Below are 61,175 nucleotides of genomic sequence, written 5' to 3' on the forward strand. Positions count from 1 at the left end.
ACCTTCACCCACACACCAACTTTCACCCACACACCATCCTTCACCCACACACCAACCTTCACCTTCACACCAACCTTCACCCACACACCAACCTTCACCCTCACACCAACCTTCTCCCACACACCGACCTTCTCCCACACACCAACCTTCACCCACACACCAACATTCGCCCTCACACCAACCTTCACCCACACACCAACCTTCACCCACACACCAACCTTCGCCCTCACACCAACCTGCGCCCTCACACCAACCTGCGCCCACACACCAACCTTCACCCACACACCAATCTTCACCCACACACCAACCTTTTCCCACCCACCAACCTTCATCCACACCAACCTTCTCCCACACACCAACCTTCACCCACACACCAACCTTCTCCCACACACCAACCTTCACCCTTCACCCACACACCAACCTTCACCCTCACACCAACCTTCACCCGCACACCAACCTTCTCACTCACACCAACCTTCACCCACACACCAACCTTCACCCACACACCAACCTTCTCCCACACACCAACTTTCACCCTCACACAAACCTTCAGCCTCACACCAACCTTCGCCCTCACACCAACCTTCTCCCACACACCAACCTTCACCCTCACACAAACCTTCACCCTCACACCAACCTTCACCCTCACACCAACCTTCACCCTCACACAAACCTTCACCCACACACCAACCTTCGCCCTCACACCAACCTTCACCCACACAACAACCTTCTCCCTCACACCAACCTTCACCCACACACCAACCTTCACCCACACACCAACCTTCTCCCACACACCAACCTTCACCCTCACACAAACCTTCACCCTCACACCAACCTTGACCCTCACACCAACCTTCACCCTCACACAAACCTTCACCCACACACCAACCTTCACCCTCACACCAACCTTCACCCGCACACCAACCTTCTCCCTCACACCAACCTTCACCCACACACCAACCTTCTCCCACACACCAACCTTCACCCTCACACAAACCTTCACCCACACACCAACCTTCTCCATCACACCAACCTTCACCCACACACCAACCTTCACCCACACACCAACCTTCTCCCACACACCAACCTTTACCCTCACACAAACCATCACCCTCACACCAACCTTCACCCTCACACCAACCTTCACCCACACACCAACCTTCGCCCTCACACCAACCTTCACCCACACACCAACTTTCAACCACACACCAACTTTCACCTTCACACCAACCTTCGCCCTCACACCAACCTTCACCCACACACCAACCTTCGCACACACACCAACCATCTCCCTCACACCAACCTTCAACTTCACACCAACCTTCAACTTCACACCAACCTTCACCCACACACCAACCTGCACCCTCACAACATCCTTCGCCTTCACACCAAACTTCTCCCTCACACCAACCTTCACCCTCACACCAACCTTCACCCTCACACCAACCATCTCCCTCACACCAACCTTCAACTTCACACCAACCTTCAACTTCACACCAACCTTCACACACACACCAACATGCGCCCTCACAACATCCTTCGCCTTCACACCAAACTTCTCCCTCACAACAACCTTCACCCTCACACCAACCTTCGCCCTCACACCACCCTTCTCCCTCACAACAACCTTCACCCTCACACCAACCTTCGCCCTCACACCACCCTTCTCCCTCACATTAACCTTCACCCACACACCAACCTTCACCCTCACACCAACCTTCTTCCACACACCGACCTTCTCCCACACACCAACCTTCACCCACACACCAACCTTCACCCACACACCAACCTTCACCCACACACCAACCTTCTCACTCACACCAACCTTCACCCACACACCAACCTTTACCCACATACCAACCTTCACCTTCACACCAACCTTCACCCACACACCAACCTTCACCCACACACTAACCTGCGCCCTCACACCAACTTTCACCCACACACCAACCTTCACCTTCACACCAACCTGCGCCCTCACACCAACCTTCACCCACACACCAACCTTCACCCACACACCAACTTTCACCCACACACCAACTTTCACCCACACACCAACTTTCACCCACACACCAACTTTCACCCACACACCAACTTTCACCCACACACCAACTTTCACCCACACACCAACTTTCACCCACACACCAACCTTCACCTTCACACCAACCTGCGCCCTCACACCAACTTTCACCCACACACCAACCTTCACCCACACACCAACTTTCACCCACACACCATCATTCACCCACACACCAACCTTCACCTTCACACCAACCTTCACCCACACACCAACCTTCACCCTCACACCAACCTTCTCCCACATATCGACCTTCTCCCACACACCAACCTTCACCCACACACCAACATTCGCCCTCACACCAACCTTAACCCACACACCAACCTTCACCCACACACCAACCTTCGCCCTCACACCAACCTGCGCCCTCACACCAACCTGCGCCCACACACCAACCTTCACCCACACACCAATCTTCACCCACACACCAACCTTTTCCCACCCACCAACCTTCATCCACACCAACCTTCTCCCACACACCAACCTTCACCCACACACCAACCTTCTCCCACACACCAACCTTCAACCTTCACCAACACATTAACCTTCACCCTCACACCAACCTTCACCCGCACACCAACCTTCTCCCTCACACCAACCTTCACCCACACACCAACATTCACCCACACACCAACCTTCTCCCACACACCAACTTTCACCCTCACACAAACCTTCAGCCTCACACCAACCTTCTCCCTCACACCAACCTTCACCCTCACACAAACCTTCACCCACACACCAACCTTCGCCCTCACACCAACCTTCTCCCACACACCAACCTTCACCCTCACACAAACCATCACCCTCACACCAACCTTCACCCTCACACCAACCTTCACCCTCACACAAACCTTCACCCACACACCAACCTTCGCCCTCACACCAACCTTCACCCACACACCAACCTTCTCCCTCACACCAACCTTCACCCACACACCAACCTTCACCCACACACCAACCTTCTCCCACACACCAACCTTCACCCTCACACAAACCTTCACCCTCACACCAACCTTCACCCTCACCCCAACCTTCACCCTCACACAAACCTTCACCCACACACCAACCTTCGCCCTCACACCAACCTTCACCCACACACCAACCTTCACTCTCACACAAACCTTCACCCACACACCAACCTTCGCCTTCACACCAACCTTCACCCACACACCAACTTTCACCCACACACCAACTTTCACCCACACACCAACTTTCACCCACACACCAACTTTCACCCACACACCAACCTTCACCTTCACACCAACCTGCGCCCTCACACCAACTTTCACCCACACACCAACCTTCACCCACACACCAACTTTCACCCACACACCATCCTTCACTTACACACCAACCTTCACCTTCACACCAACCTTCACCCACACACCAACCTTCACCCTCACACCAACCTTCTCCCACACACCGACCTTCTCCCACACACCAACCTTCACCCACACACCAACATTCGCCCTCAAACCAACCTTCACCCACACACCAACCTTCACCCACACACCAACCTTCGCCCTCACACCAACCTGCGCCCTCACACCAACCTGCGCCCACACACCAACCTTCACCCACACACCAATCTTCACCCACACACCAACCTTTTCCCACCCACCAACCTTCATCCACACCAACCTTCTCCCACACACCAACCTTCACCCACACACCAACCTTCTCCCACACACCAACCTTCACCCTTCACCCACACACCAACCTTCACCCTCACACCAACCTTCACCCGCACACCAACCTTCTCCCTCACACCAACCTTCACCCACACACCAACCTTCACCCACACACCAACCTTCTCCCACACACCAACTTTCACCCTCACACAAACCTTCAGCCTCACACCAACCTTCACCCTCACACCAACCTTCACCCTCACACAAACCTTCACCCACACACCAACCTTCGCCCTCACACCAACCTTCTCCCACACACCAACCTTCACCCTCACACAAACCTTCACCCTCACACCAACCTTCACCCTCACACCAACCTTCACCCTCACACAAACCTTCACCCACACACCAACTTTCAACCACACACCAACTTTCACCTTCACACCAACCTTCGCCCTCACACCAACCTTCACCCACACACCAACCTTCGCCCACACACCAACCATCTCCCTCACACCAACCTTCAACTTCACACCAACCTTCAACTTCACACCAACCTTCACCGACACACCAACCTGCGCCCTCACAACATCCTTCGCCTTCACACCAAACTTCTCCCTCACACCAACCTTCACCCTCACACCAACCTTCACCCTCACACCAACCTTCACCCTCACACCACCCTTCTCCCTCACAACAACCTTCACCCTCACACCAACCTTCGCCCTCACACCACCCTTCTCCCTCACACCAACCTTCACCCACACACCAACCTTCACCCTCACACCAACCTTCTCCCACACACCGACCTTCTCCCACACACCAACCTTCACCCACACACCAACCTTCACCCACACACCAACCTTCACCCACACACCAACCTTCTCACTCACACCAACCTTCACCCACACACCAACCTTTACCCACATACCAACCTTCACCTTCACACCAACCTTCACCCACACACCAACCTTCACCCACACACTAACCTGCGCCCTCACACCAACTTTCACCCACACACCAACCTTCACCTTCACACCAACCTGCGCCCTCACACCAACCTTCACCCACACACCAACCTTCACCCACACACCAACTTTCACCCACACACCAACTTTCACCCACACACCAACTTTCACCCACACACTAACTTTCACCCACACACCAACTTTCACCCACACACCAACTTTCACCCACACACCAACTTTCACCAACACACCAACTTTCACCCACACACCAACCTTCACCTTCACACCAACCTGCGCCCTCACACCAACTTTCACCCACACACCAACCTTCACCCACACACCAACTTTCACCCACACACCATCCTTCACCCACACACCAACCTTCACCTTCACACCAACCTTCACCCACACACCAACCTTCACCCTCACACCAACCTTCTCCCACACACCGACCTTCTCCCACACACCAACCTTCACCCACACACCAACATTCGCCCTCACACCAACCTTCACCCACACACCAACCTTCACCCACACACCAACCTTCGCCCTCACACCAACCTGCGCCCTCACACCAACCTGCGCCCACACACCAACCTTCACCCACACACCAATCTTCACCCACACACCAACCTTTTCCCACCCACCAACCTTCATCCACACCAACCTTCTCCCACACACCAACCTTCACCCACACACCAACCTTCTCCCACACACCAACCTTCACCCTTCACCCACACACCAACCTTCACCCTCACACCAACCTTCACCCGCACACCAACCTTCTCCCTCACACCAACCTTCACCCACACACCAACCTTCACCCACACACCAACCTTCTCCCACACACCAACTTTCACCCTCACACAAACCTTCAGCCTCACACCAACCTTCACCCTCACACCAACCTTCACCCTCACACAAACCTTCACCCACACACCAACCTTCGCCCTCACACCAACCTTCTCCCACACACCAACCTTCACCCTCACACAAACCTTCACCCTCACACCAACCTTCACCCTCACACCAACCTTCACCCTCACACAAACCTTCACCCACACACCAACCTTCGCCCTCACACCAACCTTCACCCACACAACAACCTTCTCCCTCACACCAACCTTCACCCACACACCAACCTTCACCCACACACCAACCTTCTCCCACACACCAACCTTCACCCTCACACAAACCTTCACCCTCACACCAACCTTCACCCTCACACCAACCTTCACCCTCACACAAACCTTCACCCACACACCAACCTTCGCCCTCACACCAACCTTCACCCACACACCAACCTTCACTCTCACACAAACCTTCACCCACACACCAACCTTCGCCCTCACACCAACCTTCACCCACACACCAACTTTCACCCACACACCAACTTTCACCCACACACCAACTTTCACCCACACACCAACTTTCACCCACACACCAACCTTCACCTTCACACCAACCTGCACCCTCACACCAACTTTCACCCACACACCAACCTTCACCCACACACCAACTTTCACCCACACACCATCCTTCACCCACACACCAACCTTCACCTTCACACCAACCTTCACCCACACACCAACCTTCACCCTCACACCAACCTTCTCCCACACACCGACCTTCTCCCACACACCAACCTTCACCCACACACCAACATTCGCTCTCACACCAACCTTCACCCACACACCAACCTTCACCCACACACCAACCTTCGCCCTCACACCAACCTGCGCCCTCACACCAACCTGCGCCCACACACCAACCTTCACCAACACACCAATCTTCACCCACACACTAACCTTTTCCCACCCACCAACCTTCATCCACACCAACCTTCTCCCACACACCAACCTTCACCCACACACCAACCTTCTCCCACACACCAACCTTCACCCTTCATCCACACACCAACCTTCACCCTCACACCAACCTTCACCCGCACACCAACCTTCTCCCTCACACCAACCTTCACCCACACACCAACCTTCACCCACACACCAACCTTCTCCCACACACCAACTTTCACCCTCACACAAACCTTCAGCCTCACACCAACCTTCACCCTCACACCAACCTTCACCCTCACACAAACCTTCACCCACACACCAACCTTCGCCCTCACACCAACCTTCTCCCACACACCAACCTTCACCCTCACACAAACCTTCACCCTCACACCAACCTTCACCCTCACACCAACCTTCACCCTCACACAAACCTTCACCCACACACCAACCTTCAGCCCTCACACCAACCTTCACCTCACACACCAACCTTCTCCCTCACACCAACCTTCACCCACACACCAACCTTCACCCACACACCAACCATTCTCCCTCACACCAACCTTCACCTTCACACCAACCTTCAACCTCACACCAACCTTCACCGACACACCAACCTGCAGCCCTCACAACAATCCTTCACCTCACACCAACCTTCGCCCTCACACCAACCTTCACCCACACACCAACCTTCACTCTCACACAAACCATCTCACCTCACACCAACCTTCGACCTTCACACCAACCTTCACCTCACACCAACCTTCGCACATCACACCAACCTGCACCCTCACAACATCCTTCACCTACACACCAACTTCTCACCTCACACCAACCTTCGCCCTCACACCAACCTTCACCCACACACCAACCTTCGCCCACACACCAACCTTCTCCCTCATACCAACCTTCACCCTCACACCAACCTTCGCCCTCACACCACCCTTCTCCCTCAAACCAACCTTCACCCACACACCAACCTTCACCCTCACACCAACCTTCTCCCACACACCGACCTTCTCCCACACACCAACCTTCTCCCTCACACCAACTTTCACCCACACACAAACTTTCACCCACACACCAACCTTCACACTCACACCAACCTTCACCTTGACACCAACCTTCACCTTCACACCAACCTGCGCCCACACACCAACCTTCATCCACACACCAACCTTCACCCACACACCAACCTTCACCCACACACCAACCTTCACCCACACACCAACCTTCACCCTCACACCAACCTTCTCCCACACACCAACCTTCACCCACACACCAACCTTCTCCCACACACCAACCTTCACCAACAACACCAACCTTCACCCACACACCAACCTTCTCCCACACACCAACCTTCACCAACAACACCAACCTTCACCCTCACAGAGACAAGTCTGTACAGGGTATGATGGACTATGTTACCCAAAAGTGTCAGGAGGCAGTAAACAGGTTCATCCCGGCCCAAAGGGAAAAATCCGAGAAGAAACAGAAGAATCCATGGTATAATAGGGCATGTATCGAAGCGAAGAAACTGAACAAAAAGGCGTGGAGGAACTTCCGGAATAACAGAACACCAGAAAGCAGAGAGAGATACCAGAGAACCAGGAATGAGTACGTCAGGGTGAGAAGAGAAGCAGAGAAAAATTTTGAAAATGATATAGCAAACAAAGCCAAGACTGAACCAAAGCTACTCCACAGTCACATCAGAAGGAAAACAACAGTGAAAGAACAGGTATTGAAACTTAGAACAGGCGAGGACAGGTATACAGAGAATGACAGAGAGGTGTGTGAGGAACTCAACAAGAGGTTCCAGGAGGTCTTCACAATAGAACAGGGTGAGGTCACTGTGCTAGGAGAAAGGGAGGTAAACCAGGCGGCCTTGGAGGAGTTCGAAATTACGAGAGAGGAGGTCAAGAGACACCTGCTGGATCTGGATGTTAGAAAGGCTGTTGGTCCAGATGGGATCTCACCATGGGTACTGAAAGAGTGTGCAGAGGCACTTTGCTTGCCACTCTCCATAGTGTATAGTAAGTCACTAGAGACGGGAGACCTACGAGAAATATGGAAGACGGCGAATGTGGTCCCAATATACAAAAAGGGCGACAGACAAGAGGCACTGAACTACAGGCCAGTGTCCTTGACTTGTATACCATGCAAGGTGATGGAGAAGATCGTGAGAAAAAACCTGGTAACACATCTGGAGAGAAGGGACTTCGTGACAAATCGCCAACATGGACTCAGGGAGGGTAAATCTTGCCTTACAGGCTTGATAGAATTCTACGATCAGGTGACACAGATTAAGCAAGAAAGAGAGGGCTGGGCGGACTGCATTTTCTTGGATTGTCGGAAAGCCTTTGACACAGTACCGCATAAGAGGCTGGTACATAAGCTGGAGAGACAGGCAGGTGTAGCTGGTAAGGTGCTCCAGTGGATAAGGGAGTATCTAAGCAATAGGAAGCAGAGAGTTACGGTGAGGGGTGAGACCTCCGATTGGCGTGAAGTCACCAGTGGAGTCCCACAGGGCTCTGTACTCGGTCCTATCTTGTTTCTGATATATGTAAATGATCTCCCGGAGGGTATCGATTCATTTCTCTCAATGTTTGCGGACGATGCTAAAATTATGAGAAGGATTAAAACAGAAGAGGACTGTTTGAGGCTTCAAGAAGACCTAGACAAGCTGAAGGAATGGTCGAACAAATGGTTGTTAGAGTTTAACCCAACCAAATGTAATGTAATGAAGATAGGTGTAGGGAGCAGGAGGCCAGATACAAGGTATCATCTGGGAGAGGAAATTCTTCAGGAGTCAGAGAAGGAAAAAGACTTGGGGGTTGATATCACGCCAGACCTGTCTCCTGCAGCACATATCAAGCGGATAACATCAGCGGCATATGCCAGGCTGGCCAACATACGAACGGCATTCAGAAACTTGTGTAAAGAATCATTCAGAACTTTGTATACCACATATGTCAGGCCAATCCTGGAGTATGCAGCCCCAGCATGGAGTCCATATCTAGTCAAGGATAAGACTAAACTGGAAAAGGTTCAAAGGTTTGCCACCAGACTAGTACCCGAGCTGAGAGGTATGAGCTACGAGGAGAGACTACGGGAATTAAACCTCACTTCGCTGGAAGACAGAAGAGTTAGGGGGGGACATGATCACCACATTCAAGATTCTGAAGGGGATTGATAGGGTAGATAAAGACAGTCTATTTAACACAAGGGGAACACGCACAAGGGGACACAGGTGGAAACTGAGTGCCCAAATGAGCCACAGAGATATTAGAAAGAATTTTTTAGTGTCAGAGTGGTTGACAAATGGAATGCATTAGGGGGTGATGTGGTGGAGGCTGACTCCATACACAGTTTCAAGTGTAGATATGACAGAGCCCGATAGGCTCAGGAATCTGTACACCTGTTGATTGACGGTTGAGAGGCGGGACCAAAGAGCCAGAGCTCAACCCCCGCAAACACAACTAGGTGAGTACAACTAGGTTAGTACACCAACCTTCTCCCACACACCAACCTTCACCCAGACACCAACCTTCTCCCACACACCAACCTTCACCCACACACCAACCTGCGCCCACACACCAACCTTCATCCACACACTAACCTTCATCCACACACCAACCTTCACCCACACACCAACCTTCACCCACACACCAACCTTCACCCTCACACCAACCTTCTCCCACACACCAACCTTCAACCACACACCAACCTTCTCCCACACACCAACCTTCACCCACACACCAACCTGCGCCCACACACCAACCTTCATCCACACACTAACCTTCATCCACACACCAACCTTCACCCTCACACCAACCTTCACCCACACACCAACCTTCACCCACACACCAACCTTCACCCACACACCAACCTTCACCCTCACACCAACCTTCTCCCACACATCAACCTTCACCCACACACCAACCTGCGCCCACACACCAACCTTCTTCCACACACCAACCTTCACCCACACACCAACCTTCTCCCTCACACCAACCTTCACCCACACACCAACCTTCACCCACACACCAACCTTCTCCTACACACCAACCTTCTCCCTCACACCAACCTTCACCCACACACCAACTTTCACCCTCACACCAACCTTCACCCACAAACCAACCTTCTCCCTCACACCAACCTTCACCCACACACCAACCTTCACCCACACACCAACCTTCCCACACACCAACCTTCTCCCACACACCAACCTTCTCCCTCACACCAACTTTCACCCACACACCAACCTTCACCCACACACCAACCTTCACCCTCACACCAACCTTCTCCCACACACCAACCTTCACCCACACACCAACCTTCTCGCACACACCAAAATTCACCCACACACCAACCTTCACCCACACACCAACCTTCACCCTCATCCCAACCTTCTCCCTCACACCAACCTTCACCCACACACCAACCTTCTCCCTCACACCAACCTTCACCCACACGCCAATCTTCACCCACACACCAACCTTCTCCCACCCACCAACCTTCATCCACACCAACCTTCTCCCACACACCAACCTTTGTTGGAAATTTCCAACACCGAATACAACACTGTTGTATTCTCATTACTTATTACTAACTCTACTAATTATTGTAGTAAGTAAAATTAACACCACGTAGAATTCTCATGTACTAATAATTTCATCTGTGCAGTAGGCTAGAATTCTCACGTCACCCGACGCCAGTATTGCGTCAGATTTAATTACAATAAACACATTATATCCAATGTATCTGAGAATTAAATTCGATTCTCTATAACCAAGGCATTCTGTGTGATAATTAATTACAGATAAATTGACCTCCAACTAAAAGCCGAATAGAGCGTTAGAGTCATAGCGGTTATCTAGTAATAAAAGTTAACGTCACGAGTGAATGCCATGGAGAGACATTAATTCCTCTCCCTTATACGTTTACTATCACTAAATTGGCAAATAATAATATTTCCCTCTTCTAAATAATAAACCCGTCCAGTCTCCAACATTTCAAGCATAAATGCGAGAAATACTAATATTCATGACAATAATTTGTCTAATGAACGCGAGACGAGGCGTGGGTGAGAGGGAGCACGCCAGTACATGTGGATGGAAGCTCTCGAGCAGACCTGTCCTCATCGTGCTCACGAGGAGACGCCATTACCCAGTCATTAGGGTAGACGTTATCCATCCTCAGATGAAAGTCGCCACTGTGAGGCGTGAACAACCTTGCAGATAATATCTTCAACTGGTGACGGTGTAACATAAGGAACCTTTTAAATCTGGTTCCTGACTACACGTGACCGGCCAGTGAAGCGCGCCATTATCCAGGATAGGCTGAAGCCAGAGCCTGGGACGCGAATTTCGGCAATCTTAAAACTTATACAGTGCCCATATTAGCTAAGTATCTTCTCCTTATTTGATGCATCCGGTAAGGTGTAGTGTAGTAGCTGGGTGATTGACCGTGACGACGTATACCAACACCAAACCACAGGTCATTACCTATTATCGCCTGTAAATCTTAATTTCTTGAACATAGAGATTCAGTAGTTTAATTAGTTGCTACTGTAAATATTTGTTTTGCAGCACGTGAGAAGAATTCTCCCTGCCGCCTTCTCCCATGTTAATCCATCCCACTCGTCAGCCAGCCGAGCCCAGGGAATTAGAGGAAGCGTCGTGGCTTACACAAAGGAATCGTCATTAAGCTAAGATTCCTTTGTATTCATTCATTAAATTTCTGAAATTGCTTACATGCAGAATTCCTTTCGATTAACATGTGTTTATTGTGACTATCATTATTATACTTATCATCTATGTTCCCATTCATGGTAATGACATTGGTTTCACTATAATTCATAGGATTAGATTATTATAATTTGGATTAGTGAACGAACCACACTAGTTCCTGGACGTACTGACTTCCAGTAATAACCCCCCAATGTAGGTGTTTGAGGGTATAATTCATTTAATTATTCAGCCCATTAATTATTTCTATGATCATTTTCTCCAGTATTTTATCCATAGTTACTGGTTCATCTAGGAATTATCTAATGATCAGAAATTCTCAGTTTCCCTCTTTACTATAAAAGCGGGTGGTCCTTCGTAATTTAATTTACTACATTAATATTTAAATAATCAGATTCAAGCCCCAAATGTCCCACAACCTTCACCCACACACCAACCTTCACCCTTCACCCTCACACCAATCTTCTCCCTCACACCAACCTTCACCCACACACCAACCTTCACCCTCACACCAACCTTCACCCGCAAACCAACCTTCTCCCTCACACCAACCTTCACCCACACACCAACCTTCACCCACACACCAATCTTCTCCCTCACACCAACCTTCACCCTCACACAAACCTTCACCCACACACCAACCTTCGCCCTCACACCAACCTTCACCCACACACCAACCTTCACCCACACACCAACTTTCAACCACACACCAACTTTCACCTTCACACCAACCTTCGATCTCACACCAACCTTCACCCACACACCAACCTTCGCCCACACACCAACCATCTCCCTCACACCAACCTTCAACTTCACACCAACCTTCACACACACACCAACCTGCGCCCTCACAACATCCTTCGCCCTCACACCAAACTTCTCCCTCACACCAACCTTCACCCTCACACCAACCTTCGCCCTCACACCAATCTTCTCCCTCACAACATCCTTCACCCACACACCAACCTTCTCCCTCATACCAACCTTCACCCTCACACCAACCTTCGCCCTCACACCACCCTTCTCCCTCACAACAACCTTCTCCCTCACACCAACCTGCGCCCTCACACCAACCTTCTCCCTCACACCAACCTTCGCCCTCACACCAACCTTCGCCCTCACACCAACCTGCTCCCTCACACCAACCTTCTCCCTCACACCAACCTTCTCCCTCACACCAACCTTCTCCCTAACACCAACCTGCGCCCTCACGCCAACCTTCTCCCTGACACCAACTTTCACCCACACACCAACCTTCACCCACACACCAACCTGCGCCCTCACACCAACCTTCTCCCTCACACCAACTTTCACCCACACACCAACCTTCACCCACAAACCAACCTTCACCCACACACCAACCTTCACCCACACACCAACCTTCACCCACACACCAACCTTCACCTTCACACCAACCTTCGCCCTCACACCAACCTTCACCCACACACCAACCTTCTCTCTCACACCAACCTTCGCTCTCACACCAACCTGCGCCCTCACACCAAGTTGCGTGTCACACACCAACCTTCACCCACACACCAATCTTCACCCACACACCAACCTTCACCTACACACCAACATTCACCCACACACCAACCTTCACCCCTCACACCAACCTTCTCCCTCACACCAACCTTCACCCACACACCAACCTTCTCCCTCACACATACCTTCTCCCACACACCAACCTTTTCCCACACACCAACCTTCTCCCACACACCAACCTTCACCCACACACCAACCTTCTCCCACACACCAACCTTCACGCACACACCAACCTTCACCCACACACCAACCTTCACCTACACACCAACCTTCACCCTCACACCAACCTTCTCCCTCACACCAACCTTCACCCACACACCAACCTTCTCCCTCACACCTACCTTCTCCCACACACCAACCTTCTCCCACATACCACCCTTCTCCCACACACCAACCTTCACCCACACACCAACCTTCTCCCACACACCAACCTTCACCCACACACCAACCTTCACCTTCACACCAACTTTCACCCACACACCTACCTTCACCCACACACCAACCTTCACCTTGACACCAACCTTCACCTTCACACCAACCTGCGCCCACACACCAACCTTCATCCACACACCAACCTTCACCCACACACCAACCTTCACCCACACACCAACCTTCACCCACACACCAACCTTCACCCTCACACCTACCTTCTCCCACACACCAACCTTCACCCACACACCAACCTTCTCCCACACATCATCCTTCACCCACACACCAACCTTCACCCTCACACCAACCTTCTCCCACACACCAACCTTCACCCACACACCAACTTTCTCGCTCACACCAACCTTCACCCTCACACAAACCTTCATCCACACACCAACCTTCACCCACACACCAACCATCACCCACACACCAACCTTCACCTACACACCAACCTTCACCCTCACACCAACCTTCTCCCTCACACCAACCTTCTCCCTCACACCAACCTTCGCCCTCACAGCAACCTGCGCCCTCACACCAAGTTGCGCCCACACACCAACCTTCACTCACACACCAACCTTCTCCCTCACACCAACCTGCGCCCTCACACCAACCGTCTCCCTCACACCAACCGTCGCCCTCACACCAACCTTCGCCCTCACACCAACCTGCGCCTTCACACCAACTTTCTCCCTCACACCAACCTGTGACCGCACACCAGCCTTCGCCCACACACCAACCTGCGCTCTCACACCAACCTTCTCCCTCACACCAACCTGCGCCCTTACACCAAACTTCTCCCTCACACCAACCTGCGCCGACACACCAACCTGCGCCCACACACCAACCTTCACCCTCACACGAACCTTCTCCCTCACACCAACCATCACTGACACACCAACCTTCACCCTCACACCAACCTTCTCCCTCACACCAACCTTCTCCCTCACACCAACATTCACCCACACACCAACCTTCATCCTCACACCAACCTTCGACCTCACACCAACCTTCACTGACACACCAACCTTCACCCTCACACCAACCTTCTCCCACATCCAACCTTCACCCACACACCAACCTTAACCCACACACCAACCTTCGCCCACACACCAACCTTCGCCCTCACACCAACCTTCACCCTCACACCAACCTTCACCAACACCAACCTTCACCCACACACCAACCTTCACCCACACACCAACCTTCTCCCTCACACCAACCTTCACCCACACACCACCCTTCACCCACACACCAACCTTCACCACCACACCAACCTTCACCCACACACCAACCTTCACCCACACACCAACCTTCACCCTTACACCAACCTTCGCCCTCACACCAACCTTCACCTGCACACCAACCTTCACCCACACACCAACCTTCACCCACACACCAACCTTCACCCACACACCAACCTGCGCCCTCACACCAACCTTCTCCCTCACACCAACTTTCACCCACACACCAACCTTCACCCACACACCAACCTGCGCCCTCACACCAACCTTCTCCCTCACACCAACTTTCACCCTCACACCAACCTTCACCCACAAACCAACCTTCACCCACACACCAACCTTCACCCACACACCAACCTTCACCCACACACCAACCTTCACCTTCACACCAACCTTCGCCCTCACACCAACCTTCACCCACACACCAACCTTCTCCCTCACACCAACCTTCGCCCTCACACCAACCTGCGCCCTCACACCAAGTTGCGTGTCACACACCAACCTTCACCTACACACCAATCTTCACCCACACACCAACCTTCACCTACACACCAACCTTCACCCACACACCAACCTTCACCCACACACCAACTTTCAACCACACACCAACTTTCACCTTCACACCAACCTTCGATCTCACACCAACCTTCACCCACACACCAACCTTCGCCCACACACCAACCATCTCCCTCACACCAACCTTCAACTTCACACCAACCTTCACACACACACCAACCTGCGCCCTCACAACATCCTTCGCCCTCACACCAAACTTCTCCCTCACACCAACCTTCACCCTCACACCAACCTTCGCCCTCACACCAATCTTCTCCCTCACAACATCCTTCACCCACACACCAACCTTCTCCCTCATACCAACCTTCACCCTCACACCAACCTTCGCCCTCACACCACCCTTCTCCCTCACAACAACCTTCTCCCTCACACCAACCTGCGCCCTCACACCAACCTTCTCCCTCACACCAACCTTCGCCCTCACACCAACCTTCGCCCTCACACCAACCTGCGCCCTCACACCAACCTTCTCCCTCACACCAACCTTCTCCCTCACACCAACCTTCTCCCTAACACCAACCTGCGCCCTCACACCAACCTTCTCCCTCACACCAACTTTCACCCACGCACCAACCTTCACCCACACACCAACCTGCGCCCTCACACCAACCTTCTCCCTCACACCAACTTTCACCCACACACCAACCTTCACCCACAAACCAACCTTCACCCACACACCAACCTTCACCCACACACCAACCTTCACCCACACACCAACCTTCACCTTCACACCAACCTTCGCCCTCACACCAACCTTCACCCACACACCAACCTTCACCCACACACCAATCTTCACCCACACACCAACCTTCACCTACACACCAACCTTCACCCACACACCAACCTTCACCCTCACACCAACCTTCTCCCTCACACCAACCTTCACCCACACACCAACCTTCAACCTCACACCTACCTTCTCCCACACACCAACCTTTTCCCACACACCAACCTTCTCCCACACACCAACCTTCACCCACACACCAACCTTCTCCCACACACCAACCTTCACGCACACACCAACCTTCACCCACACACCAACCTTCACCTACACACCAACCTTCACCCTCACACCAACCTTCTCCCTCACACCAACCTTCACCCACACACCAACCTTCTCCCTCACACCTACCTTCTCCCACACACCAACCTTCTCCCACACACCACCCTTCTCCCACACACCAACCTTCACCCACACACCAACCTTCTCCCACACACCAACCTTCACCCACACACCAGCCTTCACCTTCACACCAACTTTCACCCACACACCAACCTTCACCCACACACCAACCTTCACCTTGACACCAACCTTCACCTTCACACCAACCTGCGCCCACACACCAACCTTCATCCACATACCAACCTTCACCCACACACCAACCTTCACCCACACACCAACCTTCACCCACACACCAACCTTCACCCTCACACCTACCTTCTCCCACACACCAACCTTCACCCACACACCAACCTTCTCCCACACACCATCCTTCACCCACACACCAACCTTCACCCTCACACCAACCTTCTCCCACACACCAACCTTCACCCACACACCAACCTTCTCCCTCACACCAACCTTCACCCTCACACAAACCTTCATCCACACACCAACCTTCACCCACACACCAACCATCACCCACAAACCAACCTTCACCTACACACCAACCTTCACCCTCACACCAACCTTCTCCCTCACACCAACCTTCTCCCTCACACCAACCTTCGCCCTCACACCAACCTGCGCCCTCACACCAAGTTGCGCCCACACACCAACATTCACTCACACACCAACCTTCTCCCTCACACCAACCTTCACCTTCACACCAACCTGCGACCTCACACCAACCTTCTCCCTCACACCAACCTTCTCCCTCACACCAACCTTCGCCCTCACACCAACCTGCGCCCTCACACCAAGTTGCGCCAACACACCAACCTTCACTCACACATCAATCTTCACCCACACACCAACCTTCTCCCTCACACCAACCTTCACCTTCACACCAACCTGCGACCTCACACCAACCTTCTCCCTCACACCAACCTTCTCCCTCACACCAACCTTCTCCCTCACACTAACCTTCTCCCTCACACCAACCTTCACCTACACACCAACCTTCACCCACACACCAACCTTTACCCACACACCAACCTTTACCTACACACCAACCTTCACCCTCACACCAACCTTCTCCCTCACACCAACCTTCACCCACACACCCACCTTTACCCTCACACCAACCTTCACCCACACACCAACCTTCTCCCTCACACCAACCGTCACCCACACACCAACCGTCACCCACACACCAACCTTCTCCCTCACACCAACCTTCACCCTCACACAAACCTTCACCCACACACCAACCTTCACCCACACACCAACCTTCACCCACACACCAACCTTCTCCCTCACACCAACCTTCGCCCTCACACCAATCTTCACCCACACACAAACCTTCGCTCACACACCAACCTTCTCCCTCACACCAACCGTCACCCACACACCAACCGTCACCCACACACCAACCTTCTCCCTCACACCAACCTTCACCCTCACACAAACCTTCACCCACACACCAACCTTCACCCACACACCAACCTTCGCTCACACACCAACCTTCTCCCTCACACCAACCTTTAACTTCACACCAACCTTCACCCACACATCTACCTGCGCCCTCACAACATCCTTCGCTCTCACACCAACCTTCTCCCTCACACCAACCTTCACCCTCACACCAACCTGCGCCCTCACACCAACCGTCTCCCTCACACCAACCGTCGCCCTCACACCAACCTTCGCCCTCACACCAACCTGCGCCTTCACACCAACTTTCTCCCTCACACCAACCTGTGACCGCACACCAGCCTTCGCCCACACACCAACCTTTACCCACACACCAACCTTCTCCCTCACACCAACCTTCACCCTCACACCAACCTTCTCCCTCACACCAACCTTAACCCACACACCCACCTTTACCCTCACACCAACCTTCACCCACACACCAACCTTCTCCCTCACACCAACCTTCACCCACACACCAACCGTCACCCACACACCAACCTTCTCCCTCACACCAACCTTCACCCTCACACAAACCTTCGCCCTCACACCAATCTTCTCCCTCACAACATCCTTCACCCACACACCAACCTTCTCCCTCATACCAACCTTCACCCTCACACCAACCTTCGCCCTCACACCACCCTTCTCCCTCAAAACAACCTTCTCCCTCACACCAACCTGCGCCCTCACACCAACCTTCTCCCTCACACCAACCTTCGCCCTCACACCAACCTTCGCCCTCACACCAACCTGCGCCCTCACACCAACCTTCTCCCTCACACCAACCTTCTCCCTCACACCAACCTTCTCCCTAACACCAACCTGCGCCCTCACACCAACCTTCTCCCTCACACCAACTTTCACCCACACACCAACCTTCACCCACACACCAACCTGCGCCCTCACACCAACCTTCTCCCTCACACCAACTTTCACCCACACACCAACCTTCACCCACAAACCAACCTTCACCCACACACCAACCTTCACCCACACACCAACCTTCACCCACACACCAACCTTCACCTTCACACCAACCTTCGCCCTCACACCAACCTTCACCCACACACCAACCTTCTCCCTCACACCAACCTTCGCCCTCACACCAACCCGCGCCCTCACACCAAGTTGCGTGTCACACACCAACCTTCACCCACACACCAATCTTCACCCACACACCAACCTTCACCTACACACCAACCTTCACCCACACACCAACCTTCACCCTCACACCAACCTTCTCCCTCACACCAACCTTCACCCACACACCAACCTTCTCCCTCACACCTACCTTCTCCCACACACCAACCTTTTCCCACACACCAACCTTCTCCCACACACCAACCTTCACCCACACACCAACCTTCTCCCACACACCAACCTTTTCCCACACACCAACCTTCTCCCACACACCAACCTTCACCCACACACCAACCTTCTCCCACACACCAACCTTCACGCACACACCAACCTTCACCCACACACCAACCTTCACCTACACACCAACCTTCACCCTCACACCAACCTTCTCCCTCACACCAACCTTCACCCACACACCAACCTTCTCCCTCACACCTACCTTCTCCCACACACCAACCTTCTCCCACACACCACCCTTCTCCCACACACCAACCTTCACCCACACACCAACCTTCTCCCACACACCAACCTTCACCCACACACCAACCTTCACTTTCACACCAACTTTCACCCACACACCAACCTTCACCCACACACCAACCTTCACCTTGACACCAACCTTCACCTTCACACCAACCTGCGCCCACACACCAACCTTCATCCACATACCAACCTTCACCCACACACCAACCTTCACCCACACACCAACCTTCACCCACACACCAACCTTCACCCTCACACCTACCTTCTCCCACACACCAACCTTCACCCACATACCAACCTTCTCCCACACACCATCCTTCACCCACACACCAACCTTCACCCTCACACCAACCTTCTCCCACACACCAACCTTCACCCACACACCAACCTTCTCCCTCACACCAACCTTCACCCTCACACAAACCTTCATCCACACACCAACCTTCACCCACACACCAACCATCACCCACAAACCAACCTTCACCTACACACCAACCTTCACCCTCACACCAACCTTCTCCCTCACACCAACCTTCTCCCTCACACCAACCTTCGCCCTCACACCAACCTGCGCCCTCACACCAAGTTGCGCCCACACACCAACCTTCACTCACACACCAACCTTCTCCCTCACACCAACCTTCACCTTCACACCAACCTGCGACCTCACACCAACCTTCTCCCTCACACCAACCTTCTCCCTCACACCAACCTTCGCCCTCACACCAACCTGCGCCCTCACACCAAGTTGCGCCAACACACCAACCTTCACTCACACATCAATCTTCACCCACACACCAACCTTCTCCCTCACACCAACCTTCACCTTCACACCAACCTGCGACCTCACACCAACCTTCTCCCTCACACCAACCTTCTCCCTCACACCAACCTTCTCACTCACACTAACCTTCTCCCTCACACCAACCTTCACCTACACACCAACCTTCACCCACACACCAACCTTTACCCACACACCAACCTTCACCTACACACCAACCTTCACCCTCACACCAACCTTCTCCCTCACACCAACCTTCACCCACACACCCACCTTTACCCTCACACCAACCTTCACCCACACACCAACCTTCTCCCTCACACCAACCTTCACCCACACACCAACCGTCACCCACACACCAGCCTTCTCCCTCACACCAACCTTCACCCTCACACAAACCTTCACCCACACACCAACCTTCACCCACACACCAACCTTCACCCACACACCAACCTTCTCCCTCACACCAACCTTCGCCCTCACACCAATCTTCACCCACACACAAACCTTCGCTCACACACCAACCTTCTCCCTCACACCAACCTTTAACTTCACACCAACCTTCACCCACACACCTACCTGCGCCCTCACAACATCCTTCGCTCTCACACCAACCTTCTCCCTCACACCAACCTTCACCCTCACACCAACCTTCGCCCACACACCAACCTTCTCCCTCACACCAACCTTCTCCCACACACCAACCTTCTCCCTCATACCAACCTTCACCCTCACACCAACCTTCGCCCTCACACCAACCTTCTCCCTCACAACAACCTGCTCCCTCACACCAACCTGCGCCCTCACACCAACCGTCTCCCTCACACCAACCGTCGCCCTCACACCAACCTTCGCCCTCACACCAACCTGCGCCTTCACACCAACTTTATCCCTCACACCAACCTGTGACCGCACACCAGCCTTCGCCCACACACCAACCTGCGCTCTCACACCAACCTTCTCCCTCACACCAACCTGCGCCCTTACACCAAACTTCTCCCTCACACCAACCTGCGCCGACACACCAACCTGCGCCCACACACCAACCTTCACCCTCACACGAACCTTCTCATCACACCAACCTTCACAGACACACCAACCTTCACCCTCACACCAACCATCTCCCTCACACCAACCTTCTCCCTCACACCAACATTCACCCACACACCAACCTTCACCCTCACACCAACCTTCGCCCTCACACCAACCTTCACTGACACACCAACCTTCACCCTCACACCAACCTTCTCCCACATCCAACCTTCACCCACACACCAACCTTAACCCACACACCAACCTTTAACTTCACACCAACCTTCACCCACACACCTACCTGCGCCCTCACAACATCCTTCGCTCTCACACCAACCTTCTCCCCACACCAACCTTCACCCTCACACCAACCTTCGCCCACACACCAACCTTCTCCCTCACACCAACCTTCTCCCACACACCAACCTTCTCCCTCATACCAACCTTCACCCTCACACCAACCTTCGCCCTCACACCAACCTTCTCCCTCACAACAACCTTCTCCCTCACACCAACCTGCGCCCTCACACCAACCGTCTCCCTCACACCAACCGTCGCCCTCACACCAACCTTCGCCCTCACACCAACCTGCGCCTTCACACCAACCTTCTCCCTCACACCAACCTGTGACCGCACACCAGCCTTCGCCCACACACCAACCTGCGCTCTCACACCAACCTTCTCCCTCACACCAACCTGCGCCCTTACACCAAACTTCTCTCTCACACCAACCTGCGCCGACACACCAACCTGCGCCCACACACCAACCTTCTCCCTCACACGAACCTTCGCCTCACACCAACCTGCGCCCTCACACCAAGTTGCGTGTCACACACCAACCTTCACCCATACACCAATCTTCACCCTACACACCAACCTTCACCCTACACACCAACCTTCACCCTCACACCAACCTTCACCCTCACACCAACCTTCTCCCTGCACACCAACCTTCACCCACACACCAACCTTCTCCCTCACACCTACCTTCTCCCACACACCAACCTTTACCCACACACCAACCTTCTCCTACACACCAACCTTCACCCACACACCAACCTTCTCCCACACACCAACCTTCACGCACACACCAACCTTCACCCACACACCAACCTTCACCTACACACCAACCTTCACCCTCACACCAACCTTCACCCACACACCACCCTTCATCCCACACACCAACCTTCACCACCACACCAACCTTCTCCCACACACCAACCTTCACCCACACACCAACCTTCACCTTCACACCAACCTTCACCCACACACCAACCTTCACCCACACACCAACCTTCACCCTTACACCAACCTTCGCCCTCACACCAACCTTCACCTGCACACCAACCTTCACCCACACACCAACCTTCACCCACACACCAACCTTCACCCACACACCAACCTGCGCCCTCACACCAACCTTCTCCCTCACACCAACTTTCACCCACACACCAACCTTCACCCACACACCAACCTGCGCCCTCACACCAACCTTCTCCCTCACACCAACTTTCACCCACACACCAACCTTCACCCACAAACCAACCTTCACCCACACACCAACCTTCACCCACACACCAACCTTCACCCACACACCAACCTTCACCTTCACACCAACCTTCGCCCTCACACCAACCTTCACCCACACACCAACCTTCTCCCTCACACCAACCTTCGCCCTCACACCAACCTGCGCCCTCACACCAAGTTGCGTGTCACACACCAACCTTCACCCATACACCAATCTTCACCCACACACCAACCTTCACCTACACACCAACCTTCACCCACACACCAACCTTCACCCTCACACCAACCTTCTCCCTCACACCAACCTTCACCCACACACCAACCTTCTCCCTCACACCTACCTTCTCCCACACACCAACCTTTTCCCACACACCAACCTTCTCCCACACACCAACCTTCACCCACACACCAACCTTCTCCCACACACCAACCTTCACGCACACACCAACCTTCACCCACACACCAACCTTCACCTACACACCAACCTTCACCCTCACACCAACCTTCTCCCACACACCACCCTTCTCCCACACACCAACCTTCACCCACACACCAACCTTCTCCCACACACCAACCTTCACCCACACACCAACCTTCACCTTCACACCAACTTTCAACCACACACCAACCTTCACCCACACACCAACCTTCACCTTGACACCAACCTTCACCTTCACACCAACCTGCGCCCACACACCAACCTTCATCCACACACCAACCTTCACCCACACACCAACCTTCACCCACACACCAACCTTCACCCACACACCAACCTTCACCCTCACACCTACCTTCTCCCACACACCAACCTTCACCCACACACCAACCTTCTCCCACACACCATCCTTCACCCACACACCAACCTTCACCCTCACACCAACCTTCTCCCACACACCAACCTTCACCCACACACCAACCTTCTCCCTCACACCAACCTTCACCCTCACACAAACCTTCATCCACACACCAACCTTCACCCACACACCAACCATCACCCACAAACCAACCTTCACCTACACACCAACCTTCACCCTCACACCAACCTTCTCCCTCACACCAACCTTCTCCCTCACACCAACCTTCGCCCTCACACCAACCTGCGCCCTCACACCAAGTTGCGCCCACACACCAACCTTCACTCACACACCAACCTTCTCCCTCACACCAACCTTCACCTTCACACCAACCTGCGACCTCACACCAACCTTCTCCCTCACACCAACCTTCTCCCTCACACCAACCTTCGCCCTCACACCAACCTGCGCCCTCACACCAAGTTGCGCCAACACACCAACCTTCACTCACACATCAATCTTCACCCACACACCAACCTTCTCCCTCACACCAACCTTCACCTTCACACCAACCTGCGACCTCACACCAACCTTCTCCCTCACACCAACCTTCTCCCTCACACCAACCTTCTCCCTCACACTAACCTTCTCCCTCACACCAACCTTCACCTACACACCAACCTTCACCCACACACCAACCTTTACCCACACACCAACCTTCACCTACACACCAACCTTCACCCTCACACCAACCTTCTCCCTCACACCAACCTTCACCCACACACCCACCTTTACCCTCACACCAACCTTCACCCACACACCAACCTTCTCCCTCACACCAACCGTCACCCACACACCAACCGTCACCCACACACCAACCTTCTCCCTCACACCAACCTTCACCCTCACACAAACCTTCACCCACACACCAACCTTCACCCACACACCAACCTTCACCCACACACCAACCTTCTCCCTCACACCAACCTTCGCCCTCACACCAATCTTCACCCACACACAAACCTTCGCTCACACACCAACCTTCTCCCTCACACCAACCTTTAACTTCACACCAACCTTCACCCACACACCTACCTGCGCCCTCACAACATCCTTCGCTCTCACACCAACCTTCTCCCTCACACCAACCTTCACCCTCACACCAACCTTCGCCCACACACCAACCTTCTCCCTCACACCAACCTTCTCCCACACACCAACCTTCTCCCTCATACCAACCTTCACCCTCACACCAACCTTCGCCCTCACACCAACCTTCTCCCTCACAATAACCTTCTCCCTCACACCAACCTGCGCCCTCACACCAACCGTCTCCCTCACACCAACCGTCGCCCTCACACCAACCTTCGCCCTCACACCAACCTGCGCCTTCACACCAACTTTCTCCCTCATACCAACCTGTGACCGCACACCAGCCTTCGCCCACACACCAACCTGCGCTCTCACACCAACCTTCTCCCTCACACCAACCTGCGCCCTTACACCAAACTTCTCCCTCACACCAACCTGCGCCGACACACCAACCTGCGCCCACACACCAACCTTCACCCTCACACGAACCTTCTCCCTCACACCAACCTTCACTGACACACCAACCTTCACCCTCACACCAACCTTCTCCCTCACACCAACCTTCTCCCTCACACCAACATTCACCCACACACCAACCTTCACCCTCACACCAACCTTCGCCCTCACACCAACCTTCACTGACACACCAACCTTCACCCTCACACCAACCTTCTCCCACATCCAACCTTCACCCACACACCAACCTTCACCCACACACCCACCTTCACCCTCACACCAACCTTCACCCACACACCAACCTTCTCCCTCACACCAACCTTCACCCACACACCAACCGTCACCCACACACCAACCTTCTACCTCACACCAACCTTCACCCTCACACAAACCTTCACCCACACACCAACCTTCACCCACACACCAACCTTCACCCACACACCAACCTTCTCCCTCACACCAACCTTCGCCCTCACACCAATCTTCACCCACACACAAACCTTCGCTCACACACCAACCTTCTCCCTCACACCAACCTTCGCTCACACACCAACCTTCTCCCTCACACCAACCTTTAACTTCACACCAACCTTCACCCACACACCTACCTGCGCCCTCACAACATCCTTCGCTCTCACACCAACCTTCTCCCTCACACCAACCTTCACCCTCACACCAACCTTCGCCCACACACCAACCTTCTCCCTCACACCAACCTTCTCCCACACACCAACCTTCTCCCTCATACCAACCTTCACCCTCACACCAACCTTCGCCCTCACACCAACCTTCTCCCTCACAATAACCTTCTCCCTCACACCAACCTGCGCCCTCACACCAACCGTCTCCCTCACACCAACCGTCGCCCTCACACCAACCTTCGCCCTCACACCAACCTGCGCCTTCACACCAACTTTCTCCCTCACACCAACCTGTGACCGCACACCAGCCTTCGCCCACACACCAACCTGCGCTCTCACACCAACCTTCTCCCTCACACCAACCTGCGCCCTTACACCAAACTTCTCCCTCACACCAACCTGCGCCGACACACCAACCTGCGCCCACACACCAACCTTCACCCTCACACGAACCTTCTCCCTCACACCAACCTTCACTGACACACCAACCTTCACCCTCACACCAACCATTCTCCCTCACACCAACCTTCTCCCTCACACCAACATTCACCCACACACCAACCTTCACCCTCACACCAACCTTCGCCCTCACACCTACCTTCACTGACACACCAACCTTCACCCTCACACCAACCTTTCTCCCACATCCAACCTTCGCCCACACACCAACCTTAACCCACACACCAACCTTCGCCCACACACCAACCTTCGCCCTCACACCAACCTTCACCCTCACACCAACCTTCACCAACACCAACCTTCACCCACACACCAACCTTCACCCACACACCAACCTTCTCCCTCACACCAACCTTCACCCACACACCACCCTTCACCCACACACCAACCTTCACCACCACACCAACCTTCACCCACACACCAACCTTCACCCACACACCAACCTTCACCCTTACACCAACCTTCGCCCTCACACCAACCTTCACCTGCACACCAACCTTCACCCACACACCAACCTTCACCCACACACCAACCTTCACCCACACACCAACCGTCGCCCTCACACAAACCTTCACCTTCACACCAACCTGCGCCCTCACACCATCCTTCGCCCACACACCAACCTTCACCCACACACCAACCTTCACCCACACACCAACTTTCTCCCTCACACCAACCTTCACCCTCACACCAACCTTCTCCCTCACACCAACCTTCACCCACACAGCAACCTTCTCCCACACACCAACCTTCACCCACACACCAACATTCAACTTCACACCATCCTTCGCCCTCACACCAACCTTCTCCCACACACCAACCTTCACCCTCACACCAACCTTTTCCCACACACCAACCTTCTCCCTCACACCAACCTTCTCCCAAACATCAACCTTCACCCTCACACCAACCTTCTCCCACACACTAACCTTCTCCCACACACCAACCTTCTCCCTCACACCAACTTTCACCCACGCACCAACCATCACCCACACACCAACCTTCACCCACAATCCAACCTTCACCTTCACACCAACCTGCGCCCTCACACCAACCTTCACCCACACACCATCCTTCACCCACACACCAACCTTCACCCACACACCAACCTTCACTTTCACACCAACCTTCACCCACACACCAACCTTCTCCCTCACACCAACCTTCGCCCTCAAACCAACCTTCACCCACACACCAACCTTCTCCCTCACACCAACCTTCGCCCTAACACCAACCTGCGCCCTCACGCCAACCTGCGCCCACATACCAACCTTCACCCACACACCAACCTTCACCCACACACCAACCTTCACCCTCACACCAACCTTCTCCACATCCAACCTTCACCCACACACCAACCTTCTCCCACACACCAACCTTCTCCCACACATCAACCTTCACCCACACACCAATCTTCACCCACACACCAACCTTGACCCTCACAACAACCTTCTCCCTCACACCAACCATCACCCACACACCAACCTTCACCCACACACCAACCTACACCCACACACCAACCTTCTCCCCTCACACCAACCTTCAACATCACACCAACCTTCACCGACACACCAACCTTCTCCCTCACACCAACCTTCACCTCGACACCAACCTTCTCCATCACACCAACCTTCACCCACACAACAACCTTCACCCACACACCAACCTCTCCCTCACACCAACCTTCACCCTCACACCAACCTTCGCCCGAACACCAACCTTCTCCCTCACAACAACCTTCTCCCTCACACCAACCTGCGCCCTCACACCAACCTTCTCCCTCACACCAACCTTCGCCCTCACAACAATCTTCTCCCTCACACCAACCTGCGCCCTCACACCAACCTGCGCCCTCACACCAACCTTCTCCCTCACACCAACCTTCGCCCTCACACCAACTTTCGCCCTCACACCAACCTTCGCCCTCACACCAATCTTCGCCCTCACACCAACCATCGCCCTCACACCAACCTTCTCTCTCACACCAACCTTCTCATTAACACCAACCTGCGCCCTCACACCAACCTTCTCCCTCACACCAACCTGCGCCCTCACACCAACCTTCTCCCTCACACCAACCATCGCCCTCACACCAACCTTCGCCCTCACACCAACCTTCTCCCTCACAACAACCTTCTCCCTCACACCAACCTGCGCCCTCACACCAACCTTCTCCCTCACACCAATCTTCGCCCTCACACCAACCAGCGCCCTCACACCATCTTTCTCCCTCACACCAACCTTCTCCCTAACACCAACCTGCGCCCTCACACCAACCTTCTCCCTCTCACCAACCTGCGCCCTCACACCAACCTTCGCCCTCACACCAACCAGCGCCCACACACCAACCTTCGCCCACACACCAACCTGCGCTCTCACACCAACCTTCTCCCTCACACCAACCTGCGCCCTCACACCAACCTTCGCCCTCACACCAACCAGCGCCCTCACACCAACCTGCGCCGACACACCAACCTGCGCTTACACACCAACCTTCACCCTCACACCAACCTTCTCCCTCACACCAACCTGCGCCCTCACACCAACCTTCGCCCTCACACCAACCTGCGCCCACACACCAACCTGCGCCCACACACCAACCTTCACCCTCACACCAACCTTCTCCCTCACGCCAACCTGCGCCCACACACCAACCTTCACCTTCACACCAACCTTCGCCCTCACACCAATCTGCGCTCTCACACCAACCTGCGCCCTCACACCAACCTGCGCCCTCACACCAACCTGCGCTCTCACACAAACCTTCTCCCACACACCAACCTTCTCCCTCACACCAACCTTCACCCACACACCAACCTTCACCCTCACACCAACCTTCTCCACATCCAACCTTCACCCACACACCAACCTTCTCCCACACACCAACCTTCTCCCACACATCAACCTTCACCCACACACCAACCTTCACCCTCACAACAACCTTCTCCCTCACACCAACCTTCTCCACATCCAACCTTCTCCCACACACCAACCTTCTCCCACACACCAACCTTCACCCACACACCAACCTTCACCCTCACAACAACCTTCTCCCTCACACCAACTTTCACCCACACACCAACCTTCACCCACACACCAACCTACACCCACACACCAACCTTCTCCCTCACACCAACCTTCAACATCACACCAACCTTCACCCACACACCAACCTTCTCCCTCACACCAACCTTCACCTCCACACCAACCTTCGCCCTCACATCAACCTGCGCCCTCACACCAACTTTCTCCCTCACACCAACCTTCTCCCTAACACCAACCTGCGCCCTCACACCAAACTTCTCCCTCTCACCAACCTGTGCCCACACACCAACCTTCGCCCACACACCAACCTGCGCTCTCACACCAACCTTCTCCCTCACACCAACCTGCGCCCACACACCAACCTTCGCCCTCACACCAACCAGCGCCCTCACACCAACCTTCTCCCTCACACCAACCTTCACCCTCACGCCAACCTGCGCCCACACACCAACCTTCACCTTCACACCAACCTTCGCCCTCACACCAATCTGCGCTCTCACACCAACCTGCGCCCTCACACCAACCTGCGCCCTCACACCAACCTGCGCCCTCTCACAAACCTTCTCCCACACACCAACCTTCTCCCTCACACCAACCTTCACCCACACACTAACCTTCACCCACACACCAACCTTCACCCACACACCAACCTTCACCCACAAACCAACCTTCTCCCACACACCAACCTTCACCCTTACACCAACCTTCACCCTCACACCAACCTTCACCTGCACACCAACCTTCACCCACACACAAACCTTCACCCACACACCAACCTTCTCCCACACACCAACCTTCACCCACACACCAACCTTCGCCCTCACACCAACCTACACCTGCACACTAACCTTCACCCTTACCTAAACCTTCACCCTTACAACAACCTTCACCCACACACCAACCTTCACCCACACACTAACCTTCTCCCTCACACCAACCTTCTCCCTCACACCAACCTTCTCCCTCACACCAACCTGCGCCCTCACACCATCCTTCGCCCACACACCAACCTTTACCCACACACCAACCTTCTCCCACACACCAACCTTCACCCACACATCAACCTTCTCCCTCACACCAACCTTCACCCTCACACCAACCTTCTCCCTCACACCAACCTTCACCCACACACCAACCTTCTCCCACACACCAACCTTCACCCACACACCAACATTCAACTTCACACCATCCTTCGCCCTCACACCAACCTTCACCCACACACCAACCTTCACCCTCACACCAACCTTCTCCCACACACCAACCATCTCCCTCACACCAACCTTCTCCCAGACATCAATCTTCACCCTCACACCAACCTTCTCCCACACACTAACCTTCTCCCACACACTAACCTTAACCCACACACCAACCTTCACCCACACACCAACCTTCACCCCACACACCAACCTTCTCCCTCACACCAACCTTCTCCCTCACACCAACCTTCGCCCTCACACCAACCTTCACCTACACACCAACCTTCTCCCTCACACCAACCTTCTCCCTCACACCAACCTTCGCCCTCACACCAACCTTCACCCACACACCAACCTTCTCCCTCACACCAACCTTCACCTTCACACCAACCTGCGCCCTCACACCAACCTTCGCCCTCACACCAACCTGCGCCCTCACACAAACCTTCACCAACACATCAACCTTCACCCACACACCAACCTTCACCCACACACAAACATTCACCCTAACACCAACCTTCTCCACATCCAACCTTCACCCACACACTAACCTTCTCCCACACATCAACCTTCACCCACACACCAACCTTCACCCACACACCAACCTTCACCCTCACAACAACCTTCTCCCTCACACCAACCTTCACCCACACACCAACCTTCACCCTCATACCAACCTTCACCCACACACCATCATTCTCCCTCACACCAACCTTCACACACACACCAACCTACACCCACACACCAACCTTCTCCCTCACACCAACCTTCAACTTCACACCAACCTTTACTCAAACACCAACCTTCTCCCTCACACCAATCTTCACCCTCACACCAACCTTCGCCCTCACACCAACCATCTCTCCTCACAACAACCTTCTCCCTTACACCAACCTGCGCCCTCACACCAACCTTCTCTCTCACACCAACCTTCGCCCACACACCAACCTTCACCCACACACCAACCTTCACCCTCATACCAACCTTCACCCACGCACCATCCTTCTCCCTCACACCAACCTTCATCCACACACCAACCTTCACCCTCACACCAACTTTTGCCCTCACACCAACCTTCTCCCTCACAACAACCTTCTCCCTCACACCAACCTGCGCCCTCACACCAACCTTCTTCCTCACACCAACCTTCGCCCTCACACCAACCTTCGCCCTCACACCAACCTGCGCCCTCACACCAACCTTCTCCCACACACCAACCTGCGCCCTCACACCAACATTCTCCCTCTCACCAACCTGTGCCCACACACCAACCTTCGCCCACACACCATCCTGCGCTCTCACACCAACCTTCTCCCTCACACCAACCTGCGCCCTCACACCAACCTTCGCCCTCACACCAACCAGCGCCCACACACCAACCTTCACCCTCACACCAACCTTCTCCCTCACACCAACCTTCTCCCTCACACCAACCTGCGCCCTCACACCAACCTTCGCCCTCACACCAACCTGCGCCCACACAGCAACCTGCGCCCACACACCAACCTGCTCCCTCACACCAACCTTCTCCCTCACACCAACCTTCACCTTCACACCAACCTTCTCCCTCTCACCAACCTGTGCCCACACACCAACCTTCGCCCACACACCAACCTGCGCTCTCACACCAACCTTCTCCCTCACACCAACCTGCGCCCTCACACCAACCTGCGCTGACACACCAACCTGCGCCCACACACCAACCTTCACCCTCACACCAACCTTCTCCCTCACACCAACCTGCGCCCTCACACCAACCTTCGCCCTCACACCAACCTGCGCCCACACACCAACCTGCGCCCTCACACAAACCTTCTCCGACACACCAACCTTCTCCCACTCACCAACCTTCTCCCTCACACCACCCTTCGCGCTCACAGCAACCTTCACCCACACACCAACCTTCACCCTCACACCAACCTTCTCCCACACACCAACCTTCTCCCTCACACCAACCTTCTCCCACACACCAACCTTCACCCACACACCAACCTTCACCCTCACACCAACCTTCACCCACACACCAACCTTCTCCCACACACCAACCTTCTCCCTCACACCAACTTTCACCCACACACCAACCTTCACCCACACACCAACCTTCACCCTCACAACAACCTTCTCCCTCACACCAACCTTCACCCACACACCAACCTTCACCCTCATACCAACCTTCACCCACACACCATCATTCTCCCTCACACCAACCTTCACACACACACCAACCTACACCCACACACCAACCTTCTCCCTCACACCAACCTTCAACTTCACACCAACCTTCACCCAAACACCAACCTTCTCCCTCACACCAATCTTCGCCCTCACACCAACCTTCGCCCTCACACCAACCATCTCTCCTCACAACAACCTTCTCCCTCACACCAACCTGCGCCCTCACACCAACCTTCTCTCTCACACCAACCTTCGCCCACACACCAACCTTCACCCACACACCAACCTTCACCCTCATTCCAACCTTCACCCACACACCATCCTTCTCCCTCACACCAACCTGCGCCCTCACACAAACCTTCTCCCACACACCAACCTTCTCCCACTCACCAACCTTCTCCCTCACACCACCCTTCGCGCTCACAGCAACCTTCACCCACACACCAACCTTCACCCTCACACCAACCTTCTCCCACACACCAACCTTCTCCCTCACACCAACCTTCTCCCACACACCAACCTTCACCCACACACCAACCTTCACCCTCACACCAACCTTCACCCACACACCAACCTTCTCCCACACACCAACCTTCTCCCTCACACCAACTTTCACCCACACACCATCCTTCACCCACACACCAACCTTCACCCACACACCAACCTTCACCTTCACACCAACCTTCGCTCTCACACCAACCTTCACCCACACACCAACCTTCATCCACACACCAACCTTCACCTTCACACCAACCTGCGCTCTCACACCAACCTTCACCCACACACCAACCTTCACCCACACACCAACCTTCACCCACACACCAACCTTCACCCACACACCAACCTTCACCCACACACCAACCTTCACCCTCACAACAACCTTCACCCACACACCAACCTTCACCCACTCACCAACCTTCACCTACACACCAACCTTCACCCACACACAAACCTTCATTTTCACACTAACCTTTTCCCACACACCAAACTTCTTCCTCACACCAAACTTCACCCTCACACCAACCTTCACAAACACACAAACCTTCACCCACACACCAACCTGCGCCCTCACACCAACCTTCACCCTCACAACAACCATCACCCACACACCAACCTTCACCCACACACCAACCTTCTCCCTCACTCCAACCTTCTCCCACACTCCAACCTTCACCCACACACCAACCTTCACCCACACACCAACCTTCACCCACACACCAACCTTCACCCACACACCAACCTTCACCCTTACACCAACCTTCGCCCTCACACCAACCTTCACCTGCACACCAACCTTCACCCACACACCAACCTTCACCCACACACCAACCTTCACCCACACACCAACCGTCGCCCTCACACAAACCTTCACCTTCACACCAACCTGCGCCCTCACACCATCCTTCGCCCACACACCAACCTTCACCCACACACCAACCTTCACCCACACACCAACTTTCTCCCTCACACCAACCTTCACCCTCACACCAACCTTCTCCCTCACACCAACCTTCACCCACACAGCAACCTTCTCCCACACACCAACCTTCACCCACACACCAACATTCAACTTCACACCATCCTTCGCCCTCACACCAACCTTCTCCCACACACCAACCTTCACCCTCACACCAAACTTTTCCCACACACCAACCTTCTCCCTCACACCAACCTTCTCCCACACATCAACCTTCACCCTCACACCAACCTTCTCCCACACACTAACCTTCTCCCACACACCAACCTTCTCCCTCACACCAACTTTCACCCACGCACAAACCTTCACCCACACACCAACCTTCACCCACAATCCAACCTTCACCTTCACACCAACCTGCGCCCTCACACCAACCTTCACCCACACACCATCCTTCACCCACACACCAACCTTCACCCACACACTAACCTTCTCCCTCACACCAACCTTCTCCCTCACACCAACCTTCTCCCTCACACCAACCTGCGCCCTCACACCATCCTTCCCCTACACACCAACCTTTACCCACACACCAACCTTCACCCACACACCAACCTTCACCCACACACCAACCTTCTCCCTCACACCACCTTCACCCTCACACCAACCTTCTCCCTCACACCAACCTTCACCCACACACCAACCTTCTCCCACACACCAACCTTCACCCACACACTGTTACGGTGCCCTCTCCTATTTCTTTCGTTTGCCGGCTTAAAGAGTCATATCAGCTCTCCCTACTGATTCTCTGAGGTTCAGGGAGTCTAATGATATATGTGGCGACCAGACTGGCTGCCATTTTATGGAAGGAGGTTATATTATAAGTTGTAAATAAAGGAAAATTGGCGCCCTGTTATAAATGAAACAGTATCCCCTACGGCAGATGTGACCTTGTGGAAGGGACACTATGCCGATCGCGGATTGGCCGACGTAGGTCGCGGGCGACAAATCAGGGCCCGCCATGACGTCACCGAGTGCCCCGGGCGGCGCCAACGTCAGAGTTGTACTGACCGTGGAAGCGACAGGACGCGCCTCGGTCTGCTCTCAAGAATTGGAGGCTCTGCAAGCCTTGTCCAGTGGATTGAGCTGACCATCGCCGCCAACATAGTTATTGGAGACCCTGCGCTTCTGGGAAGCCAAAGAGGAACCAAGTTCAGTGAGCAGAGAAGTGCCCAAACTTGGAAAATAGTCGGCGACGACGCTGGGCGGCGCCGCTGGCTGGACGTTGAGGTCTGGAAGGTGGGCGAGCAAGCTAGCTGTGACTGGGGTCACATCCACTGAGAATCTTGGAAGGACGACACAGTGCCTAGGACAAGGAGCGACGCCCTGTGGGAGAGGCGAGTGTGGGGAAAAATAGTGATTAGCTCAGCGCCCATCGATGAACCAGGATTGGGGCAGCTGAACCTCAGGGATTGGAACGGCGACGACGCGAAGGCTTCACGACACCTGAGGACCTGTGGAACGCCCTGGATCGTCGAGGATCGACCCAAGGAAGCGTGGGACCATCACACCATCGAGGGACAGGCGTCGTGAGCCAGGAGTGTAAGGTAGATCATTTTTCCCTCCCATTACCCCTTGTATGAGTAGGCTAGTTAGGCCACAATATTTACTTGTGTATGTGGCAGCAAGACTTTATTGCTTTAATGGTAGAATAGGCTGCAATGCAGCTTGTGTCCAGGACTGTCAGAGAGGACAGTGTGTATGGATGGCAGGACAGTGAAGAAGAGGTGCCGACGTGGTGAAGAGGCCCTCCTGTGAGAGTGTGAGACTCCTGTCTTCCTGCCCAGTTGAAGGAGAGTTGGAGGTCGTGGAAGAAGAGGCTGACGATCTCCAGACTCATTATCAATATTCCATATTCATGTATTACTTGTGATTGTGTGTGTGTGTTCATGTAATTTGCGTAAGTAAATCCACACATTTTATTACTGTGTTTGAGTGTGCCTCCATTTGTGATATTTCTCTATGAGCATACATTTCTGGCTACAAACGATATATGATACACCCACTGAACTGCATTGCTGGGGTGCAGATATAATAACCCAGCTGGCGACCTTGCTAAGAGGAAGATAGAGAAGACAGGCGGGAAAGGAGTTCCTGCAACCTTTTTTTTGTCTGGCGGGCAAGACTCAGGGAGGTTATGGTTATAGGTAAGCCTGAGTCTTCCTTCACTCCCCCACGGGTCTAGGCCGGAACTGTTAACAGCAGTTTCCCCGTGGTTGACTGAAGGGCTTCCAGGGTGAATCAGTGGCACCCCTTTGTGGTGGAAGCAAAGACCTGCGGAGGTGGGCATTGTTGGTCCTATCTTGTGTGACCAAGGAGACTCCGGTGAATCCAGGGAGTCGGAGGGGCTGAGTATTTGGGCCTTTTGAGCCCCTAGCAGCCGAGTGTTAGCAGAGCCCCGGACCGCCCACCCCCACGTGACAAGGGAACTGGCGACCTTGCCAGGATTCGAACCCCAGTAGCCAAGAACTGGGAACTTCGCCAGGAAGCGCGGATCAAGCTACAGTGTGGACCAAATTGCAAGACAAGTGTTGCCAGGGTACTAATACAGTGTGGCCAGTGAATTCGGTGGTACTGTTACTCAACCAGCTAAGGGACTGAAACGGTGAAATTAGTGCCTACTAACTTGTCTGTGCTGTCGTGTATGCTCAATGATATAGAGATGGAGGAAGACAAAGTAAAGAAATTTATTGACACAAGGGACGAGAGAATTTTGGAGGAGTGTACCAAGGCCCAGCTCCAACAAGTGGCAAACCACTTTGGGATCAGGTTGAGGACGACTAAGGTAGCGGAGCGAAGGATAGAGATCATGGCACAGCTCACAGCTCGAGAGGAAGCGACGGGAGAGGAGCCATCTCAAGAGGAGCCGTCCCGAGGAGAGCCGTCGCAAGGTGAACCGTCCCGACTAGGGCCCCCCCAAGCGCCTACCAGTGTGGAGAGAATTCACAGTGAACATGGGAGCAGTGGAAGGTCCAGCTGTAGTAAGAGGAGCCTGCAACTGGAAATAATGAAGATGCAACTGGAAGCCCAGCTGCAGCGAGAGGAGCGAGAAGCACGGCTGCAGCTGCAGCGAGAGGAGCGAGAAGCTCGGCTGCAGCGAGAAGAAGGAGAGAGACGACTGCGACTGGAGGAGATAAAGGCAAAGAAAGAAGTCGAATTGCGTCGCGTTGAACGTGGTCTGCCCTCACTACCTGCACGGCGGGATGACCTCAAGGTAAGGGAACGTGACTTACCTACGTTCGAACCACAAGAAGCTGAGGCGTTCTTCGAACACTTTGAACGGATAGCGACTCTGAAGGAGTGGCCGGAAGATGATTGGGCTGCTCTGGTCCAGGGCAGGTTGACTGGAGAGGCCCGGGAAGCCTATAACATGCTGGACCTAGAGGAGTGTACTAGTTATGACGCGATTAAGAATGCGGTTCTCCACTCATTCCGGCTGACTCCGGAGATGTACCGGAAGCGGTTCAGAGAGTGTACAAGAGCGTCGGGAAAGACTTACGCCGAGACCGCCAGGGATATGGAACGGAAATTCCTACGATGGTTGAAGGCGGAGGAAGCGGAGTCGGTTGATGATATCAAACGACTGATAGTGATGGAGAAGTTCATGTCGGTGCTCCATCCTGAGTTGCGAGTAAGGGTGAGAGAAGCAGGTATTAAGGACCTGAAGGCTGCAGCGGATCGAGCCGACATGCTGGAGGAGGCACTACATATCAGGAGGGAGGGGCCGCCCAGACCCTCGCCTTACCCCAGATCGGGAGGGAACTTTAGGAGTTCAGGAGGAGCGAGGACGAGTGGGGACTCTCCCAAGAGTAGTGTGCCCGATGAAGTAACGTGGTTCAAGAGCTCAAGAGACGCGGGGAGGAAGCCCCAAGCTGTGAGCAGTGGACCTAACTCGGGAGCAAGTGCTGCAGTCCCGGATACGACGACAGGGAGTCCAAGGAGGACCCAGGGGACGTCTGCAAGTGGTACCGCCAGAGTGACTGGCGAGTGGCCGCCCAGGGGAGGTGGCCGATGCTACAACTGTGGTGTGAGAGGACATTATGCCCGCGAGTGTGAGGAGCACCAAAGGAATGTAGGATTAATGTTGGAAGAGGAGAGAGTGTTTGTTCACACCCCATATTATAGTGGACCCAACGTGAATGGTTGGGAAATGAAGTTGGGTGAACATCCCTTCGTTTTCGGGGCCAACGTGAAGTTTGGAATGTCAGACCCAGTGGAGGTTGCCGTGCTTCGAGATACGGGTGCTGACATAAGTATGGTAACCAGGAGTATTCTCCCCAAGGAATTTAACGATTCACCTGTGGGAGTGGTGAGGATACGCAGTGTGGGGGAGGAATACAGGTTGCCACTTCACGAAGTACAGCTGATTGCCGACTGCGGAGTCGAGAAAGCTATAGTAGCTGTAGCCCCTAAATTACCCCTAGAGCATGCACAGATGGTGCTGGGTAATGACCTCGGAGGAGGCAGGATACAACCCGATTGGGCCAGGAGTGCCTATGTTTCAAGCAGCGGTACAACCCTGCCAGGTGAGGTATCAGTCGCTCCAAATAATAGTGAGGAAGCCGACTTCGACGGGGAAAACGTCGCCAGAGACGACGACAACGAGGGCGAGAGTGCAGAGAGGTCGTCGGAGGTTGTGGAAAACCCCGACGGGGACCTCCGACTAAGCCTGATGATGCGTATGGAGGAGTGGCGAGGAGCAGCTGTACAAACGCCTGGGGCGGTGAAGAGGCTGCAGACCGCACTCCCTCCATACAGAAACGTGAATAAAGTAAGCTCAGTGGATGAGCGAACGGCAGTGAGGGGCAGAGTGGAGGAGCCACGACGCAGTGCACCCTATGCCAGCCAGATGAATAGTGGTAGGTGCAAGATGAACCACCGTGGTGAGGTGAGCCACAGGGAGGTGGAAGAGCCCAACCACGAACCGAAGAAGACGTCTGCAGGGAAGAGAATCTCATGGAGGAGTGAAGATGTTCGTCGGGAACGAAGGAGCGAGTGGTATAGGAAAGGCAATACGAAGAAAGCAGGGAATAGGTACACCCAGGGTAGGCGCCAGCCTAACCAGAGGGGCATTGGGCCATCGCAAAAGCCTAGTGTGGAAGAGAGGAAGCTGCTGGATGGAGTACAGGTTACAAGTGCCACTGTGAGGAGACAACGCACCTACGGGAGAAGAGGAACCGAGAAGAGAGAAGATTGGCGAAGAGGAGATCATGGGAGGAAACATGGAGTACCTGTAGGACGCAATGGAAATGCAAGACTATCTCGGAGTGCACGACGCGGTGGAGGCGCTGCATGCACTGAATCTTACAGTGGTAACGAGCCGTGGGAGTACACTCGTAGCCACGGAGAGAGGATTTCTTGTAGGTGTTCAGGGAACACCCGTCACACCCGGTACTATGCGAGGTGGAGATACAATGAGGCAAGTGACTGGCAAAGTGGTATGAGCCACGTCACCAACTGGAGGAGTGACACTTCAGGAACGGAGGGAGCAAGAGTATAGGTTGCCCTCTTGAGTGCTGCTCTTCCGATATGACTCTTATTTTAAGGGGAGGGGTATGTTACGGTGCCCTCTCCTATTTCTTTCGTTTGCCGGCTTAAAGAGTCATATCAGCTCTCCCTACTGATTCTCTGAGGTTCAGGGAGTCTAATGATATATGTGGCGACCAGACTGGCTGCCATTTTATGGAAGGAGGTTATATTATAAGTTGTAAATAAAGGAAAATTGGCGCCCTGTTATAAATGAAACAGTATCCCCTACGGCAGATGTGACCTTGTGGAAGGGACACTATGCCGATCGCGGATTGGCCGACGTAGGTCGCGGGCGACAAATCAGGGCCCGCCATGACGTCACCGAGTGCCCCGGGCGGCGCCAACGTCAGAGTTGTACTGACCGTGGAAGCGACAGGACGCGCCTCGGTCTGCTCTCAAGAATTGGAGGCTCTGCAAGCCTTGTCCAGTGGATTGAGCTGACCATCGCCGCCAACATAGTTATTGGAGACCCTGCGCTTCTGGGAAGCCAAAGAGGAACCAAGTTCAGTGAGCAGAGAAGTGCCCAAACTTGGAAAATAGTCGGCGACGACGCTGGGCGGCGCCGCTGGCTGGACGTTGAGGTCTGGAAGGTGGGCGAGCAAGCTAGCTGTGACTGGGGTCACATCCACTGAGAATCTTGGAAGGACGACACAGTGCCTAGGACAAGGAGCGACGCCCTGTGGGAGAGGCGAGTGTGGGGAAAAATAGTGATTAGCTCAGCGCCCATCGATGAACCAGGATTGGGGCAGCTGAACCTCAGGGATTGGAACGGCGACGACGCGAAGGCTTCACGACACCTGAGGACCTGTGGAACGCCCTGGATCGTCGAGGATCGACCCAAGGAAGCGTGGGACCATCACACCATCGAGGGACAGGCGTCGTGAGCCAGGAGTGTAAGGTAGATCATTTTTCCCTCCCATTACCCCTTGTATGAGTAGGCTAGTTAGGCCACAATATTTACTTGTGTATGTGGCAGCAAGACTTTATTGCTTTAATGGTAGAATAGGCTGCAATGCAGCTTGTGTCCAGGACTGTCAGAGAGGACAGTGTGTATGGATGGCAGGACAGTGAAGAAGAGGTGCCGACGTGGTGAAGAGGCCCTCCTGTGAGAGTGTGAGACTCCTGTCTTCCTGCCCAGTTGAAGGAGAGTTGGAGGTCGTGGAAGAAGAGGCTGACGATCTCCAGACTCATTATCAATATTCCATATTCATGTATTACTTGTGATTGTGTGTGTGTGTTCATGTAATTTGCGTAAGTAAATCCACACATTTTATTACTGTGTTTGAGTGTGCCTCCATTTGTGATATTTCTCTATGAGCATACATTTCTGGCTACAAACGATATATGATACACCCACTGAACTGCATTGCTGGGGTGCAGATATAATAACCCAGCTGGCGACCTTGCTAAGAGGAAGATAGAGAAGACAGGCGGGAAAGGAGTTCCTGCAACCTTTTTTTTGTCTGGCGGGCAAGACTCAGGGAGGTTATGGTTATAGGTAAGCCTGAGTCTTCCTTCACTCCCCCACGGGTCTAGGCCGGAACTGTTAACAGCAGTTTCCCCGTGGTTGACTGAAGGGCTTCCAGGGTGAATCAGTGGCACCCCTTTGTGGTGGAAGCAAAGACCTGCGGAGGTGGGCATTGTTGGTCCTATCTTGTGTGACCAAGGAGACTCCGGTGAATCCAGGGAGTCGGAGGGGCTGAGTATTTGGGCCTTTTGAGCCCCTAGCAGCCGAGTGTTAGCAGAGCCCCGGACCGCCCACCCCCACGTGACAACACCAACATTCAACTTCACACCATCCTTCGCCCTCACACCAACCTTCACCCACACACCAAGCTTCACCCTCACACCAACCTTCTCCCACACACCAACCATCTGCCTCACACCAACCTTCTCCCAGACATCAATCTTCACCCTCACACCAACCTTCTCCCACACACTAACCTTCTCCCACACACTAACCTTCTCCCACACACCAACCTTCACCCACACACCAACCTTCACCCACACACCAACCTTCTCCCTCACACCAACCTTCTCCCTCACACCAACCTTCGCCCTCACACCAACCTTCACCTACACACCAACCTTCTCCCTCACACCAACCTTCTCCCTCACACCAACCTTCACCCTCACACCAACCTTCACCCACACACCAACCTTCTCCCTCACATCAACCTTCACCTTCACACCAACCTGCGCCCTCACACCAACCTTCGCCCTCACACCAACCTGCGCTCTCACACAAACCTTCACCAACACATCAACCTTCACCCACACACCAACCTTCACCCACACACAAACATTCACCCTCACACCAACCTTCTCCACATCCAACCTTCACCCACACACTAACCTTCTCCCACACATCAACTTTCACCCACACACCAACCTTCACCCACACACCAACCTTCACCCTCACAACAACCTTCTCCCTCACACCAACCTTCGCCCTCACACCAACCTGCGCCCTCACACCAACCTTCTCCCTAACACCAACCTGCGCCCTCACACCAACATTCTCCCTCTCACCAACCTGTGCCCACACACCAACCTTCGCCCACACACCATCCTGCGCTCTCACACCAACCTTCTCCCTCACACCAACCTGCGCCCTCACACCAACCTTCGCCCTCACACCAACCAGCGCCCACACACCAACCTTCACCCTCACACCAACCTTCTCCCTCACACCAACCTGCGCCCTCACACCAACCTTCGCCCTCACACCAACCTGCGCCCACACAGCAACCTGCGCCCACACACCAACCTGCTCCCTCACACCAACCTTCTCCCTCACACCAACCTTCACCTTCACACCAACCTTCTCCCTCTCACCAACCTGTGCCCACACACCAACCTTCGCCCACACACCATCCTGCGCTCTCACACCAACCTTCTCCCTCACACCAACCTGCGCCCTCACACCAACCTTCGCCCTCACACCAACCAGCGCCCACACACCAACCTTCACCCTCACACCAACCTTCTCCCTCACACCAACCTGCGCCCTCACACCAACCTTCGCCCTCACACCAACCTGCGCCCACACAGCAACCTGCGCCCACACACCAACCTGCTCCCTCACACCAACCTTCTCCCTCACACCAACCTTCACCTTCACACCAACCTTCTCCCTCTCACCAACCTGTGCCCACACACCAACCTTCGCCCACACACCAACCTGCGCTCTCACACCAACCTTCTCCCTCACTCCAACCTTCGCCCTCACACCAACCTGCGCCCACACACCAACCTTCTCCCACACACCAACCTTCACCTTCACACCAACCTTCGCCCTCACACCAATCTACGCCCTCACACCAACCTGCGCCCTCACACCAACCTGCGCCCTCACACCAACCTGCGCCCTCACACAAACCTTCTCCCACACACCAACCTTCTCCCACTCACCAACCTTCTCCCTCACACCACCCTTCGCGCTCACAGCAACCTTCACACACACACCAACCTTCACCCTCACACCAACCTTCTCCCACACACCAACCTTCTCCCTCACACCAACCTTCTCCCACACACCAACGTTCACCCACACACCAACCTTCACCCTCACACCAACCTTCACCCACACACTAACCTTCTCCCACACACCAACCTTCTCCCTCACACCAACTTTCACCCACACACCATCCTTCACCCACACACCAACCTTCACCTTCACACCAACCTTCACCTTCACACCAACCTTCGCTCTCACACCAACCTTCACCCACACACCAACCTTCATCCACACACCAACCTTCACCTTCACACCAACCTGCGCTCTCACACCAACCTTCACCCACATACCAACCTTCACCCACACACCAACCTTCACCCACACACCAACCTTCACCCACACACCAACCTTCACCCACACACCAACCTTCACCCTCACAACAACCTTCACCCACACACCAACCTTCACCCACACACCAACCTTCACCTACACACCAACCTTCACCCACACACCAACCTTCACCCACACACCAACCTTCACCCACACACAAACCTTCATTTTCACACTAACCTGTTCCCACACACCAAACTTCTTCCTCACACCAACCTTCACCCTCACACCAACCTTCACAAACACACAAACCTTCACCCACACACCAACCTGCGCCCTCACACCAACCTTCACCCTCACACCAACCATCACCCACACACCAACCTTCACCCACACACCAACCTTCTCCCTCACACCAACCTTCTCCCACACACCAACCTTCTCCCACACTCCAACCTTCACCCGCACACCAACCTTCACCCACACACCAACCTTCACCCACACACCAACCTTCACCCACACACCAACCTTCACCCTTACACCAACCTTCGCCCTCACACCAACCTTCTCCCTCACACCAACCTTCTCCCACACTCCAACCTTTACCCACACACCAACCTTCACCCACACACCAACCTTCACCCACACACCAACCTTCACCCACACACCAACCTTCACCCACACACCAACCTTCTCCCTCACACCAACCTTCACAAACACACAAACCTTCACCCACACACCAACCTTCACCTGCACACCAACCTTCACCCACACACCAACCTTCACCCACACACCAACCTTCACCCACACACCAACCGTCGCCCTCACACAAACCTTCACCTTCACACCAACCTGCGCCCTCACACCATCCTTTGCCCACACACCAACCTTCACCCACACACCAACCTTCACCCACACACCAACTTTCTCCCTCACACCAACCTTCACCCTCACACCAACCTTCTCCCTCACACCAACCTTCACCCACACAGCAACCTTCTCCCACACACCAACCTTCACCCACACACCAACATTCAACTTCACACCATCCTTCGCCCTCACACCAACCTTCTCCCACACACCAACCTTCACCCTCACACCAACCTTTTCCCACACACCAACCTTCTCCCTCACACCAACCTTCTCCCACACATCAACCTTCACCCTCACACCAAGCTTCTCCCACACACTAACCTTCTCCCACACACCAACCTTCTCCCTCACACCAACTTTCACCCACGCACCAACCTTCACCCACACACCAACCTTCACCCACAATCCAACCTTCACCTTCACACCAACCTGCGCCCTCACACCAACCTTCACCCACACACCATCCTTCACCCACACACCAACCTTCACCCACACACCAACCTTCACTTTCACACCAACCTTCGCCCTCAAACCAACCTTCACCCACACACCAACCTTCTCCCTCACACCAACCTTCGCCCTAACACCAACCTGCGCCCTCACACCAACCTGCGCCCTCACACCAACCTGCGCCCTCACACCAACCTGCGCCCACATACCAACCTTCACCCACACATCAACCTTCACCCACACACCAACCTTCACCCACACACCAACCTTTACCCTCACACCAACCTTCTCCACATCCAACCTTCACCCACTCACCAACCTTCTCCCACACACCAACCTTCTCCCACACATCAACCTTCACCCACACACCAACCTTCACCCACACACCAACCTTCACCCTCACAACAACCTTCTCACTCACACCAACCTTCACCCACACACCAACCTTCACCCACACACCAACCTACACCCACACACCAACCTTCTCCCTAACACCAACCTGCGCCCTCACACCAACATTCTCCCTCTCACCAACCTGTGCCCACACACCAACCTTCGCCCACACACCATCCTGCGCTCTCACACCAACCTTCTCCCTCACACCAACCTGCGCCCTCACACCAACCTTCGCCCTCACACCAACCAGCGCCCACACACCAACCTTCACCCTCACACCAACCTTCTCCCTCACACCAACCTGCGCCCTCACACCAACCTTCGCCCTCACACCAACCTGCGCCCACACAGCAACCTGCGCCCACACACCAACCTGCTCCCTCACACCAACCTTCTCCCTCACACCAACCTTCACCTTCACACCAACCTTCTCCCTCTCACCAACCTGTGCCCACACACCAACCTTCGCCCACACACCAACCTGCGCTCTCACACCAACCTTCTCCCTCACTCCAACCTGCGCCCTCACACCAACCTGCGCTGACACACCAACCTGCGCCCACACACCAACCTTCACCCTCACACCAACCTTCTCCCTCACACCAACCTGCGCCCTCACACCAACCTTCGCCCTCACACCAACCTGCGCCCACACACCAACCTTCTCCCACACACCAACCTTCACCTTCACACCAACCTTCGCCCTCACACCAATCTACGCCCTCACACCAACCTGCGCCCTCACACCAACCTGCGCCCTCACACCAACCTGCGCCCTCACACAAACCTTCTCCCACACACCAACCTTCTCCCACTCACCAACCTTCTCCCTCACACCACCCTTCGCGCTCACAGCAACCTTCACACACACACCAACCTTCACCCTCACACCAACCTTCTCCCACACACCAACCTTCTCCCTCACACCAACCTTCTCCCACACACCAACGTTCACCCACACACCAACCTTCACCCTCACACCAACCTTCACCCACACACTAACCTTCTCCCACACACCAACCTTCTCCCTCACACCAACTTTCACCCACACACCATCCTTCACCCACACACCAACCTTCACCTTCACACCAACCTTCACCTTCACACCAACCTTCGCTCTCACACCAACCTTCACCCACACACCAACCTTCATCCACACACCAACCTTCACCTTCACACCAACCTGCGCTCTCACACCAACCTTCACCCACATACCAACCTTCACCCACACACCAACCTTCACCCACACACCAACCTTCACCCACACACCAACCTTCACCCACACACCAACCTTCACCCTCACAACAACCTTCACCCACACACCAACCTTCACCCACACACCAACCTTCACCTACACACCAACCTTCACCCACACACCAACCTTCACCCACACACCAACCTTCACCCACACACAAACCTTCATTTTCACACTAACCTGTTCCCACACACCAAACTTCTTCCTCACACCAACCTTCACCCTCACACCAACCTTCACAAACACACAAACCTTCACCCACACACCAACCTGCGCCCTCACACCAACCTTCACCCTCACACCAACCATCACCCACACACCAACCTTCACCCACACACCAACCTTCTCCCTCACACCAACCTTCTCCCACACACCAACCTTCTCCCACACTCCAACCTTCACCCGCACACCAACCTTCACCCACACACCAACCTTCACCCACACACCAACCTTCACCCACACACCAACCTTCACCCTTACACCAACCTTCGCCCTCACACCAACCTTCTCCCTCACACCAACCTTCTCCCACACTCCAACCTTTACCCACACACCAACCTTCACCCACACACCAACCTTCACCCACACACCAACCTTCACCCACACACCAACCTTCACCCACACACCAACCTTCTCCCTCACACCAACCTTCACAAACACACAAACCTTCACCCACACACCAACCTTCACCTGCACACCAACCTTCACCCACACACCAACCTTCACCCACACACCAACCTTCACCCACACACCAACCGTCGCCCTCACACAAACCTTCACCTTCACACCAACCTGCGCCCTCACACCATCCTTTGCCCACACACCAACCTTCACCCACACACCAACCTTCACCCACACACCAACTTTCTCCCTCACACCAACCTTCACCCTCACACCAACCTTCTCCCTCACACCAACCTTCACCCACACAGCAACCTTCTCCCACACACCAACCTTCACCCACACACCAACATTCAACTTCACACCATCCTTCGCCCTCACACCAACCTTCTCCCACACACCAACCTTCACCCTCACACCAACCTTTTCCCACACACCAACCTTCTCCCTCACACCAACCTTCTCCCACACATCAACCTTCACCCTCACACCAAGCTTCTCCCACACACTAACCTTCTCCCACACACCAACCTTCTCCCTCACACCAACTTTCACCCACGCACCAACCTTCACCCACACACCAACCTTCACCCACAATCCAACCTTCACCTTCACACCAACCTGCGCCCTCACACCAACCTTCACCCACACACCATCCTTCACCCACACACCAACCTTCACCCACACACCAACCTTCACTTTCACACCAACCTTCGCCCTCAAACCAACCTTCACCCACACACCAACCTTCTCCCTCACACCAACCTTCGCCCTAACACCAACCTGCGCCCTCACACCAACCTGCGCCCTCACACCAACCTGCGCCCTCACACCAACCTGCGCCCACATACCAACCTTCACCCACACATCAACCTTCACCCACACACCAACCTTCACCCACACACCAACCTTTACCCTCACACCAACCTTCTCCACATCCAACCTTCACCCACTCACCAACCTTCTCCCACACACCAACCTTCTCCCACACATCAACCTTCACCCACACACCAACCTTCACCCACACACCAACCTTCACCCTCACAACAACCTTCTCACTCACACCAACCTTCACCCACACACCAACCTTCACCCACACACCAACCTACACCCACACACCAACCTTCTCCCTCACACCAACCTTCAACATCACACCAACCTTCACCCACACACCAACCTTCTCCCTCACACCAACCTTCACCTCGACACCAACCTTCTCCCTCACACCAACCTTCACCCACACAACAACCTTCACCCACACACCAACCTCTCCCTCACACCAACCTTCACCCACACACCAACCTTCACCCTCATACCAACCTTCACCCACACACCATCCTTCTCCCTCACACCAACCATCACCCACACACCAACCTACACCCACCCACCAACCTTCACCCTCACACCAACCTTCGCCCTCACAACAACCTTCTCCCTCACACCAACCTGCGCCCTCACACCAACCTGCGCCCTCACACCAACCTTCTCCCTCACACCAACCTTTGCCCTCACACCAACCTTCGCCCTCACACCAACCTTCGCCCTCACACCAATCTTCGCCCTCACACCAACCTTCGCCCTCACACCAACCTTCTCTCTCACACCAACCTTCTCCCTAACACCAACCTGCGCCCTCACACCAACCTTCTCCCTCACACCAACCTGCGCCCTCACACCAACCTTCTCCCTCACACCAACCTTCGCCCTCACACCAACCTTCGCCCTCACACCAACCTTCTCCCTCACAACAACCTTCTCCCTCACACCAACCTGCGCCCTCACACCAACCTTCTCCCTCACACCAACCTTCTCCCTCACACCAATCTTCGCCCTCACACCAACCTGCGCCCTCACACCATCTTTCTCCCTCACACCAACCTTCTCCCTAACACCAACCTGCGCCCTCACACCAACCTTCTCCCTCACACCAACCTGCGCCCTCATACCAACCTTCGCCCTCACACCAACCAGCGCCCTCACACCAACCTGCGCCGACACACCAACCTGCGCCCACACACCAACCTTCACCCTCACACCAACCTTCTCCCTCACACCAACCTGCGCCCTCACACCAACCTTCGCCCTCACACCAACCTGCGCCCACACACCAACCTGCGCCCACACACCAACCTTCACCCTCACACCAACCTTCTCCCTCACGCCAACCTGCGCCCACACATCAACCTTCACCTTCACACCAACCTTCGCCCTCACACCAATCTGCGCTCTCACACCAACCTGCGCCCTCACACCAACCTGCGCCCTCACACCAACCTGCGCTCTCACACAAACCTTCTCCCACACACCAACCTTCTCCCTCACACCAACCTTCACCCTCACACCAACCTTCACCCTCACACCAACCTTCTCCACATCCAACCTTCACCCACACACCAACCTTCTCCCACACACCAACCTTCTCCCACACATCAACCTTCACCCACACACCAACCTTCACCCTCACAACAACCTTCTCCCTCACACCAACCTTCTCCACATCCAACCTTCTCCCACACACCAACCTTCTCCCACACACCAACCTTCACCCACACACCAACCGTCACCCTCACAACAACCTTCTCCCACACACCAACCTTCACCTCCACACCAACCTTCGCCCTCACACCAACCTGCGCCCTCACACCAACTTTCTCCCTCACACCAACCTTCTCCCTAACACCAACCTGCGCCCTCACACCAACCTTCTCCCTCTCACCAACCTGTGCCCACACCCCAACCTTCGCCCACACACCAACCTGCGCTCTCACACCAACCTTCTCCCTCACACCAACCTGCGCCCACACACCAACCTTCGCCCTCACACCAACCAGCGCCCTCACACCAACCTGCGCCGACACACCAACCTGCGCCCACACACCAACCTTCACCCTCACGCCAACCTTCTCCCTCACGCCAACCTGCGCCCACACACCAACCTTCACCTTCACACCAACCTTCGCCCTCACACCAATCTGCGCTCTCACACCAACCTGCGCCCTCACACCAACCTGCGCCCTCACACCAACCTTCACCCACAAACCAACCTTCACCCTTACACCAACCTTCACCCTCACACCAACCTTCACCTGCACACCAACCTTCACCCACACACAAACCTTCACCCACACACCAACCTTCTCCCACACACCAACCTTCATCCACACACCAACCTTCGCCCTCACAACAACCTTCACCTGCACACCAACCTTCACCCACACACAAACCTTCACCCACACACCAACCTTCTCCCACACACCAACCTTCACCCACACACCAACCTTCTCCCACACACCAACCTTCACCCACACACAAACCTTCACCCACACACCAACCTTCTCCCACACACCAACCTTCGCCCACACACCAACCTTCGCCCTCACACCAACCTTCACCTGCACACTAACCTTCACCCTTACACCAACCTTCACCCTCACAACAACCTTCACCCACACACCAACCTTCACCCACTCACTAACCTTATCCCTCACACCAACCTTCTCCCTCACACCAACCTTCTCCCTCACACCAACCTGCGCCCTCACACCATCCTTCGCCCACACACCAACCTTTACCCACACACCAACCTTCACCCACACACCAACCTTCACCCACACACCAACCTTCTCCCTCACACCAACCTTCACCCTCACACCAACCTTCTCCCTCACACCAACCTTCACCCACACACCAACCTTCTCCCACACATCAACCTTCACCCATACACCAACATTCAACTTCACACCATCCTTCGCCCTCACACCAACCTTCTCCCACACACCAACCTTCACCCTCACACCAACCTTTTCCCACACACCAACCTTCTCCCTCACACCAACCTTCTCCCACACATCAACCTTCACCCTCACACCAACCTTCTCCCACACACTAACCTTCTCCCACACACCAACCTTCTCCCTCACACCAACTTTCACCCACGCACCAGCCTTCACCCACACACCAACCTTCACCCACAATCCAACCTTCACCTTCACACCAACCTGCGCCCTCACACCAACCTTCACCCACACACCATCCTTCACCCACACACCAACCTTCACCCACACACCAACCTTCACTTTCACACCAACCTTCGCCCTCAAACCAACCTTCACCCACACACCAACCTTCTCCCTCACACCAACCTTCGCCCTAACACCAACCTGCGCCCTCACACCAACCTGCGCCCTCACACCAACCTGCGCCCTCACACCAACCTGCGCCCACATACCAACCTTCACCCACACATCAACCTTCACCCACACACCAACCTTCACCCACACACCAACCTTCACACTCACACCAACCTTCTCCACATCCAACCTTCACCCACACACCAACCTTCTCCCACACACCAACCTTCTCCCACACATCAACCTTCACCCACACACCAACCTTCACCCACACACCAACCTTCACCCTCACAACAACCTTCTCACTCACACCAACCTTCACCCACACACCAACCTTCACCCACACACCAACCTACACCCACACACCAACCTTCTCCCTCACACCAACCTTCAACATCACACCAACCTTCACCCACACACCAACCTTCTCCCTCACACCAACCTTCACCTCGACACCAAACCTTCTCCCTCACACCAACCTTCACCCACACAACAACCTTCACCCACACACCAACCTCTCCCTCACACCAACCTTCTCCCTCACACCAACCTTCGCCCTCACACCAACCTTCACCCACACACCAACCTTCACCCTCATGCCAACCTTCACCCACACACCATCCTTCTCCCTCACACCAACCATCACCCACACACCAACCTACACCCACCCACCAACCTTCACCCACACACCAACCTTCGCCCTCACAACAACCTTCTCCCTCACACCAACCTGCGCCCTCACACCAACCTGCGCCCTCACACCAACCTTCTCCCTCACACCAACCTTTGCCCTCACACCAACCTTCGCCCTCACACCAACCTTTGCCCTCACACCAATCTTCGCCCTCACACCAACCTTCGCCCTCACACCAACCTTCTCTCTCACACCAACCTTCTCCCTAACACCAACCTGCGCCCTCACACCAAACTTCTCCCTCACACCAACCTGCGCCCTCACACCAACCTTCTCCCTCACACCAACCTGCGCTCTCACACAAACCTTCTCCCACACACCAACCTTCTCCCTCACACCAACCTTCACCCTCACACCAACCTTCACCCTCACACCAACCTTCTCCACATCCAACCTTCACCCACACACCAACCTTCTCCCACACACCAACCTTCTCCCACACATCAACCTTCACCCACACACCAACCTTCACCCTCACAACAACCTTCTCCCTCACACCAACCTTCTCCACATCCAACCTTCTCCCACACACCAACCTTCTCCCACACACCAACCTTCACCCACACACCAACCGTCACCCTCACAACAACCTTCTCCCACACACCAACCTTCACCTCCACACCAACCTTCGCCCTCACACCAACCTGCGCCCTCACACCAACTTTCTCCCTCACACCAACCTTCTCCCTAACACCAACCTGCGCCCTCACACCAACCTTCTCCCTCTCACCAACCTGTGCCCACACCCCAACCTTCGCCCACACACCAACCTGCGCTCTCACACCAACCTTCTCCCTCACACCAACCTGCGCCCACACACCAACCTTCGCCCTCACACCAACCAGCGCCCTCACACCAACCTGCGCCGACACACCAACCTGCGCCCACACACCAACCTTCACCCTCACGCCAACCTTCTCCCTCACGCCAACCTGCGCCCACACACCAACCTTCACCTTCACACCAACCTTCGCCCTCACACCAATCTGCGCTCTCACACCAACCTGCGCCCTCACACCAACCTGCGCCCTCACACCAACCTGCGCCCTCACACCAACCTTCACCCACAAACCAACCTTCACCCTTACACCAACCTTCACCCTCACACCAACCTTCACCTGCACACCAACCTTCACCCACACACAAACCTTCACCCACACACCAACCTTCTCCCACACACCAACCTTCATCCACACACCAACCTTCGCCCTCACAACAACCTTCACCTGCACACCAACCTTCACCCACACACAAACCTTCACCCACACACCAACCTTCTCCCACACACCAACCTTCACCCACACACCAACCTTCTCCCACACACCAACCTTCACCCACACACAAACCTTCACCCACACACCAACCTTCTCCCACACACCAACCTTCACCCACACACCAACCTTCGCCCTCACACCAACCTTCACCTGCACACTAACCTTCACCCTTACACCAACCTTCACCCTCACAACAACCTTCACCCACACACCAACCTTCACCCACTCACTAACCTTATCCCTCACACCAACCTTCTCCCTCACACCAACCTTCTCCCTCACACCAACCTGCGCCCTCACACCATCCTTCGCCCACACACCAACCTTTACCCACACACCAACCTTCACCCACACACCAACCTTCACCCACACACCAACCTTCTCCCTCACACCAACCTTCACCCTCACACCAACCTTCTCCCTCACACCAACCTTCACCCACACACCAACCTTCTCCCACACATCAACCTTCACCCATACACCAACATTCAACTTCACACCATCCTTCGCCCTCACACCAACCTTCTCCCACACACCAACCTTCACCCTCACACCAACCTTTTCCCACACACCAACCTTCTCCCTCACACCAACCTTCTCCCACACATCAACCTTCACCCTCACACCAACCTTCTCCCACACACTAACCTTCTCCCACACACCAACCTTCTCCCTCACACCAACTTTCACCCACGCACCAGCCTTCACCCACACACCAACCTTCACCCACAATCCAACCTTCACCTTCACACCAACCTGCGCCCTCACACCAACCTTCACCCACACACCATCCTTCACCCACACACCAACCTTCACCCACACACCAACCTTCACTTTCACACCAACCTTCGCCCTCAAACCAACCTTCACCCACACACCAACCTTCTCCCTCACACCAACCTTCGCCCTAACACCAACCTGCGCCCTCACACCAACCTGCGCCCTCACACCAACCTGCGCCCTCACACCAACCTGCGCCCACATACCAACCTTCACCCACACATCAACCTTCACCCACACACCAACCTTCACCCACACACCAACCTTCACCCTCACACCAACCTTCTCCACATCCAACCTTCACCCACACACCAACCTTCTCCCACACACCAACCTTCTCCCACACATCAACCTTCACCCACACACCAACCTTCACCCACACACCAACCTTCACCCTCACAACAACCTTCTCACTCACACCAACCTTCACCCACACACCAACCTTCACCCACACACCAACCTACACCCACACACCAACCTTCTCCCTCACACCAACCTTCAACATCACACCAACCTTCACCCACACACCAACCTTCTCCCTCACACCAACCTTCACCTCGACACCAAACCTTCTCCCTCACACCAACCTTCACCCACACAACAACCTTCACCCACACACCAACCTCTCCCTCACACCAACCTTCTCCCTCACACCAACCTTCGCCCTCACACCAACCTTCACCCACACACCAACCTTCACCCTCATGCCAACCTTCACCCACACACCATCCTTCTCCCTCACACCAACCATCACCCACACACCAACCTACACCCACCCACCAACCTTCACCCACACACCAACCTTCGCCCTCACAACAACCTTCTCCCTCACACCAACCTGCGCCCTCACACCAACCTGCGCCCTCACACCAACCTTCTCCCTCACACCAACCTTTGCCCTCACACCAACCTTCGCCCTCACACCAACCTTTGCCCTCACACCAATCTTCGCCCTCACACCAACCTTCGCCCTCACACCAACCTTCTCTCTCACACCAACCTTCTCCCTAACACCAACCTGCGCCCTCACACCAAACTTCTCCCTCACACCAACCTGCGCCCTCACACCAACCTTCTCCCTCACACCAACCTTCGCCCTCACACCAACCTTCGCCCTCACACCAACCTTCTCCCTCACAACAACCTTCTCCCTCACACCAACCTGCGCCCTCACACCAACCTTCTCCCTCACACCAATCTTCGCCCTCACACCAACCTGCGCCCTCACACCATCTTTCTCCCTCACACCAACCTTCTCCCTAACACCAACCTTTGCCCTCACACCAACCTGCGCTCTCACACCAACCTTCTCCTTCACACCAACCTGCGCCCTCACACCAACCTTCTCCCTCACACCAACCAGCGCCCTCACACCAACCTGCGCCGACACACCAACCTGCGCCCACACACCAACCTTCACCCTCACACCAACCTTCTCCCTCACACCAACCTGCGCCCTCACACCAACCTTCGCCCTCACACCAACCTGCGCCCACACACCAACCTGCGCCCACACACCAACCTTCACCCTCACACCAACCTTCTCCCTCACGCCAACCTGCGCCCACACACCAACCTTCACCTTCACACCAACCTTCGCCCTCACACCAATCTGCGCTCTCACACCAACCTGCCCCCTCACACCAACCTGCGCCCTCACACTAACCTGCGCTCTCACACAAACCTTCTCCCACACACCAACCTTCTCCCTCACACCAACCTTCACCCTCACACCAACCTTCACCCTCACACCAACCTTCTCCACATCCAACCTTCACCCACACACCAACCTTCTCCCACACACCAACCTTCTCCCACACATCAACCTTCACCCACACACCAACCTTCACCCTCACACGAACCTTCTCCCTCATACCAACCTTCTCCACATCCAACCTTCTCCCACACACCAACCTTCTCCCACACACCAACCTTCACCCACACACCAACCGTCACCCTCACAACAACCTTCTCCCTCACACCAACTTTCACGCACACACCAACCTTCACCCACACACCAACCTACACCCACACACCAACCTTCTCCCTCACACCAACCTTCAACATCACACCAACCTTCACCCACACACCAACCTTCTCCCTCACACAAACCTTCACCTCCACACCAACCTTCGCCCTCACACCAACCTGCGCCCTCACACCAACTTTCTCCCTCACACCAACCTTCTCCCTAACACCAACCTGCGCCCTCACACCAACTTTCTCCCTCTCACCAACCTGTGCCCACACACCAACCTTCGCCCACACACCAACCTGCGCCGACACACCAACCTGCGCCCACACACCAACCTTCACCCTCACGCCAACCTTCTCCCTCACACCAACCTGCGCCCACACACCAACCTTCACCTTCACACCAACCTTCACCCTCACACCAACCTTCTCCCTCACACCAACCTGCGCCCTCACACCAACCTTCGCCCTCACACCAACCTGCGCCGACACACCAACCTGCGCCCACACACCAACCTTCAACCTCACACCAACCTTCTCCCTCACACCAACCTGCGCCCTCACACCAACCTTCGCCCTCACACCAACCTGCGCCCACACACCAACCTGCGCCCACACACCAACCTTCACCCTCACACCAACCTTCTCCCTCACGCCAACCTGCGCCCACACACCAACCTTCACCTTCACACCAACCTTCACCCTCACACCAACCTTCACCTGCACACCAACCTTCACCCACACACAAACCTTCACCCACACACCAACCTTCTCCCACACACTAACCTTCTCCCACACACTAACCTTCACCCACACACCAACCTTCAACCACACACCAACCTTCACCCACACACCAACCTTCTCCCTCACACCAACCTTCTCCCTCACACCAACCTTCGCCCTCACACCAACCTTCACCTACACACCAACCTTCTCCCTCACACCAACCTTCTCCCTCACAGCAACCTTCGCCCTCACACCAACCTTCACCCACACACCAACCTTCTCCCTCACACCAACCTTCACCTTCACACCAACCTGCGCCCTCACACCAACCTTCACCCACACACCAACCTTCTCCCACACATCAACCTTCACCCATACACCAACATTCAACTTCACACCATCCTTCGCCCTCACACCAACCTTCTCCCACACACCAACCTTCACCCTGTCACGTGGGGGTGGGCGGTCCGGGGCTCTGCTAACACTCGGCTGCTAGGGGCTCAAAAGGCCCAAATACTCAGCCCCTCCGACTCCCTGGATTCACCGGAGTCTCCTTGGTCACACAAGATAGGACCAACAATGCCCACCTCCGCAGGTCTTTGCTTCCACCACAAAGGGGTGCCACTGATTCACCCTGGAAGCCCTTCAGTCAACCACGGGGAAACTGCTGTTAACAGTTCCGGCCTAGACCCGTGGGGGAGTGAAGGAAGACTCAGGCTTACCTATAACCATAACCTCCCTGAGTCTTGCCCGCCAGACAAAAAAAAAGGTTGCAGGAACTCCTTTCCCGCCTGTCTTCTCTATCTTCCTCTTAGCAAGGTCGCCAGCTGGGTTATTATATCTGCACCCCAGCAATGCAGTTCAGTGGGTGTATCATATATCGTTTGTAGCCAGAAATGTATGCTCATAGAGAAATATCACAAATGGAGGCACACTCAAACACAGTAATAAAATGTGTGGATTTACTGACGCAAATTACATGAACACACACACACAATCACAAGTAATACATGAATATGGAATATTGATAATGAGTCTGGAGATCGTCAGCCTCTTCTTCCACGACCTCCAACTCTCCTTCAACTGGGCAGGAAGACAGGAGTCTCACACTCTCACAGGAGGGCCTCTTCACCACGTCGGCACCTCTTCTTCACTGTCCTGCCATCCATACACACTGTCCTCTCTGACAGTCCTGGACACAAGCTGCATTGCAGCCTATTCTACCATTAAAGCAATAAAGTCTTGCTGCCACATACACAAGTAAATATTGTGGCCTAACTAGCCTACTCATACAAGGGGTAATGGGAGGGAAAAATGATCTACCTTACACTCCTGGCTCACGACGCCCGTCCCTCGATGGTGTGATGGTCCCACGCTTCCTTGGGTCGATCCTCGACGATCCAGGGCGTTCCACAGGTCCTCAGGTGTCGTGAAGTCTTCGCGTCGTCGCCGTTCCAATCCCTGAGGTTCAGCTGCCCCAATCCTGGTTCATCGATGGGCGCTGAGCTAATCACTATCTTTCCCCACACTCGCCTCTCCCACAGGGCGTCGCTCCTTGTCCCAGGCACGGTGTCGTCCTTCCAAGATTCTCAGTGGATGTGACCCCAGTCACAGCTAGCTTGCTCGCCCACCTTCCAGACCTCAACGTCCAGCCAGCGGCGCCGCCCAGCGTCGTCGCCGACTATTTTCCAAGTTTGGGCACTTCTCTGCTCACTGAACTTGGTTCCTCTTTGGCTTCCCAGAAGCGCAGGGTCTCCAATAACTATGGTGGGCAACGAAGGCCAGCTCAATCCACTGAACAAGGCTTGCAGAGCCTCCAATCCTTGAGAGCAGACCGAGGCGCGTCCTGTCGCTTCCACGGTCAGTACAACTCTGACGTTGGCGCCGCCCGGGGCACTCGGTGACGTCATGGCGGGCCCTGATTTGTCGCCCGCGACCTACGTCGGCCAATCCGCGATCGGCATAGTGTCCCTTCCACAAGGTCATATCTGCCGTAGGGGATACTGTTTCATTTTATAACAGGGCGCCAATTTTCCTTTATTTACAACTTATAATATAACCTCCTTCCATAAAATGGCAGCCGGTCTGGTCGCCACATATATCATTAGACTCCCTGAACCTCAGAGAATCAGTAGGGAGAGCTGATATGACTCTTTAAGCCGGCAAACGAAAGAAATAGGAGAGGGCACCGTAACATACCCCTCCCCTTAAAATAAGAGTCATATCGGAAGAGCAGCACTCAAGAGGGCAACCTATACTCTTGCTCCCTCCGTTCCTGAAGTGTCACTCCTCCAGTTGGCAATGTGGCTTGTTCCACCTCGCCAGTCACTTGCCTCATTGTATCTCCACCTCGCATAGTAGCGGGTGTGATGGGCGTTCCCTGAACACCTACAAGAAATCCTCTCTCCGTGGCTACGAGTGTACTCCCACGGCTCGTTACCACTGTAAGATTCAGTGCATACAGCGCCTCCACCGCGTCGTGCACTCCGAGATAGTCTTGCATTTCCACTGCGTCCTACAGGTACTCCATGTTTCCTCTCATGATCTCCTCTTCGCCAACCTTCTCTCTTCTCGGTTCCTCTTCTCCCGTAGGTGCGTTGTCTCCTCACAGTGGCACTTGTAACCTGTACTCCATCCAGCAGCTTCCTCTCTTCCACACTAGGCTTTTGCGATGGCCCAATGCCCCTCTGGTTAGGCTGGCGCCTACCCTGGGTGTACCTATTCCCTGCTTTCTTCGTATTGCCTTTCCTATACCATTCGCTCCTTCGCTCCCGACGAACATCTTCACTCCTCCATGAGATTTTCTTCCCTGCAGACGTCTTCTTCGGTTCGTGGTTGGGCTCATCCACCTCCCTGTGGCTCACCTCACTACGGTGGTTCATCTTGCACCTACCACTATTCATCTGGCCGGCATAGGGTGCTTTGCGTCGTGGCTCCTCCACTCTGCCCCTCACTGCCGTTCGCTCATCCACTGAGCTTACTTTATTCACGTTTCTGTATGGAGGGAGTGCGGTCTGCAGCCTCTTCACCGCCCCAGGCGTTTGTACAGCTGCTCCTCGCCACTCCTCCACACGCATCATCAGGCTTAGTCGGAGGTCCCGTCGGGGTTTTCCACTACCTCCGACGACCTCTCTGCACTCTCGCCCTCGTTGTCGTCGTCTCTGGCAACGTTTCCCCTGGCGAAGTCGGCTTCCTCACTATTATTTGGAGCGACGGATACCTCACCTGGCAGGGTTGTACCGCTGCTTGAAACATAGGCACTCCTGGCCCAATCGGGTTGTATCCTGCCTCCTCCGAGATCATTACCCAGCACCATCTGTACATGCTCTAGGGGTAACTTAGGGGCTACAGCTACTATAGCTTTCTCGACTCCGCAGTCGGCAATCAGCTGTACTTCGTGAAGTGGCAACCTGTATTCCTCCCCCACACTGCGTATCCTCACCACTCCCACAGGTGAATCATTAAATTCCTTGGGGAGAATACTCCTGGTTACCATACTTATGTCAGCACCCGTATCTCGAAGAACGGCAACCTCCACTGGGTCTGACTTTCCAAACTTTACGTTGGCCCCGAAAACGAAGGGATGTTCACCCAACTTCATTTCCCAACCATTCACGTTGGGTCCACCATAATATGGGGTGTGAACAAACACTCTCTCCTCTTCCAACATTAATCCTACATTCCTTTGGTGCTCCTCACACTCGCGGGCATAATGTCCTCTCACACCACAGTTGTAGCATCGGCCGCCTCTCCTGGGCGGCCACTCGCCAGTCCCTCTGGCGGTACCACTT

The 61,175-nt window shown here is 54.5% G+C and overlaps 1 protein-coding gene across 1 annotated transcript; it reads right to left on the reverse strand.

The window, feature by feature from the left end:
- Positions 1-1,303: 1,303 nt before the first annotated feature.
- LOC138361899 (fibril-forming collagen alpha chain-like) lies at positions 1,304-26,957 on the reverse strand (the record flags this gene model as incomplete). The annotated part of the gene is made up of 6 exons (XM_069320947.1): positions 1,304-1,501; positions 14,844-15,023; positions 21,845-22,060; positions 22,598-22,777; positions 25,717-25,896; positions 26,778-26,957. Coding segments are annotated over 6 exons (1,134 nt in total), but the record flags the coding sequence as incomplete, so codon positions are not given.
- Positions 26,958-61,175: the final 34,218 nt, after the last annotated feature.

The sequence above is a fragment of the Procambarus clarkii genome, unplaced genomic scaffold (genome assembly GCF_040958095.1).
Source record: "Procambarus clarkii isolate CNS0578487 unplaced genomic scaffold, FALCON_Pclarkii_2.0 HiC_scaffold_987, whole genome shotgun sequence".
Taxonomy (NCBI): Eukaryota; Metazoa; Arthropoda; class Malacostraca; order Decapoda; family Cambaridae; genus Procambarus; species Procambarus clarkii.